The sequence below is a fragment of the Ursus maritimus genome, unplaced genomic scaffold (genome assembly GCF_017311325.1).
Source record: "Ursus maritimus isolate PB19 unplaced genomic scaffold, ASM1731132v1 scaffold_11, whole genome shotgun sequence".
Taxonomy (NCBI): domain Eukaryota; kingdom Metazoa; phylum Chordata; class Mammalia; order Carnivora; family Ursidae; genus Ursus; species Ursus maritimus.
In genome coordinates, this window is record NW_024423453.1 from 43,557,945 (window position 1) to 43,630,033 (window position 72,089).

General features: G+C 37.4%; 1 protein-coding gene across 1 annotated transcript; it reads right to left on the bottom strand.

Moving 5' to 3' along the window:
• Positions 1-18,314: 18,314 nt before the first annotated feature.
• MAP9 (microtubule associated protein 9) lies at positions 18,315-48,654 on the bottom strand. Its single transcript, XM_040626384.1, has 14 exons — positions 48,540-48,654; positions 47,513-47,664; positions 46,667-46,751; positions 45,209-45,529; positions 38,933-39,162; positions 36,406-36,499; positions 34,659-34,897; positions 32,959-33,029; positions 31,775-31,943; positions 30,752-30,841; positions 29,183-29,344; positions 28,905-29,050; positions 28,588-28,720; positions 18,315-22,353 (listed from the first exon to the last, which is right to left on the bottom strand). The coding sequence occupies exons 2-14, from the start codon at positions 47,585-47,587 to the stop codon at positions 22,231-22,233; spliced, it is 1,938 nt and encodes a 645-aa protein (XP_040482318.1). The 5' UTR covers positions 47,588-47,664; positions 48,540-48,654; the 3' UTR covers positions 18,315-22,230.
• Positions 48,655-72,089: the final 23,435 nt, after the last annotated feature.

Genomic DNA, 72,089 nt, shown 5'->3' on the forward strand with positions numbered 1-72,089 from the left:
CATAAGCCATTTTGTTTTTTAACTGATACTTGTCAAAGTTAGGCTCCTACTCTCCCACAGATTGGGAAATAGGGTGCAATATTTCTTGATAATTATATCTCGAAGAGATAGCTCATAGTTCCTTGAGAAGGACATTTCTGGGTTGTAAAACTGGCAGGAGGCTGGGAGAAAACTTATCTTAAAGACGAAGAGAAAGAATTTCCAATAGTAAGTTTTCTAACGTAAATGCTTTAAGAAAAGAGAGGTCAGAAGTCTATTATCAGGAAGAAACCACTCTAAAGTTTAGTCAAGCTGAGAGGAATATTAAGTTCATCTTGATCAAGGGATAAGTAAAATACAGTAAGTGTAATATCAAAAAAATAAGGGTGCTGGGGTGGAGATGCTATTTTACATGATTTATATGATTTTCTCCCAATTTGTTCCTAGAATAAAGGTCTTAAGCCCCCAGTTCCTAACTTAATAGAGGAACTAGTTGGCATTAGGGAAAAATATCTTCTAATGTCAGAAATGTCACAACTGACCTGGTACTTGCTAGAAACATGGTGCCCGGCTGGGTCTTCTGGTCTAGCTCTTGATCTCAGGACTTTTTTAGCCATTATTCCTAATGTGCGTCATTAATTGCAGGCACATGACCTGGCATCAGCAAATAGGCAATTCTCTTCTCCCACCCCAAGTTTCCAGACCCTTTAACCCAAAGGCCTGACTATAACCATGTGATGGATAATGTGGCCACATCCTAATTTTCCTGAGGGAAGGCTTCCTCAGTAACTTTAGCTTCCTCCCTTTCACCTCTTCTAAATCTGGCACATTTGCCTAATAATTCTAAACATGAAGTGTTCATACGCTCCTTTTTCCTGGTCAATAGCATTATACATGCAATCTTCAGGGACAAGGAAGTCACCTCAGCACCTCAGGAGTCATCTCCCCACCCCCACCTAGACTCCTTGGATAACCAAGGAGACTTTTCAGCAGCTCACTAGCAGAGGCAGGAAAAGCAAGTGGTTAAAAAAAAAAACAGATTTAACCTCTAGCAGACTCCTCTACCCTATTATATGGCCCCTAGTATTTTTATGTTCTTGTAAAAATGTGGCAAAGCCTTGACATTTTGTAGATAAGAAAGAAGACTGAGGCTTAGAGATTCTTGTTCAAACCACATGAGTGTTAAGCAAAAGAGCTGAGATACAAATGTAGGTCATTCTAATTCCAAAATCCGTGTTCTTTGCAATTTTTATTTCCACTGTTACAAGCTACTACTAATCAACTTTTATTCTTGGGGATAGGGGAGAATAACCTAGATTCTACGGATTTTTCCTCCAGGGAAATTGTACGTATCTATAGTGAGATCGGAGCAAAACATGTAAGAAATATTATTCTAGCCTGTTTTAGAGTTTCTCATGAAGTCCAATAATTATTACAGAGTTTTCTATTCAAGTGTTCTTTCCAGGAATAGATCATTAGGGAAAAGGCTAAATGGTATGGATGATTCATATTTATTTCAACATTAAAAGGAGCTGTTTTACTAGCTTATTACTTCCCTTTGTGGATTCATAGACTCAGTCAGCTTCATTATCTTTAAAGATAAGAGTATTGCAGAAAACAGAGAATACCACAGGGCAAATTCCAGTTAATTTGTAGAATATGAACTATTTCACCTCGTGTTGGTTGTTTGCTTAAGAAAATTTTTTCTGATTAAAGAATTATAATTTAAAGTGCAGGAGTAGATTTTCCTTCCACATTATTTCACAATTTATCTCTTTTCTCTTTCACATCCTTATACCATAAGGCTGATTCCAATCTTGACTTAGGGAATAATAGTTGATGCTTCCCTTTGAAAAACTAAGCCATGCTTTTCTGTCCTTTGACTTCTCAACCTAGAATTTATTCTGAATATCTCAGAATATTCAGACTACATCTGTAGAAAAGTGGGTTTGAAGGTTGAAAATCCAAGACACAGGTGACAAGTGCACTCACAGAGATGGGAGTGTGGCTGCTGTGTTTCTGTTGATGTTCTGTCCTGCTGCTGTCATGAGCCTCCTGAGGCCATGAGCCCTTCTCCGTTTCACTGGCTCATTCCTACTCAGATGGGAGGCGAGAGACGTGAGAACATTAAGGTCCCATGTAACAGCACAATTCTCCATCACAGCACCAGCTAGAGGGAAAGTGTGAAAACTCCGCATCTTAGGAACTATTTAAACATAGGTATTAGAACTGTATATTTGAAAGGGTGACCTGGGGGTTATAGAATTACACTATCTCGCAGGGAGAAGGGGGCATAAAAGACCACATGGTTCACTGCTTGTCACATTTAGAATTCCCTACGAATCACGCAGGGATGATTGTGGCTCACTGTTTTAGATTGTTGGATTCCTGTGTCCTATCCCAGTAACATTACGTTTCTCTGAGTTGCTAACAAGCTTCCTGAGTATTTCTTAGTTAGCTCCGAAACTCAAAAAGGATGTGAGTAGGTGGTTAAATGGTGCAAGGCACCTATGAAACCATGGAATTCAAAAATGGCAACAAATAATTCCTGAATGATAATTTTCATCCTAATAGTCTGGGTAAAACCTAGCCAGACTCTAACTCTTTTACAGATTAAAAACCTATTCTGTTTTCTCCTAAATGGTAGGATTGCAACCTGATTTGATTTTGCCTCTTGCAGACATTCTGTGTCTGTGTCCCTGGGGAGAGACAAAAGGGCATGAAACAGAGGTCGTCGTACAGGACAACTCCTGTCGTGGAAGGTACCTTCTTCACTCGGACTTGAGGCAGATACCAGTCTTTAGGAGGTAATGGAAGATCTGCTCCTAGAATCACTGCTGCCTCGCCTCTCCCAATTCATGACAGAGAGCATCTGAGAAGTGAAGTTTCTCTCGTGATTCCAGTATAGATGAAATGAAAAAGGATGGCTTTCTCCCAACTCCTGGGTAATTAATTTAGTCTAATGTGTCTGTTCTAGCATCCAAGGACTACAGTAATAGGCGCCATGTAAATATACAGATAGCTTGAGAGAGACCACTGTATTCAGACAATCTAATTAATGCTTGGTCCACCCAAAGGTAACAATGACTTAAAGCTCTCATTCATGTAAACTACTAGTATCTTACATGTTATACCAATTTTTAGTATTTAATGTACTTTTACATACCCTTTGAAGAAGCTGGTGCTTAATGAACTTATTAAACTTGTTTTCATGAGCTTAACATGTAGAGTGGGTCAGAGTCAAGATTTAGATGCAAGCCTTGAGATTTCAAATGTAGTTTTCTCTAAAAAATAGGAGGGCAGGGATGCCTGGGTGGCTCAGCGGGTTAAGCATCTGCCTTCGGCTCAGGTCATGATCTCACGGTCCCAGGATCGTGTCCTGCATGGGGCTTCTTGCTCGACTTCTCCCTCTGCCTGCCACTCCCCCTGCTTGTGCTCTCTCTCTCTCTCTCTGACAAATAAATAAATAAGTCTTTTTAAAAAAATATAAGGGCATATGTTATTAGGGTTTCCAAATTCCGCAGTTATAGGGGAAATTTAAAGCTCTGGTCACAATAAAAAGGTTATTTGGCTCAAACCCTCACCCAGTTACAATAAGACTGTGAAGTCACTCCTACCTCTCATCGGGGCTTGGCTCCTCCTGAAAAATATTCCACAGTCTCCTTTCTCTGGTTACAGTTCAGGGATAGCTCATTGGATGTAGGACTAAACCCTAGGGTCTTCATATGATTTGTTCTCTTTAGTAAATCTCTCATTCAACAAAGGTGTATTAAGGATATACTAGGGGCTAGGCATGGTGCTGAGAACAAAACCAGGAAAAAGAAAAAAAGAAAAAGACTTCCATGCCTTCTTTGAGCTCACAGTAGAGTAGAAGATTCAGAAAAGCTACAAAAGATATTACGCGTTGGATATGGGATCTCGGGATATTTCAGGTTGAGATGGAAGCACAAAGATAAACAATCAATCCAGGCTGGCATTGCCGGGGAAGACTACTCGGAGGAAGAATTTTCTAAGCTGGTCCATAAAAGATGAGTAAGAGTCAGGTGGGTAAATGGAGATGAGATGGAAAGAAATTTCCAGTCGAAAGGAAGCAGCAAATTAAGCAAAATTAATTCGTTTACTGTCCAACTCTTCCCCTGGAAGTCATAAGCCTTCAACAGATTCTAGAATTCCAAAGTAGTTACATCAGACAGATTCTGCCAGTACAATTGTTGTCTAGATGGAGAGACTGATTCTTGGTACTTCCTATTCTGTCATCTTCCCAGAATCCTTTCCTGCGCTTATAGGTATTTGCACAAAAGAAATGAAAACGTATGTCCACAAAAAGCCTTGAACAACATATTTATAGCAGATTTATTGATAATCATCAAAAACTGGAAACAACCAGATGTCCAATGGGCATCCAATCGACAGTCCAATGGATAAGCAAGTGTTGTATATTCAACAATAGAATACTAGTATTCTAATATTGAATAGTATTCTACTCAGCGATAAAAAGCACCAAACTGATGATACGTGTAACAACATAGATGAATCTTAAAAATGTTATGTTGAGTGAAAGAAGCAAGGAATGAACAAGTACATACTATATATTTCATTTTATATATAATTTTGAAACTGCAGAAATTAACCACAATGATAGAAATCAGACCGGTGATTGCGTGGGAGGCAGAGGGAGGGTACTGGCTGATAAAGGACACAAGAGAACTCTCTGGAATTATGGGTGTGGGTGTCAGGAGGGTATGCATTTCTTAAACTGATTGAATGATAATCTTAAGATATGAGCATTTTATTGTATGTACCTTATATTTCAGAAGGAAATAATTTTTTAAGTTCACTAAAAATCACCCCTGTAAATTTTACTTGACCTTGTTTATCAGTTGATTTTTGAAAATACATGTGTGGTTGGTAACCATCCATGAATTGAAAACACTAAAGGGATCAAAATATGATTTTAAAGTTTGAATTCAAGTCATTTAATATATTTCATTCAGGTCCCACATGTATAAAGCTGAGATACTGATATTAACCAAACTCCCTGGGATGTCTGGAGAATGAATTAATTAAAGAACTCTAAAATACTTAGCAACAAAGGCAAATTATTCTTTATATGTTATATAGTTTAATTTGACGTGTAACATGAAAAGCCATCATTATTTACCATGGTTGTTACCATAGTGTATGTTTCACTTTATCTTCAGAGTGGTAAGATTATGTAGGAGATAGGTAAAAGTGGGGACAGGTCATTGTTACTTTGCATAATTGACATTTGGTCATCAAAGAATTTTCTTGGAGATAAATTTGTGTAAATATCATAGTATCTTGGTTATTATAAATAGGAGACCATTGTATTGAGTTGGATAGTTGGGAAAGGGGGAAACATGCTTCACTGAGCAGGCAGCAGATGGGCAATGACTGGAAGCTGGTGGAATTAATAGAATATTTGGCCAAGTACCATTTTGTAGAGAACTAAAGGGCAGAGCTGTCCTGAATAGCAACAATGCTTATCAAGAATGGAAGAATATAGAGAAGCTTTAGATCATGCCAGAAAGCAGAGAGCTAAAGAGGATCAGGTATGATGTAAACTGTAGGACACATCGAGGTATTGCCCAATTCCTTATGAATTACATTCAGATAAAGCAGATACATCTGGAGATGGCTGCTTATGCAAATAAATATTTAGAAATAAAGACATTTTCACCTACAATAATCCTGAAAATCATTCCAGTTTCTAAAAGGCCAAATACAGTTGGCAGATATATAAACAAAGGAATATTAGGAGGGAGGACCTGACATTTAGTCTATTTACACAGGTGACATCACTACGTATCATCAAGCCTGTCCCTGGATATGACAAAATTTGTTATTGCTACATTACAGTTCCAAAAGTATTCTTTAAAAACAAAGAAAAATTCCTTGTTCCAACTCTGCTGACTCTGTTTTCTTGGGCAAGTTATTTAAACTCCCTGAGCCTCAGTACCCCCGTCAGTAAAATATGGATAATGGTAGTGCCTACCTTACAGGGTGTATAGGAGGACTAATGATAAAATGCATGAAAAATATGGAGCAGAGTGCTTAGATTAAAGTGAGCATCCAGGGGCGCCTGGGTGGCGCAGTCGTTAAGCGTCTGCCTTCGGCTCAGGGTGTGATCCCAGCGTTCTGGGATCGAGCCCCACATCAGGCTCCTCCACTATGAGCCTGCTTCTTCCTCTCCCACTCCCCCTGCTTGTGTTCCCTCTCTCATTGGCTGTCTCTCTCTGTCAAAATAAACAAAATCTTTAAAAAAATAAAAAATAAAAAATAAATAAAGTGAGCATCTAGTCGTTGTTAAAGTCTAATACAGATATAGACACAGACACATGTAATTATAAGTATTTGGCAAAAGAAGATACCAATTTGACGGATATACATCAAACGTCACTTGTTACTCGTGACAGAGACTGGCTGAGGATTTATCAAACATTCCCCTTTCCTCCTGGGTCTTATAGCTAGCTGACCTGTGCTAACCTTCCCCCAAGCAATGTGATGCCTGGTCCTGAGTTCCTACCACTGGAATGGGTAGAAGGGATATCCATCACCACTTTCAGGTTGGGCATATGAGATCCTTCCACGAATTTCTCTACATGTGCTTCTCACCTCTACCAGCTGCATTTTGGAGCTCACTCACTACAGGATAGAAGACCCTGGATCTCTGACTTCAGGGACTGAGGACCACCACCAACCACCATCTCCACCCCCCGACCCCCAACCCTGTTTTTCAGATTTTTAGGTGCATTAAGAATTACTTCTGTTGCATTAAGGCCATTAAAATTCAGGACTCCATCTAGTGGAGTAGCTAGCATGACTTGGCCTAATACCCCAGTACACTAATAAATATTAAATGCAAATAGTATATAAATTATGGAACATTGGCTTCACCATTTTGCTGTGTGTATGAATAGCACAAAAATGTATCAGTCAGAGTTTTGTTTGGTTCCAAGTCATTAAAAGCCTGTTCCCAGCAGCTTTAAACACCTAGGGGTTTAATCTCCTTACAAGAACATAGGTCAAAAAAAAGAAAAGAAAAGAACATAGATCCAGAAGTAGTAGTTATTGCCTTATTTCGGCAGCCAACGTGCCTGGGAACTTCTTGCTTTTCCTGCAATGTGACTACTGCAGCTCACACGCTATGCTCAGGACAGGAAGAAAGTAGAAAAGCCCCCTCATCTGTCTCCTTCTATCAGAAAAGTGGCAAGTTATCTAGACTTCTCAGGAAACATCAACTCAAATCTCAGGGGATTCTGCCAGTGTGTCCTTTGTCACCACGAGCCATAGGAAGGATGCAAAGCTTCTATAAAACCAGATACTTTGCTGCCCTCGACATAATTATGGTTCTGTTATCAAAGGAGAACGGGAGAGTAAGTTAAGTAAGTGACAATGTCTGTAATTCGTAGGGGTAACAATGAATGCCAACCTGGTAACTTTGGCTCCACGTATTTGTCTATACGGGGGGTTGAAAGACCCAGAAAAAAAATCAGAAAGTAGTCTCTTTACCAAATGCCAGAAGTTAACAGAACTAATCATATCTATGCAAGGGCTATATGTAACTTCTGCTTCCATGTGGCAGACCACTTGCTGCATGAAAACCCAGCCATGTTCAAGTGGTTGGCTCTTTCATGACACAGTAAGAAACAGATAAAAACATAGATGTGTACAAATACTTTTACAATGATGTGGGGAAGGAAAAAAGAAACAAGAAATTACTTGCAGAAGTTTTCTGGGTGAAACCCTCCAAGTCTCCCATATACGGACTCATTCAATCAACTTTTTACATTTCAATTTAACTTCGTTTTAATTTTTAATGAATCAGATAACAATCTCCTTGTGTTGTTTGAGTATGTGATGGCAGTTGAGTTATACATTAGCTTCTTTTTTAAATGTATCTTGCCGGGAGTTTCTAATTAAGCAACTCTCCTATATGACTCATAAGTAAACCTTTTACCCAGTCAAAAACATCTGGAAGCCACATTTATATTTTTATGACAGATTTCACTTGCTGTCATGACTCATGGATGATAATAATTGTCATTTATTTGAAGATTGACATTTCCTTCCTTTTCTTGATGTGGGGGTAGTTTAAGCTGAGACATTCAGCAACTAATGGAGATTTTGGTGTACTATACGTGAATTCACAGTATTTATGTGTTCTGTTAATTTTCCTTGCAAATGTTTCCTTCAACATAAAAAATAATTGCGGGGGTGCCTGGGTGGCTCAGTCGTTAAGCGTCTGCCTTTGGCTCAGGGCGTGATCCCAGGGTTATGGGATTGAGCCCCACATCGGGCTCCTCCGCTGGGAGCCTGCTTCTTCCTCTCCCACTCCCCCTGCTTGTGTTCCCTCTCTCGCTGGCTGTCTCTCTCTGTCAAATAAATAAATAAAATCGTTTTAAAAAAATAAAAAATAATTGCATGTGGATATATTTACTTAATATATTTTCTGTAATTACATGTTAATATATGAAGTATAATTATTTAAATGAATTTCCAAGTAGACATATTTGTTACCTAGGGAATTTTATTCAAAGCCATGCTTTTTTTTTTTTTTTTTTGGTCTGTAAATATTCTAAATAAACATTCATGTTGCCAGCTTTTATGACTGGTTAATACTTTCTTTTCTCTTTTTTTTAACGTGAGGGCAGAAATGTGTAACATTGACCTGAAAACCTTGACAGGTAACAAATCCTCACTGTATGTAGGCATTGAACTTTAATTTTATTACTCAAGACATTTTTTCCTTATTAGATTGTGCTTGCTGAGGGGGGAAATACTACTATTGTGTGAGTGGCATAGATAATTCTCATCCAAATTAGTTGATTTCTGTACTGCCTAAAAGCACATGAGACATAATTCTTTTTCATTTTTGTTAAATAATTATTGTAAATAAGCTATTAATTCTCCATCTTAAAAACAAATAAACCCAGCCTTGACCCCACATGCCCTTCAACAATGATACCCACTCCCATTTCTCTGTTTCTGGTTATAGCAAAGCATATTGATAGAGTGGTGTATACTTATAATTTTATTTCCTTTCTTCCCTCTTTCTCCTAACCAGGTCTTCATCCCATCACTCTGTTGAAATCTCATTTTCAGGTTATACGGACTTCTGTTTTACCAAACAGGTCCATAGTTAGTCTCCTGGTCACTTGATCTAGCAGAAGGACACTGTGCATCATTTGTCACTGGAAACACTTTATTCTGTTGATTTCCAGGGAACCCACCTCTCTTGGATTTGCTCTTACCACACTGGCCCATGTTTCTCAGTCATATGGGCTGTGTCCTTTTGTCTTTTTACCTTGAAATGTTGGGTCACTCTGGGGTCTGGGATCCCCTTTCCTTCTTTGTTCTATGCTCACTCTCAAGGTGATCTTATCTAATCCCATGACTTTATACCATACCATCTGTACGCTGCTAACGCCCAAATTTATATTTCTGGAGCTTCTTTCTTTTGATTTGAATATTCAAACTATATGATCTCTCCTTTTGGAACTAGTATTCACATAAAAACTCTTTGCTGCCCTCCCAAACTTGATTTCTGAGTGTCCCCAGTTTGATAAATGACACCACCATTTGATAAGGGACACCGAGTTTGAAAAATGGCATTTGATTCCATTGTTCAGCCCATTTTTTATTCTTCCATTTTTCCCACACCCTCCTCCAGCCCATGAGAAAATTCTGCAGCATCTCCCTCAAAACACATCTGGAATTTGGTGATGTAGCCCTTCCTTCAACCACTATCCATATTTCTCTGCAATAGCTTCCCACGTCTATACTCTTACCTCCTAAAGTGTATTTTCAACCCAAACACCTAAGGAAACTTTCTATATCCTAAGATCTTGTGAAGTCACTGTTCTTAATATTCCAATTCTATACTATGATACTCAGAATGAAACCAAAGACTGCACCACGCCCCATGAGATCGACAGTTCCAAATGCTGTTCTGCGGGTACTAACATGGTTTCTCATTCACTCTTTTTAGGTTTTTGCCTAGAAGTATTCTCTTTAGATAGACCTATGAAAATCCTTCATAGCTTCTATTAGCTTCTATTATTCTATCTCCTTAACCTGCTTAGAGGCTATTATACTAAGAACTGATGGACATTACATTTTATATGTGCTTGCTTGTTTGTTCAGTGTTTCTCTTCCCTTCTAGAATATAAACTACATGAGGGCAGGAACTCTGCTTGATCCATTCAGGCATACTCTATAACTAGACTCACACTTGGCACATCCAATTCACTTATGGGGCTTCCATGTTATATAAAATCATTAATATTGCCAAAATCATTCCCCTATCTCAGGACACTGTTTTCCCCCTTCACTTTGAATTTTTTAATTAAGCTTATCCACTTAATATTAATATTGTGCACATTTTCTTTCTTCTTTAACAAAAGGAAACATTGTTGAAAATTTTGTCTCCTGCATCTATAACTAGCATAGAGAAAATGAGTTGACCTGGCCAAATCTTTGTTCTGGAAGAGTCACAATTTTGTTATGTATTCTGACACATGAGACCCGTTCTTGGGGAAGGGCAGAGCTGTGGGTCCAAGATGTTTCATCTGACATCAGAAAAACAATGTTATTATTGATGAGTCTGAGTGTTTAAGGTTGCCTGTCTCAGGCTTGGTTAACAAAATTAATTGCATTTTCCGTATATATTTAAAAACATAAATTAACAGAGAACATATTAAATAGCAAACTTGTATAACATTTCAAAATAAAATATTTTAAAATTTAAAATGACAAACTTGAATTCTTTTTCTGGTCATGACTTTTTCAAGTCAGGGTTTATGTATGAGATGTCCAGATGCAATCCTGATCAAGACATTCAAAGGTAATCTCATCAAACTCCCAATAATCCCAGCAGACAAGATATATTATTAATATCGATAGATGATAAAATATTTTTTAAGTTTTATTTATCTGAGGAGGGGAGGGGTAGAGAGGGAGGGAGAGGAAGAGAATCTCCAGCAGATTCCCTGCTGAGTGAGGAACCACACACGAGGCTCCATCTAGTGACCCTGAGATCATGACCGGAACCGAAATCAAGAGTTGGATGCTCAACCGACTGAGCCACCCAGGCGCCCAGATAAGATTTTTGAAAAGATTTTCATGCCTTACAAATTGGTGATTATAATTTATACCAATTTGATTGGTATAAATAAAAATATTACAATTGGAATTATATTTAAAGAACTGAACAGACTTCTTTCATTAACATCTACCAAGTTAAAATTTCTTGACAAAGCAAATTAACTTTTACTCATATTTTCATGTTAAATACAGTATATTAAAATAATCATGGAACTCTGATTTGCAGAATGGCACCCACATTGTTTGAATGGTCAGAGCAGTGAGCCCACAGCTAACATGGGTGTTACTAAAATCTCACACAAACTATGAAGTCAGCATATACTTGAAGACAGAACTGTGCCCTCCGGGAGACTCCACCTGACCTCCAGGAATTATCCAACTTCCATCAGTTCTACCTCAGCCGTCCACCAGAGTTGTGATTCCTGGGGACCCAAGAAACAAACTCCCCCAGCTACAGTTAGCTGTTGAAATAGATTACATATGGTTGAGGGTCTTTGGAGTCAAGGTAGAGCAGTGAATCCCACTGTTCTTCACTGTGTAGCAATCTGCAGGTCCAGAATGGTTTACCTGCAAGCCTCCTTGTAGCACCCTTCTAGAAACACGTATGAAGCACTTTGTAGTTGGAGCTCTGCCCCAAGCCTCTCCTGACCGCCCTGACGAAGAGAGACATAGTTGCTGCATCCATGCCACATCAGTGTGCTGCTGTTCTTTCATGTGCCTTGACACGGAAGTTTGGAATTTGGGGGAAAGAAAACAGAACCAGGAAGACTTGCAGAGCTGTTTCATCTGGACCTCACAGTGTTAATGCTGAGTCTTGTCTGTTTAGTTGATGTAGTTGTTCATCTAGAAATTCATCAAATGTGTAAAAATATGAATTCTGTTTCTGAGAAAGAGCTGTGCTCTGTGGTTTGTCCTGATCTTCAGCCCTCCTTTTTCACCTGTTCAGTATGGAGGTCATGTGGTAATTGCACTTATCAACAGTAGAGATGGGTTCAAAAGAAAGCCATATTTTTTTTTAATCGCGTCTGTTGAAAAACTAGAAATTAAATGTGATTTAGAGGTAAAGAAGAAAAGGTGGATTGCATAGGCAAGGGTGTCCTGCCTCTTCTCACGCGGATACAACCTCTGTTTCGGGCAACATGGCAATAGCTTTCGTCGTTAAAATGCACGAATCTTTCGATCCAGGGATTCCAGTTGTCAGCGTTCTTGCTGTGATGGTGCTAATCCATGTGTAAAATGACCTGCCCGTGATTCTTCTCTACAATACCCTCTGTGAGAAATGCCAGTGAAGGGACTGGTGCAGACCTGGCCTGATTAAGACACAGTGCCAACCAAAGACACTGAGAGAGATTACTTGGCAAGTATATTTTATGGTTAAATATCTCAAGGTTGGGGGCACCTGGGTGGCTCAGTCGGTTGGGCATCAACCTCAACTCGGGTCATGATCCTGGGGTCCTGGGATCCAGCGCCACATCAGGCTCCTCTACTTCTCCCTCTGCCACTCCCCCTGCTTGTGCTCTCTCTCTCTCTCACTTTCTCTCTCTCAAATAAATAAATAAAAATCTAAAAAAATACAATAAAGAATGGATGAAAACATTTAAAAAAATCTCAATGTTTTTTAAAATCTCCATAATAACTGAAATTGTTTCCTTCAATGACTATCCAGCTGTCTGGGGCAGAACACCCCACGGGCCCAGACAGCTGACAGCTCATCAGCAGTTTACCCAAGGAGAGGAAAACATAGGTCGCATTTCCACATGGTTGGTATATTTTCCTTCCTCCTTTTTTCTTCTTTACTTTTCCTTTTATATAAGTCCTGTTAGTTTTTTTTTTTTAAAGATGAAATCTATTGATTGGCTTCCCTTGTATACAAATAAAATAGCATGTTAATGGTAATGTAACTATTTGTCTGATTTATTATTTGACACTGTAATACCTGCAAAGGATTGGAAATAAATTGTCTTTCAAAAGGGAACAGTCCAAGTAAATTATCAAATATCCGTGTGATGTAATGGCATAAAACTATAGATAAGAACAAAGTATTTCTATGTGCATTAGTCTGGAAAGTTTCCCAAAGTATAAGCACTGTGCAGCTATGGTACATGTAGGGTGATACAAAGAACAAATAATTAACATGCTTTTAACATATATATAATATAATATATATAATAACAATAAAACTAGTAATAACAGTTGGCTTTTGGAAAGGGATGGTGGCTGAGAACAGTGAAGGGAGACATTTTTTACTATATACTCTTTTATACCTTGTTAAATGGATCTTGTACCTTAATTCCAATGTGTGGAGTTTTTTCTACACCATCAACAAGAAAGTCTGCAACACCAGCCTAGAGTTCTACAATTCAACTCAATTCTGACACTCTGTACCCAGAGAGCATCAGATTCCACAGGTTAAGAGTTCTGTCCCACATGACTGCCTGCCCCTCCAACCCCCAGCCCCCTCCCCCTCAGATGCCAGTTGCAAACCCAGGTTATTTATCGCCTGTGCTTCTGATTGGAGGTTCCCACGGTCCCCTCCTTGGGTTCCATTAATTGGCCAGAGTGGCTTATGGAGCTCAGAGAAACATTTTACTTACTAGATTCCTTGTTTATTATAAAAAGATGCAATTCAGGAACAGCCCGAGGATTCAGAAAGAGATCCATAAGGCAGGGTATGGGAAAGGGTGCTGAGCTTCCACGCCCTATCCCTGTGGACTACTCTCCCCAAATCTGTGTTCACCAACCTGGAAGCTCTCCAAACCCCATTCACTTGGGTTTTTATGGAGGCTTCATTACCTAAGACATGACTGATGAAATCATCCCCCACTGGCAAAGAATTGAACCTCCAGCCCCTCTCCCCTCCCTGGGTTAGGACTGAAATTTCCAACCCTCCAATCACAGGGGTGGGTCTCCTAGCAACCAGCCCTCTTCCTAAAGTACAGTCACAATGTTAACATAACAAAAGACACCTGGGTTGCTCTTATCACTTAAGAGATTCCAAAAGTTTTAGGAGCTCTGTGCCAGAAGTGAATACCAAATATTTCTTTCTTATTACCACAGTGTCACACTTGTGAATCTAGTACTTTGAAACTACCAGCTGTTAGCTCTGGAACACAATATTAAGTTTGTGTTTGTGTTTTGCTTAACAGAGATCTTCACCCCTGGCTGGTGTTGAGTCCAGTTACACTGGACGTGGCAGCTTGTTCACTGCTTGATGAACAAGCAGTTTGGATATGGGACAATCAACATCTGGTAGCCTTGTGGAGATGACAAGCACAAGCTTTAAAGGTGTAACTGAGTTCTAAATCTAGTAATTAGATACAAGTAGTCACAGAGTGATCATACCCTCCACTCACCGGAATGAAGGCTCACTGTTGAGTCTAGTTTCAGCATCCACACTTGGCATATATGAATTTAAGCTTTAGTTAATAGATTATCCTACCAAGATTCATCCTGTAGACTGAATGAGCCAGTGAGCCCTGGGCTTGCTATCTTCCCCCCTCCCACCATCCCTTCCTTCCTCCATGCCTTCTTTTTTAATGTTCTTGCTGAATATTACCATAGGAAGGATACCAAGAAAGAAAGAAAAGAGTTCTCTTGATAGGGCTCAATCTATTTAATTGTAAATGTTTGAATATATGAGCTGTTCCAATTTAATGCAGTCCCACACACACATACACAAGAGAATTTTCCATTTAAAAAATTTTTGTTTTGTTTTGGACTGAAAAAATGATGTAATATTTAAAATAAAATTTTAAGCTATTTGCAATAGTTATACTCATTTTAAAGCCATTTTAACTATATATAAAATAATTTATATAATTTCATCATACAACAGGGTCCTTGTTCGTATATGTACTAAATTGTCATTATAAACACATATGCAGTCTTTTATATTCTATTTTTAACTTGCTCTTTTATCAGCCAAGAAATATTCATCCAGACCCCATTGAGAAAGGAGAAATACCAAGATGTATAAAATATTGTTCCTGTCTTCATAAAGCTCTTATTTCAGTTGGGGAAATACATACTTTCATCTACAAAGGTGAGACCTTCAATAACAGTTGTTTAAGGCAAGGAAACGGTGTAGAAAAGAAAGTAACGAAGTTACCCTGGGTATGTGTAGGATGGTAGGGATCACAGTGGATTTTCCCCACAGGGAACCCATGAGCACCACAGGTTGATTAATTTTAAGAGTGAAATGGCTCTATGTACAAAAATACAAGAGAACGTTAATCAGTCTCAGAAAGGGATTGGTTTTATTCTTTTTCAAACCAACAGATTTTTTTTTTAATTATTTGACAGAGAGACAGCAAGAGAGGGAACACAAGCAGGGGGAGTGGGAGAGGGAGAAGCAGGCTTCCTGCTCGATGAATCCCAGGGTCCTGGGATCATGACCTGAGCAGAAGGAGACGCTTAACGACTGAGCAGCCCAGCTCCCCCCGCCCAACATCTTTTCTTATTTTGCACGATTATTGCAATTCTACCAAGAATTGTAATTTTGTTTTAAAAGCTTAAAAAGAACCCTAAAGCTTATCTCAAAAATTAAGTGGTCAAGAATATCCAAGGGAAAAAAAAATCTGAAAGGAGGAGCTATTAGAAGGTGTGGTTGAAATGTTGCTTTTCTACTCAGTGTTCAATCTCGGTTTAAGCCAAGCAGCTAAGACATTCCTCAAAACTGTGATTGAATCAAGGATGTGTCATCCAGGACGAGCAAGTCGATCTGATCAGACCCACAGAAAAGACGTATCTCTAATTAGGGGAGAAGTTTTCTCTATATCTCTCCTATAGATGAATGAGTAAGCATTTTGTTCTGTTGTGCAGTTTTTTTTGAATTGTGGTAAAATACACATAAAATTTACCATCTCATCCATTTTTAAATGTACAGCTCAGTAGTGCTAAGCCCACTTAGAGTACAGTGCGGCCAATCTCCAGAACTCCTTTCATCTTGAAAAACTGAATTTCTGTCCCTGTTAAACAACTCCCGGTCCATGTCTTAGAGTTCCCTGGCAATGATAAAAAGGTCTCCAGTTTTGTTTATGAAATTTCTTTTGTTTATCTATAGTGCTGATGGGATCTGACAAAGCAATCCATGATGTCTTTCCCTTCTTACACGCGCACCGCAGCGAGGTTCGTCCTCAGAGTGAAGCCTCCTGAGTCACTATCTCAAGGCCTGTGTTCCACGACCTGTTGGCTTTCCTGACATTCTTTTTTTTTTTTTTTAAGAGAGACAATGCAAGTGGAGGGGGGTGAGGGGGCGGCAGAGGGAGAGCCAGAGGGAGAGGGAGAGAGAATTTTAAGCAGGCTCCACGCTCAGTGCGGAACCCAGTGCAGAGTTCCTCAAGACCCTGACATCATGACCTGAGCCGAAATCAAGAGTCCAATCCTTAACTGACTGAGCCACCTCGGTGCCCCGCCTGACATTCTAATACCAGATACAAAGCCTTTAACGAACTCCTTAAATATTATGATTTTTTTCATTTTATAGATTTAATGAGGTCCACCGTCTTGATAACAAGGATATTGACTACAAGAATGTTTGCTGTATTGTTACTTACAATAGTAAACATTTATAAGGAAACAAATTGCCCAAAATAGGTTAAATTGTAGTTGCAGCATCAAAGATTATCAGAAAAAGCATAATAGCATGGAAATATGCTCATTATATATTGAGTGAAAAACTCTGGTAACCAAATATATATAGAAAGTCTGGAACAAGATATATATAGAAATAAAACATATGTATACATGCATGTATTCAATCGTTTTTTTATTCTTTAAAATAGAAAATGAGATCAAACTGCATATTTAGTTACCCAAGTTTTCCACTCAACAATATATATATTGTTATGTGTGTGTGTGTGTGTATATATATATATATATATATGTAGTGTGTGTATATATATAGTTATGTGTGTATATATATGTATATGTTATGTATGTGTATATATGTGTGTATATATGTGTATATATATATGTTATGTATGTATATATGTGTGTATATATGTTGTTATGTGTGTGTATATGTGTGTATATATGTATATATATGTTATGTGTGTATATATATATTGTTATCTGTGTGTATATATATATGTATATATATGTGTTGTTATGTGTGTGTATATGTGTATATATATATGTGTATATATATGGAAAATGATATATATAGAAATACAACACATATGTATACACAGGCGGCATGGGAGAGAGACAGAGACATAGAGAAAAACAGAGAGATAGAGGAAACTGTATCTCTATTTTCTTCACTCAGTTTAATTCCAACTACAGGAAAAAATGCACTGGGAACTAAAAGGTGGAAGAGTACAAAATATGTTAGCTATGATTATTTTGGAGAAATGGGAATGTGGGTTATTTTTGCTACTTGCACTTTCTAATTATTTGATAATTTTGTAATTATATTACCTTTGTAATTTGTGTAGGATTTCAAGTAAAAGAAAAGTTTATATCCAAATTTTCAATCATTTTTGAAAATTTTTCAGTCATTTCTAGTAAAAGGTGTATCAGCATAATATGATTATTTCATCTTTTTAAAAAAAGTTCTGATGTAGTTAGCATACAGTGTTATGTTAATTTCAGGTGTACAATATAGTGATTCAGCAATTTTATACAATACTCAGTGCTCACCATGATAAGTGTACTCTTAATCCCCTTCACCTATTTCACCCAACCCCTCACCCCCACTCTAGTAACCCTCTGTTTGTTCTCTATAGTTAAGAGTCTGGTTTTTTGTTTTTGTTTTTTTTTCTTTGTTTTGTTTCTTAAGTTCTACCTATGAGTGAAATCATATGGTATATGTCTTTCTCTGGCTTATTTCACTTAGCATTATACTCTCTAGGTCCATCCATGTTGCTGCAAATGGCAATGATTATTTCATCGTTAGCCCACAAATAAAACTCGTACCGCATTTTCCGAAGTTATGAAATGAAATTTGGCAGAATCAGAAAATAACATCACCCCGGGGCGCCTGGGTGGCACAGCGGTTAAGCGTCTGCCTTCGGCTCAGGGCGTGATCCCGGCGTTATGGGATCGAGCCCCACATCAGGCTCCTCCGCTATGAGCCTGCTTCTTCCTCTCCCACTCCCCCTGCTTGAGTTCCCTCTCTCGCTGGCTGTCTCTATCTCTGTCAAATAAATAAATAAAATCTTTAAAAAAAAAAAAAAAAAGAAAATAACATCACCCCAAAAAATAAATCTTGAATGATTAACTTTAATTCAGCATAACATGAAGTATGCTACTAAAAAGCAGACATTAAGTACATCTCCTCAAGTAATTCTTAAAACAACATCCTAAATTTAATACCAATAATTTAGTTAACATTATACAATTACATGTAACATGTTTCAAAATAATCGAATCACATGAAATTTTAAAACAAAAAGAATTCAGGGAAGTCTCCAGTTAAGCATTTACATAGCATTAATTATTCTGCCAGCCAATGTACCTAGGAAGCAGGGCAATTGATAAGACCTTTGCTTCATGTAGCATGGAAGCATATGGGTCTAAGTACCTGTTAATACAGCACTACTGTAATTAGAGCCAAAATGACATCAGGAAAATGTGTTTTCTGTACTAGTTTATTCTCAGGAACTACTTTGACTAACATGCAATTTCTCCCATTTGTTGAAATTCCTTTTTTCCATTGTATCTTTGCCTGTGACTCAGGGCTTGAGAAACTTCAGTCCTCCCCCACCCATGAAGTCCTAGTGCAGGTGCCCAAAGAGCCTTGATCTGGTGGAGTAATGGAGAAGGCATTGGAAGAATAAGGGACATCTGAGAGGATCACAATGAACCAAGTTGATAATGACCATGGTTACAAAAGTTAGTGTGAAAAGTTTTATGGGATTCTCAAAATTGTGGAATGGTAGGTAGATTACTAGAAAACTGGACACCTGATCTCTAACTCCAGATTCTTATGGTTAGTGGTATGGGCTTGGGTGAGTCAAAGTAGTCTTGTTCAACTTAGAAATAGGGTTTAGGCCACTTTTATTAAAGTATTAAAACCCCTCCAGATGCAGTTTTATCACTCGGGTAATACAACTGTGGACACTTAACTATTATCAGCTACTGCTTTGGCAACAGTGAAAAATATCAGTTTTAATACTATTAAAACAATAAATCAACCAGTGACATTTTCAAAACATGATGCAATACAAACGACTGAAAAATCGTTATCCCTGAACAGGCCTTATCTTCTTAAAGAAAACTGTCTCTTCCTTCTGATCTAAAATGCCATATAGTTTCTTTCTTTATGTAATAGTATCTTCTTGGTTGTTATGGAAAATACATTGTGTATAAAATTTTATTTTTTGTACTGATATGTAAATTTCTAGGGAAATTGTTTTCAGTAATGTTTTAAAATATTAATTAAATTCTTATCTTTACTTTGAAGTGTCTGGCATTCAAGTGATGAATACAACTTACAAAACTAGTTTAATCTGAAAAATCTATAGGCTTTTAGTGTCCTTAATTTGAATCTGAATTCCCTCTTATTATAAATTAATGAAAACTGGATGAGCAAATGTATATATTGATATCTGATATTTTTAAGGATATATGGGGAACTCCTACCCCTTAAACAGATAAATACATTCAAGAGCATATTACCAGGCTGGATTCACCCCTTCAGATCTCAGAAAGTACATAGTGCTTTACTTTCACCCAGCTTCCAAAACTCAGCTTTATTTCTGTTGCAGGAGAAGAGAGGATTTCATTCAACTAGATAACTGACCAGCACGGGTTGCTGTAAACAGGAGTAATACATTATCATAGAAGGACAAACTTCCCCATTTGAGGGAAATGACCTGTTGGGTCTTTGCAAACACCTCAATTTCTCTTTTCATCCTACTTCACAAGCAGTGCTAAGAAGTTAGTATTTAGATTTCTTCCTAGGAACTCCCTAATACAGATCACCTCCGTATTCCCCTTTGAGTGTTAGACTGGCCAAGAAATAACCATTATCAAATAACCATTATCAACCCCGCCTATGCTAACCTTCTTCTCACACACATGAAGTGGAGAATTGCAGGGCTCTTAACAGTCAATAAATGAAAACAATGCCACGTGCTTTATATCAATTACTAATTTCATTCAGTACTCACAACAGCTAAGAAGTGATAATGGCAAACCACTAAATATGATAATGAAGAAGGAAATAATTGGGAAGTTTAAGTCAATATTTAATGTGAAATTTAGGACACATACATTTATGATCTCATATCCCTGATCTTTTTTCCTTTTACTTCCCTGGAATTTGCAAATACCTTTTTAGCTCTGAATAGCTAATTCAATACCATAAACAACGATTCATTCTGGTAGGCACTAAATACATATTTGGTGAAAAACAGAGGAGCTAAATCCCATGTTGATAATACACATTGATTTCATGAAGTATGTCCTAGTTCCTGGCAGTATAAAAAGTCTTCTAGTTTTATTTATAATTTTAAAACAGATTTTAAAACAAATTTAAAACTTTCTAAGAGGACTGATGTGATCTTAGAAACTGATCCACAACGTCTTTCTTACCTTGCACACGCACCACAGCGAGGTTAATTGTCCCAGCGAAACCTCCTGAGTGACTCTCTCAAAGCCTATGTTCCACGGCCTGCTGGCTTTCCTGACATTCTAATACTAGATAGAAGGCATTTGACTAAATCTTTAAATATTACGGAATCTTCTTTCATTGTATAGATCTAATAAAGTTCACCACCTCTAATAACAAACAGATATTTCTTAAAGGAAAGACACTCTCCGGATAACAACACATGACTTTAGGATCTGAGAGGTAAAATGTGTTTGTAAAGCGGATATAATACAGAGCACAAAAATGAGCATATTGATTCTAGAGGGGAAAAGACTTAATTCTAATCCCGACTCAGTCACATGCTAAATGTATGGCAAGTTATTTCTCCAAGCGTCAGTATTTTTTTATCTGCAAAATAACACCTACACTGAATAGTTTTAAAGGTAAGAATTAACATTTGTAAAGGTCCAGCAGAGAGCATACATTAGGTGCTTAATAAATAGTAATTATTTATTCTCATCCATCATTGCATTGCTTCACTGACGAAAGCAGTATTTCAGCTCTGAGAGCACACACTTAGTCTGTGATAAACTAGCTGACCAGTTCAAGTATGAGTCCAATTAATACAAAGATATGCAGTGATCAAATAAATAAAGGTTCTTTGGGCGTTTTCTACAAATTGCCTTCCTATACAGCTATCTACTAAATATAAGTAAGACTCCGGAATAAGCTGAGAGACCACAAATTGCCTTTATCACCTTTATGGCTTTAGTCTGGAAAAAATTATTAACAGTGATAATGACCTTGAGCTCTCGTGGAATTTTCATAATTATTGCGTGAGTCTATCACTACCAAGAAATGGATTATTTTTTTGGTACCACTGAAATAATAAAGTGACACAGAATTTAGAAGACAAATTTCAGAGGTCTACTCATTATAAAGTGCCTATGATTGTCACATTAAGTCTGGGACAGCTAAAACTCATATTAAAACATAAGGCAAACTTTTAAAATAAAATGCCTCGATGATTCGAGTTCTACTGCACTACTGCCTCACCTCACGGAGCTCTAACTTGCACGGCACAGGTGCAACGGCTCCAGCTATAGGTCAGTTTTAGAAAAAAACAAACAAAACAAACAAACAAACAAATATATATATGCATAGCCCCAGTGACGATTCCTCTTAAAACCTGAATCCAGGTGCACAATCATTCAGCGATTCAATTATTTCTGTGATTATAGTTCCTAGATGGTTTCCTTTTCATGCTGGGGAATAGACACACTTAGATACCACGCACGGCTTAGAGAAAGCGACCATGGATCATCTGATGGTAAGGACTGTCAGGACATGATAAAGGGCCATTCGAAGAGCAATCTGATGATTAGCTTCTCATCTGAGGCAGTTTACCTACAGTCCAAAAAATGCTTTCAATCATTTCACTGATTAAACTCCAAAGCATCTTTTCCATTGTCAGTGGAAATGGCTGGCATTAATTAAAATAGACTTTTCTAACTATAACTAATTGAATAAATAGTGGCTAAAATGGTGAATTGATAAAGAACTAAATAATGTAAAAATGAGAATTATCAAAACACTTTTGAGAACACAGTTCTGCTTGGAGGGCTCCAGGGAGGAAGTGCCTCGTTTTCGAGAAAGGAATGACGCTTCTTTTGTTTTCGTTCAATTCTTTCCTGCCTTTCTTTCTTTTCCTAAAGAGAAAATAGAAAACTGTAAGTTTATATACATATATGAACATTTATTTTCAAATCAAGTTGCTTGCTAAAGAACAAAGTAATCTATTATAAGACATTTAAACGTTGCTTCCTATTTAGCTGGTTATAAAGGAATAGCTAGAGAACATTGCACATTTATAAGCACACTACCAACAGGTATTATGCACCACTTAATCACTTATATTTTAATATCAAAAGTGATAATATAAACAAAGCTATGAAAAATGGGAAAAAAGACCTATAATTCCATAACTCAAAGAGAATAATTACGAGAATTTAATGACAACTTGCTGAAAACAGATTCTCAGAACTAAATTTACTGGGCACAGAGGTTGAATATGCCATGACAGCAGGGATACTTCAAAATTTTTATAAATAGTTGAAAATTAGGTCGCATGTTTCTTTGCTTGAGAGCATTTTTATTTCTTTAGCCCTTTTGTGAATTCTTATGCTCAATTACCTAGCTCATCTAACTATACGGGTATCAATGCTTTCAATGTTTAGCAATTTATATATTTTCATATGATAAAATCTTTGCAGTGAACATTTTATCTACATTACTTTTAGTCCTTTTTGGCAAAGAAAAATTCAGAAATATTTCAGCCAAGACAACTGTTTAAAGAGTAATGTAACCAAAACCTGTGTGTAACCAAAACCACCATCTGCCGTATGGGAAAAAGAAAAACCATAACCAATACTTTCGAAGGTCTCTGTGTTCATTCCTTCATCACACTGCTTCCTCCCCACCCCACTGAGGTAACCATTACTCTGTCTGATGCTTCTCATTCCAGGGCATCTCTTAATATTTGTATTCTAAATGTATTAATCCCAAAACAAGTAATTTTGTTTTGCATATTTTTACAATTAAGAGTATAACATGCTATGTATTTTTTGTGACTTCCGTTTTTATTCATCTTAATATTTCTAAGATCCACCTATGTGAGTTATAGCTCTAGTTCATAGATATGCCATAGAATATTCATAGAATTTCAACATGTCAACTTATCACCATTTGTTAACCTATTTTTGTTGTTATTGAAAACATGATGGGTTTTTTTTTCCCCCACATAAAGACAATACTATAAACATCCCTGTTGGACTCCTTGGACTTCCAAGTCAAGATCTGCTCTCCGATGTACATGCCTAGGAGTGAAATCACTGGTTTGTAGGGTATTAATATGTTCAACTTTGCTGGGAAATGATTTATTTTTCAAAGCAGCTGTAGGACTCCACCCTCCACGCAGCACCTACACTGACTTTTTATGTGAATGCTTTAATGATTTTAAATTCAATATCTGTTCATGTTTTCCTTTCTTATTTCTACAGCACTTCTCGGTTTAGAAAAGCGTCTTATCCCCGCGAGACTTGATAGTGTTTCATTTTCTTTCAGTTCTTCTATTGTTTGGCATTTTATATTTAATGCTTAAGTGCTTTTGGAGTTTCTATTGCTGTTGCTTTGACGTGATTTCATGCCCAAATGTCACACAAATAACTCAAGTTATAATTTCCTTGCATCTATTAATTTGTGTTACTTTATTATATAGCACATCGTTACTTGGAACAGGTTCTGAGAGGTCCTGGGGGGGTCTATTATTTCACTGGTATTCATTCAACTGTTAAGCACTGAGATCCTACTCTGGGTCAAGCAGTGTACATACTGGGGGCCACGCATAAAGTGATTCTAAATCCAAACACACAGATTCGGTCCCTCAGGGGATTTTCAAAATGGACAGTTAATAAACAATTAAATAAACAACAGACCATTTCAAATTGTGAGAATTTCTATGGAACATATAAAAAAGTTGTTGTGATTGTTAAAGAATAAAGGGCGTACTTATGTTCAAAGGAAAGTGGATTCAGGGAAAGTCACTTCAAAGTGAGACAAGACATATAAGAGAAGCCCCTTGTGAGAGGCACTGAGGAGGAGCATTTCAAGCAGAGCAAACAGCATGTGTGAGGGCTCAGACAGCGGGAGACACGGGGAGGTGAGAGGTAACCAGAGAGCCGGCGCCGCGAGAGCCAGCATGACTCAACCTGGGCAGAAGACAGGAGAGGGTACCAGAGGAGAATAAAAAGGTAGGTGAGTGAGGTGCTGTGAGGCCTGCAAGCCACGGTAACATCTGGAACACAGGTAAGAGAAGTCAACAAGTGCCACTGAGGAGGAAAGCGGAGAAATGCGAAACACCAGGGGAGCAGGGCACCCTGGGGAGAAGACAGTTGCCAGAAGGTGAAAGCGACCAGGTAGAACGTTTGCGAGGTCTGGGGAATGCAGCAGAAAACAACACACTGGATGGCTAGATCTGGCAAAACTAACTTTCCAGGCGTAGTTCCAGTAAAATGATGGCGAAAGAGACAAGCGTGTTGTTGAGGGTGTTGAGGGTAAAAAGGGTATAGAGAACCAAGAAGTGTAAATAAAACTTTTTTAGAAGTTTAGCTATTAAAAAAAGAGCTGTGAAATGTGGAACCATATCTGAGGCGAATGAGGAATTGAGAATTAAGAATTATACATCTTGGAAAGTGATGGGAATAATCCAGGAGAGAAAAATGCTGGTTCACAGGGGAGTAAAATGGTAAATTTATATTTTACTGCTTGATGGAAACAGTCCTATACTTCATCTTATTTTGAAAATATTATCTTCCATATTCTCACATTTTTATTATACCGGATGAATTTCAGAGCCATTTTGTTTCCCTGCACACCCTCCCTTCAAAGAAATGACTATTTGAGGATTACTATGAAATTTAACATTAATCCAGGAATGCTTGAAATGTCAGTAGTACTTGCTCTTTTCATCTTGCAGCTCAGATCATCTCTTCACTGAATTCTCCAAGTCTCCGCTAACACTATAAAGTTTGGTGGTTTCCTTATACGGGTGATTTTCTCAAAGAGCAGCAGTATCCAGAAACCCTTAGACAGTGTTGGCCCTGTGGGCTGGATGGCTTGGAACAGGCAGCATCTTGGTACCCTATGAGGTGTCTACGATTCTTTCACCAGCACATGTATGGAATTGACAGGTGTCACAAGGAGAACACCAGAATGCAAGGTTCCCATCAGCAGACTATTATTCACATACAACAAAAGGAATGAGGAGAGGGATGAAATTCTTTTTCTCTGTCTTAACATTTTGCTCCATGCTGGCTACTCCTATAAAGCAAAGAGGGAATCTCCTTTTAGAATCCTAATTGAGAAAACAAACAAAACAAAACAGAACAAACCTGTAATTGGGTCACTGCCAGTCATTTCAGTATCTTAGAGAGAGGCAGACCCTCCAGCTAGGGAGCAGAAAAGCAGGGACAAGGCTGTGTCCACAGAAACTGACTGAACAAACCTCTTTTTGTCCATTCCATTCAACACGGGCAGAGAGAGAGAGAAACATGAAACAAGTCTGATCTTACTAGTCGGTGCTAAGAAAGTCAGAATAGGAAATAAGCAACTAATTCTCAACTTCAATATCAATTAAGATGATCAATAAGGTCATCTGGAGGAATAATTAAAAGAACCTTGTTACACAGCCCTTTTGAATATTGTCCGTTGGAGTGTGAATTTTTTACTCATTTTCTTATTAATGGTAACTATTCATTAACTGAGAACCAGCATGAAGAAGAGAATCTTACTGATCTTTGGCTGTAACTTTCCACTAAAATGATAACCCCCCCAATGCTCATTACTCAAGCTAGATTTTATAACAAAATTTTGAGATGTCACTTTACATTAAAGTTGAAGTTTTTAGACTTCCAAATGGGGGTATTTTTCCATTCTTTTTGCAAACAAATTGCAATAAGAAATTGGTAAACTGGAGGACTAGACCTGTAACATATTGTGATTGGATGTTTTTATAAGTGGCATTATATCTGTCGAGGTTATACCACATATCAAAACAAGTTATTATCATTTTCATCTTTGACTGATGAGTTTTTGTTCTCCAGAGGACTGATTAGAATGAAAAAGTGACTAAATACTGTAACAAAACATAATGTACCTAAAGATGACTTAGTCATTAAGAACATTCTATTCCATCTTCAAGAGTATGTGAAAATAAAACTGACAAACATGTACATTTAGTTGCCCTAAGTGATGTAGCACAGTTGGTATGTTTCCTTGATAGAAGAAGAGTTTTCATTTTTCCTAGAAGCAAGCACTATTTAAGAATCTAAGGAAGCCATCATAAATACTACCCTCCTCATTCAAACCACCCAACTGCTTTTGATCACTTTATTTTCTTACTGTTTTTCTGCATGGAATTAGCATAAAGCCGCACTAAAAATCAACACATAAACAAGAAGAAATTCTGTTGCTATTTTATTAGGATTACATTAAATGTGTAAATTACTTCAGGGAGCACTGACATCTATAACATCATGATAAGACTGAGTGTTTCTACACAAAAGCAGGTTCGATCCATGTTCTCAAGTCTTCATTTGTGTCCTGTGGAAGTGTTCTAAAATTTTCTTCATAGTGGTCTTCCCATTTCTTAAGTTTATTCCTAAGTGCCTCATCTTTTTATCCTATCTTTAAATAGCCTGCTTTGTGTCCTGCATGCCTCTCTAGCTACTGTTGGTTCCAAAGCTGATGTAAAAAAGTAAACGATAACAGTCAGAAATACTTTGAAAGAAGAGCTATGAAGAAAGATTAACCAAAACAGATATGAAAACATATAAAGCCCTGATAATGAAACAGCATGGTGCTGGAACATGTACAGTGAGATCTGAGATTGACCGATGGAACAGAAAGTCAAGAAACCAACCCTAAAATCTGGGAATGCATCATATAACAGAGGCAGTACCTCAAATCAATGGATAAAAGATAGGCCATTTCATAGGACATGCGTTTGGAAAAAATAAAGTCAGAATCGTATACCCCACTATAATCAAGCTAGATTAAAAGCTGATCAAATGTTAAAATGTCAAGATATTAAAATCATAAAGTTACTAGAAGAAAAATGGGAGCACTTCATTTAGCCTTGAGTTATAAAGAAGGTTCTTCAACTACGCTTGAAAATCAGAACCCAAAAGACTGATAAATTTGACACGAGAAAATAAAATCAATTTTTTCATGGCATAAAATACTATACGCAAAGTTGAGAGACCAACAAAGCAATGGGGAAAAAGTAGTTGTGACTCCTACCAGAAATGATAGGCTAATTTCCCTAATATATAAACAGGCTTCTAAAAATCAAGAAGAAAAAGACCAATAGAAAAATGTGCAAAGTCTATGAATTAACAGTTTCCAAAAAAAATTACAAATGACCCTTATACAAATAAAAGCTGCTCAAGTTCAGTCCTAACCAGAGAAATACAACCACAAAATATCCTGGACAATATGTTTAACTAGCGGATTGATGTGAACTCAAGGAAAGTTTGACAAGAATTCCTGCTGGAAAGAAACCCTACTGGATCCCAACCCCAGTGGAGCAATTTTACATGTTGTGATAGCCGCAACATGGGACGTGCTAACCACCCATTTGAATGCATCGCCTACTCATGTATAAAGTACTTATTCATATGAATGCCTTACTTGGTCAAAAATTGATAAACATGTATATTTATAATGATATTTTAAGACAGGAAATAGTATTTTGCTTAACATCAATGAAAAAGAACTATAAACGTAAGTACACTACAACAAACAAAAAATATAAAAAACAAAATAATGATAAGTCCAGCTAGACGTTTTCCTCCCAGACTTCTTACTTTTGCTAAAAAAACACCAAAATGAAACCTTCTCCTTGAGGTCATTAGAAAGATCAAAAGAGAACTTAAAAAATGAAAAAAAAAAAAAAAAGAGAGAGAACTTAAAAAATGGAGTAACTTTCTCACTATTCAATTCAGTATTATTCTGTGTCATGACAAGTCCCACCTAAAACAGTCTGGCATACCGTCAGCAGCGCACTTGTCAGCTCTCCATGACTTTAGACCTAAGAGTCACTGCAGAGCAAGAGCAGGTGTGACTGATAAGTGACTGAATGTGGGGATGCAGATAAGGAAGAATATTATGCCTGAAGTTTTAAGTCTGAGTGCTTGAGGGAACGGTAGAAGCGTCAACAGAAATGAGTAAATCAAAGACAATATGATAGACACGGGGAGAGAATGGATTCCACAACGCAGCTTCAGGTAGAAATGGCCAGAGACAAAGAGAACTGGAATTAGGGACAGAAATGTCACGAATAAAGTGCATTCATAAGACACAGGGCATTAACACACAATACCTACCAGCCATTTTTCATATTCATCAATAGCTTGCTTATCTTTATCTTTTTTCTCTGCTCTTTTCAGTTCTTCTCTTCTTTTCTCATTTATTTTCTCTTTCTCCTTTTCTTTGAAGAAAGCGTCCTTCTTTTCATTCCTACATAGGGTAGCATAGAACACTGGATGTTGGTTAAAGGGGAGGATATAATAAAGATTCCCTAATAAATCTTTGCAATAATGAGATGGCAATGCATTAGTAAGTTTCAAGGAAATAATCTTTTTAAGAGCCTGAAAGTGTTATTCACTTGAAATCTATCGAAATAGCTCTCATTTGGGATTACCATTTCTCAACGGCTGTTAGGTTATCTTTCCTTTTCTCAGCAATCGTTTCCTCCTCTTTCTGCTTCTTTGCTCTTTCGTATTCTCTTTCCTTTTTATTTTTCTCTCTAAGATATTCCATCTTTTTCTCTTTCCATCGTTCAAAGGCCTGAAAAAGTTCACAACGATTTTCGTATTAACTGTGAAAATGATCAGGTGAGGAGAGCCACAGCTAGTCACTAATCTACAGTAGTCAGATAAAGCGAAATGATGCCGGCAGGGACTCCAAGCCACTAAGTACCTGCAACGCTTCTCCCTTTCTCACGGCATTTTCTTCCTCCGTTTTCTTCTTGTTTTTTTCTTCAAGCCTTTTTTGGGCAGCTATTTTCTTTGCTTCCTTTTCTTTCATAGCCTTCCAGGCCTCAAAGGATGCTAATGCTTCTTCTCTCTTAGCAGCTTTTTTCTATTTCAAAAAAATAAGAGACAGACGTGTGTGTATAAACAGATAGTGGTAGATACAGACGCACACATATAGATTGTGTTGAATTCCCTTCACAGTCATCATTTCTAGACATTGTTTTTCAAAGCAGGTAACTGATTTAGAATGGCTTGGACAACTGGATTTAGAAAAAAATGTTGGCATTATTCATTGCAGTTTAAAATGTCCTTTTCTAAAACCATTTATCAGATATTGATCTGCTATTCATGGGAAAGAACCCCTTTTTGGCAGTGTACTAAACAAATGTTATCAAAATAAACTATAATAGGCTGAGTGCTACTGCAAAATGCTCATACTAAAACATTCCTTTACAAGAAACATATCAGGAAAGTTGCAGGCTTATAAAGTAAGTCAGAGTGAGGTCAACCGGCCAAGTCATGCAGGAAGTCCTGGGATCTTTGCTTTGAACCCGAGTCTTGACTGACATCAAAGCATAAAACTGTTACAAAATAAATGTAGCCCGAATGTTGAAACTGGGTGCCAGACTGGCAAAGAAATAAGTGAGTGTATGGTAAGAATGTTATTACTTGACTGACCTCCATTTAATCCCACAGTATTCTTTGCCTTATTGCTTAAAGCTAAATGACCTGAAGCCTTATAAAGAGAAAACATGCTTTAGAAGTAAAGGTACAAGCTACCTCAGTGAGTTGTGAAATGACACGAGAAGGTGTCCGGCTCTGAGCACAGCCGTCTAGTGCCGCAGAAGTGCTGACGGGGACGCAGCGCACCCCTGCACGGCTGTTCCATGCAGCACCGGGCATTCGGGAACTGAGTTTCTTTCTAAACCCATTTAACATTGGATGGCATAGGAAAGGGCTTCTAGTTCCAAAGTCGGGAGGGAACTAAGCATGTTGTGGGCCACCAGGTAGAGACTGAAGGACAGGCCAGAGTGAAACAAGAGTCCAGCTCCAGTGAGTGGGAAGGATACTGGTTAAGAGCTCACGTAAGAGTTGGTCTTAAAGACACATGTAAAATTCAGGATGGAAAAGAGGAAAACTGGAGGTTCATGTCTGATGACCCTTCATGTTCTTGGCTAAGTTGTAAGACTGAAGTCAATTTTTAACAGTGAAAAGTAAAATAAGAGTGAATAGATGGTGTCAAGTAATACTAAGTTCCTCATCAGTAGTGTCAAATCTATTCCACACACACAAAAAACGAGAAATCTCTGCGTATCTGTTTTCATGTAAAATGGTTATATTTATATCAAACTAAAAATGTATAAACTACCAGAGAAATAAAATCAGTAATCAATTATTCTATACACATGTTATTTTGCCATGTAAAAAACAGTGGATTTAGAAATGGTAAATGCTCAGAAATTTTACTGACTTAAAAATCCAGAATATTTTCCACTTCTGTGTTTCAGAATACCTGTTCATTTTGGATCCTTAAGTTCTCACTTTCAATCCTTTTAATTCTGTGCATTTCATGTAAATACACATTTTTCTTTTCTAACCACTCCTGTGAAAACAAGAAAAATAGTATATAATATTCAGTTTCCCAAATGAATCAGAATTCTTACCCATTTCTGAAATATTTGCTAGAAATTTTATTTTATTTTAAGGTTTTATTTATTTATTTGAGAGAGAGAGCACACAAGCAGGGGGAGTGGCACAGGGAGAGGGAGAAGCAGACTCCCTGCTGAGCAGGGAGCCCGACACAGGACTTGATCCCAGGACCCTGAGCCGAAGGCAGACACGTAACCAACTGAGCCACCCAGGCACCCACGAAATTTTAAAAAAGCAAAACACAAAATTTAGAAATTCTATATAAACTAGTATCATTTTTCTTTTTCTGATAATATTCTAATACATAAAGATGAGCATGAGTTAAGAAAATATGTTATCTTTCTTAGTTTTAACGACAGACTTCAAAGATTGAATATAATGGCTACAAAAGTTAACATTTTCCTCCAAAATTTACAAGTACAATTTTCTAAAGTGTAGTATTTTGTATAACAAATAAGACCAAAAAAAGGACTTCTTTTGGAATTGTGAAAAAAATCAGGAAAGTCTTTTTCTGTGTAAGCTTAATGCAAATACAAGGCCCAGGAAAAAAATTAAAACTCTTTGTTCTTAACAATATACATCTTAAGGAGAAAAAGTATAAAAACATATATAGACCTTAACAATATTTTTGCTTTTATTGTATTTTCATAAATTGCCACGGCATAATCTCTTAAACAACTATGATTAGTTAACCAAAGCGTGGAAAGAAATAGTTTAGTAAAAAAAAACTAAACTTTGGGTTGCTCAGGTATTATAAAAGAAAATCTTTCCCAATAAGTTACGTATTAAATCACCACTTCTGACAGGGTCCTTTTATTCCTTGATAAACAGGTAACATTATTACGTGATCAGTTCTTCATTTTTTGTTAAATGTTTCCCTTTTTACCTGATAAACAGCTGCCCTTATGCTGTCTGCTCTTTCGGGTTCTGTGTTCTGTTTCTGGGAGGGCTTTTGGTCCAAGACTTTCAAAGTCCCTAAATAGTGAGAAGAGGTAGTTGTCGACAGAGGTCTCCTCATAGAACTAGATTTCTTTAAAAACTCAGAGGTCATTAATCTGAAAAGATCCAAATAAATCAACATAAAATATTACAGTTGCACCTGTATGAGAAAAATTCATTAGAATTTGCAACCACTATATTTGAAATTATATTGTAAATTAATTAATTATAACTATTTTGAAAGTGATAAAAAAGAAAAACGAGGATAGTTTTTTCTTAGTCTACTAAGAGCTTCAAACTGATTGCTCTTTCTAGATATTTGTAATTAGAACATTTTTTAGAAAAATGGACTACATCTCAAGTTACATGGAAAAATAATATTGATAGAGTAGATTTTAAGTCTCTTGTATCATTTTGTTACAAAAACAACTCTAAATACAAAGTTAGAATAGCACCCTCTATTTCAGGATCATGGCCCATGATCCGGTTTTGTACAGTTTATTTATTTCGTAAGTTTATTGCACCATAGCTATTTCCCTGCTACAACAGCAGAACTGAGTAGTTACAACAGAGACTGTACGGCCTCCAAAGTCTAAAACATGTACTAACCGGCAATTTACAGTTAAAGTTTGCTGACTTCTGTTTTATTTGATTTATGATAATTTAAGAGACTGAGAAGGTTTTGATTGGCATTTATGAGATAGGCGTTCATTATCATCAGTGTGAATGGAGCCATATAGAGTCTTCTCATTTCAATAAACCAGCTTAGTCCATAGAACCTCCAGGCTTTAAGTACAATTTTCATGTGTGAGACAAAGGTACTTCATAGAGAAGCATAATGCTGGACTTCAGCTTTATTACTGCATATGTACTGTCTCAGGAAAAACAGAAAAGAAACTCTATCCCAGGAACAATGTAGAGTATAGTGAACCGCTAATCAACTCCTTTTCATGAAAGAATATGATCAACGGAGGAATTTTATCATGAAGTAACTACTTCATTCACTTTAGGAGCTGGGAATTTAAAGAAAATCCAATAATACCAAATGAAATTCACTTTACAGAAGTTAAATTAAAACTGGCTTTATTGGAACGTACACTCATTAATGAGGGATAGTGACAGCTTTATTACCTGCCAGCTGCACTGGATGCTCTATTATTTGTTGACTTTTTAGTCTTCATATTTCTATCTTCAATGGTTTTCTATTAAAGAGAAAATACCATAGATGGATTACTCACCATGACTACCAGTTAGGCTTAAGAGGCCAAACAGCCAGGAAATCAATGTTTTTAAAACATCTACTATGTGTCAAGTACAGTAGCCACTGGAAACTAGTAAGGATACTACATTTTAGAGACGGATAATGGACATGAAACACAAAACCAAATGTGAGTCATGACGGAGATAAACTAGGGTCCAGTGACAGTGACTAGGGTGAGGGGTTATGTTAATGACAGTGACCAGGGAAGGCCTCCCTGAGGTCTTGACAGCAGTGCTAAGACAAATGAGGAAGAAAGGGGCCACATGAAGGAAGGCCTATGGAAAGAAAGAAGCAGTGAGTGCTACAAGCCTGAGAAGGGAAAGACCTTGATAATTTTGAGGAACAGAAAAAGGTGAATGACGCCAAAGCACGGTGAATGGCAGGGACAGCGGATGAAGATATGGTCAGAGAAGAGTCATGAGGGGTCCTGAGGATGTGGGAAGGAGTTTGCATTTTATTCTTCCGATGACGATCCAACCAAGAGACCTTAGTGGGGAGTGATGTGATTCAGACTTGAGGAAGATCCCTCAGGAAAGAGAAAGGATAAAGCCAAGGATTCAATCAAAAGATATGTTACGATCTTACTTGTTATACAGAAATTGCCTGTTGTTATTTAGAATTCCTCTATTACATTTCTAGGATCCTGTCTATAAATTCTAGGATACCCTTTTTCTTTTTAGGGAGTAACTTCTCTACTTTACACAGACAGATGGGTGCTAGCATTGAAGTGAGACCACAGACGTTAAGTACATCGCTAACTTGGCCTGAGTGACTTTTCCTGAAGAAAGTGGTTAGGAACAATAAACCCAGAACATGGTTTAATGAACCTTCTCCATAAATTTTAATACAAAGCACTAATATTCTATATTAGAAAAGTCTTATTCAACCACAAGTTTTCAACTAGCACTGTTATCTTCCCCAGTAGTAAGTATACATAACCACCAGCTAACTACAGCTATAAGGAATAAAGACTAAGTTCAAGAGAAATAAAGACTAAAAATGCTATACCATAAATCTTAAAAATGCAGTATTCTGGTACATTATAGTATAGTGACAAGTAATCCTACAGACCAAAAATCTGGTTCTCAAGGTTAAAATAATAAAAATGTTTCTGATAATAATCCTGCCCATCCATTTAAACAAGTAAGATATGGATAAACATTTCTTAAAGATCTTCCTTAAAATTTATAAAATGTTTAAAAATGATATCTAAAGGAGTAACTTTCACTAATTCAAAACCTCAGAAATTGTTCCAGATAGCTGCATTTTTATAACAGGAAGACCCACAGAAACCCACCCACTTATGGGTTTGCATTTCTGAGATATTTAAGAGTATATTATGATCATATACCTTTGATAATTTTTAAGGAAATACTGACTTTTATTATATTCACTGCAAACCTTCCCCGAAGTAAAACTCCACTGACTCTATTGTCTACCTGACAATATACCATTATCAAAAGATGAGTTTTCCACAGACAATTCAGAAGTAATGTGGCAGATAAAATATTTAAAAGGTCTATTTTGAGTTTTAAGCTGTAGTATAAAAGGTATAATTTCATATAAATACCTTTGAAGACTCAGTTGCATCAGTAGATAGTAAGACACTCTGAGATTTCAACAGTGGAGGATCAACTGTTAAGTCACTCATAATCAGTTCGGCTTTCTCCTTTTCTTCTTCAAGGTCATCACTAATCACTTGGCTTTCCTGGGATTTCTCAATTGGAGGAGTAACAAAGTCTATCAAAAATGAATTCTCTTCATTTTCATTTGATTTCATGTGGTTTTCAAGGAGTTCTTCATTCTGATCTATTTTGAGACAGAGTCACAAAACTAAAACTCCCTTCTGAACTAATAAGATGGATAACAGATGCATTTGCTTTCTACTAACAGAGGATTGTTTATAAAATCTCTTTGTCTTGCAGAATAAAATACAAGGAGAGCTATTATGTTCAACTTGAATAAACTTTTCTCCAAAGTGATCTACGAAAGAGAAAATGGCTACTCAATCTACTAAAATATTTGACATACCTAATACTTAGAAAACAACATCATATTAGGAAAGAGAATGGAATAACTACCCTAAACCAAAGACACACCAAAAGCTCCTGCTGATGATAAATCAAGTAAGTAGCACGGCAATATCTATTCTAGTCAAAGCCGGGGTTTCTTAGCTGGAATATGAGGCTGTGTAAGTGTGAGGCACACATCCCTATTTACCAGAGACACAATGGGTACAGTTGTACACTCGTATACGTGCAGGAGAACCAAGAATTCATGCAATTTTAGAAGAGTCATCACACAGAATAAAGCCATCCTCTAGACAGTGGTATTCCTGCTAAGATGCACTGTGGCCTCTGATACCCGCCCTTAGTAATAGGCACTAAAGGCCTACTGCTCATCCTTTCCATGCTCCAAGGGACAGTCTCAAGCTCTGGCATGAGAAGATTCAGTTTTGCAATTACAGAACTGCTTCCATTATTCTGTCTCCCCCACTTTGGAATGTTCAACAGAAAGAAATCAGTCATCACCAACTTTCAGTTCTACTAGGAGCCACCTAGTGGCTAACCTTCTATCTTTGCTGTCAAAGTCTTAATTCTGCTGCTTTCATTATAGCCATCTTTGAAACTTGTTTTGAAGTAAGCAGGATTCAAAACAATTTGGTAATAGAGTTAGACCTTTTCATTTGGAGAGCACTCATGACTCAAGTATCATTAGTGGATTCTTTAGAGCTGCTAATCAGTGCGTTCGGTAAAAAGAACAAGGACTGTGGAGCCAAAGATCCAAATTATGGCTCCGTCACTGACCTTGTGTATGTTTCCCAATATCTTTGTACTTCAGTTTTTCTCGTCTGTAAAATGACAAAAATTATGCTACACAGTAAGCACTTAATAAATGTTAACACACCTCAGTTCTAGAAACAGTGATGCCTTTTCGCTTTTATTAAGCTGTTAAGTCATGGGACTAAGGAAAGAAATACATTGACAACTCACCCTTACACTCACTGTGTGCTTACTGTGGCACTGTTCTCAGTGCTTTACACGTACTGTTAACTCATTTAGTTCTCACGGCCTCTGTGTGGGGTAGATTACTCTTATGATCCCCATTTTAAAAATCAGTATACAGGGCCAGAGAGATTTTGCTGTTGGAACTGCATCTAATTCTGCATCTAAAATCAAATAGCACAGTTGGGATTAAAACCGAGGCAAATACAAACATGTATCATTCCTAACCATGTATTCTTTCTTTTATAAATAGTATTCCAAACAATATGGAGTTCACACATAGACTAAGATGTAATAATCTGATATAACCACCTTTTATGGATGCTTTTCCTCCAGATCCTGGTGAAAAGGAATCTCCAAGACTTTCTTTAAGGGGTAATGATGATAGGTTTGTTACCCATGGATCCTGTTTAAAAAAAAAAAAAGTATTTACTATATAAGTTTAGTTCTTAAGGTTTATGGTAGGGCAACAGCATTAGTTAGACTATTTTATAACTCTGAAATCATCATCATTAGGAATTTGCTGCTGAAACACCAAAAGCATTAAGCCTATGGAGACTAACACACTTTACTGTCAAGCCTTGATGTCTTGATCATTAAATGGGGTCACTAAAGAGCTATTCTAGTTCTTGAATCTAGTTCTTGATATTTGTTTTCAGTGATTTTCAAAACCCTTGCTCGCAAAGCAAATCTCATAAATATTTGAGACACAGATTTGATATATTTTCTCTAATTCTTATTTCTAAGAAAGCATAATGGAGACAGTAGGCAAAAACCCTTGGTGTCAAATATTACTATTTGTCCAAATGAAAGCAATTTATAAACCAAGTAGACAGCTACTACCAAATAGTTAGACAGAAAAAGCATAGATTTCATGCACCTGAGTTGTCCTCAAAATTCTGAAAATTATATCTGAAATGAAACAATTATATTTGTGTGTCTTAACTAAACATGTCTTTAGAGAACAGTAATCTAGCCTAAAGTTGATGGTATCATAATGTAAGAAGTTTGACTTTGCTGTATAAATAATTAATTCTATTTTTCAATTCCACAATATTTTATGGTACAAAGACAATTATTTGTCAAAAGCAATAAACAGAAACCATCTAGGAAGCTGGCAAAAGGGCTGAAACACAGGAATCTACCTTGAGAGACAAAGCTTTGCAGAGGAGACTGGCTAGTTAGTAGCTTTTTGCCTGAGTACATTCACCCATCTGTGCAGCTCAAGTGGTAGAAGGTTACAGCCTTACTGGACTAGCTCAAGGGAGCAGAGGATAGAGTTTAGGACGAGAAGATCAGCCAGTAAGTTTGAAGAAGAGCTGCAGTGGACATGAACCCCAAAACTTGCATATAAAATTCACCCAAAACCCTCTGCTCATCTATGCATGGCATAGAAAAGATGTCAGAGAAGATCCTGTAAAATCACGGCAGTCAGAAACTGAAAGAACTAGGCAGAGATTTCCGTTGATATCCATGGCAAGGGAGACAGAGTTGGGAATCTGAGTCCAGCCACAATACATGTATACTAAAACACGTGTTCAGAGGAACAGAACAGAATCTAGAATCTCTACAACATATCGTTCATAATATCCTGTATTCAATCAAAAAGTTACTAAATAGGTGAAGAAATGGAAAATTGTGGTGCACATTCATGAAAAAAACAAAAAACCCACAAGAACAGTCCTCAGGAGCCAACCTAGAGATGACCCAGACGTTGCAATTAGCAAACAAGGACTTTAGGTATTATAAATATGTTCAAGCACTTAAAGGAAATGCACGCATGGAGGTTGACACAGATGGATCTTAAAGATACAAAAAATACAAAAAAAAAAAAAAACCAATGGACATTATAGTGTTGGAAACTACAATATTAAAAAAAGAAATTTGCTCGATAGACAACAGCAGATCGGGGATGACACAACTGGGAAGTGAACCTGATGGCAGAGCAATACAAATTATTCAATCTGAAAAACAAAGGGAATAAAGACTGAAGAAACATGAACAGAATTTTAGAGATCAGGTGAGACATAGCAAAGATTTCAGTCCTAAAAGGAGAGAAAAGAAAACTAGGGCAGGAAAAAATAACTTAAAACTCCCCATTTTCATAGAAATTATCAGTTTATAGATCCTGAAAGCTCAATGAAATCCAAGCAGAATAAATGTTTTTAAAAAACCCACACCTAGGGCACCTGAGTGGCTCAGCAGGTTAAGAGAGGGGGCCCAGCGTTCCCCCCCTAATAACAATACATAGTAAACTCTCTGATGAAATCCTGAAGGGTCATATTTACTCCCATTTCGGCAGATTCCCAAAAATACAGGACAGTGCCATGATCATTCAATATACCTTTGCTGAGTGAATAAAACCAATGAATAAAATGACACTGGCTATATGGTCCTTAGCCAGAGATTATACAATTCAAAGATATGTGAATAAAACTCTAAATTCTTATGATGAAAGATAGACAGCATTGCATAGATTCAAAGGGCAACATATTTTTTCACATTTTACTTTCTCCGAAAGGAGATGATGCATTTTATAATTACTGGTGTATATAGATTAATTGGCAGAGTTTCCTTCTTTCGTAGCAATACATAAAATAACGCTATATCTTTGCTATACCTTACAGTTGGTGAAGTTTTAGACTCGATGGAATACTGTGTATTAAAAAAAAAACTTTAGATTATTTCCCTATCAATTGCTGAAGAAAACACATAAACACACACACACAAAACACACACATACACACACATGCATGCACACAAATATTCTCTTCTTCATAATCAGATGCGAAGACCTCAGTTCAAGAGCACAATTCAGCAGTTCATCAGTAGTGCTGACCTCAGGATCGAGGTTTTCGGAGAACGATTTTTTCTCAGCTTCTAGTTGTCGGTCGCTTAGCTTTGGAAGGGGGGAAGGTGCAGAATGTGCCTCCAATTCTTCATGGAGGGCAGTTGTCTTATCTTCTCCTAGCCCCTCTTTCTCCTCCTTATGGTTGTGTTTCTTCAACATGCTCCGTGGCCGAGGTGAAGGCTTAAAGTGATTGTCTGCTTCAAGGCTGCTGCTGTTTTCTGTTGAAAAACAAACCGTTTTAACATGAGCATACAAAACAATGCCCATGACTTCAGCTACCACGGGGGTGCCATCCCACTTTCCTCCTGTGCCTCTGCTCCTTGGCTCTCTGTCCTCGGGCATCCAGAAGCAGCCCACAACCCTTCTCTACACAGAGCTCCCATAAGCACTAATAAGCAATAGCTCAAAATCAAATTTTCTTTTTTAAAAGTAGCTGTCATCCTGGAAGGAACTAGTATACTTTACTCTTGTGAGAAGTTAACTCTTCAATTTTATGAACTCTCATAGCACTCAAAAAAATAAAAAACAAAATACAACTGTGCCCAGTTTCTGCCTCTAAAAAACAGGAGGGGGGCTCATCCATAAACCTTTAGTGAGTCTCTGCTGCCAGGCACCATACACGTTACTCACATTACTGGACTTCATATTCAAGACAGTGACAATGGCCCTGTCCAAGGATTTTACAGGTTGGACGGGGAGGAGGTTCTAAACAAAAGAAATTTCAAGAGAAAGGTAAGTTCTGTTATAAGTATGAAGACAATGTGGGTACTGGGGACAGAAGTGCTCGCTCTCACCAGAGGGAGGAACAAAGAACTGCATTTATGAGCTGCTGTTCTCAGAGTCCATAAAATCTCTCTGGAGTAATTAAAATTTCTCAGTGACTATTTCCATTACTTCCAAGTTTAAAACAACAATCTAATGCTGGTGTACTTCCAGCCCTCAAAATATAAGAAAGTTTTTTACATAAACTTTTTGCCTAAATTTTACCTGTTATGCATATTCATTTCTCCATTGTTCTACCGGTGTTTTCTTATGACAAAACTTCAAAACTGAAATAAACAACACCTTCCTCCTCTTTATACATGGGCTTATGAATGCTGCTAGAAGATTCCACCATCATACCAAGCTGGCACTGCTATAAATGTTTCATTGCCAATTTTAGCTGTGTCCTAAACTCTGGTCAAATTCTCAAGCCATCTCGGATTCTTCCCTCTGTTCCCCCATACCCAAAGCGTCAGGATACCCTATTGATTCTTCTTGCTACATCTCCCATTTATCCCACTTTTTACACCCCATCCCCCCTCAGCTCTTCATCCGCTCTTTCCTAAATTACTGCCTCAGGGGTATTTATAAAATGAAAATCAGATCACATCGCTTCTCTCCACAAAATGCTTCAATGGCTCCCCAGCGCCCAATCCTACAGAATAAAAGCTTAAGGGCCTGTGAACAAGATAAAAGGTCTTATGGTCTTCTCCCTGGCTGCTGGTGCTGCCTCGTCTACTGGCATACCCTCTCCAAACTGTGTTCCGGAAATGCCGGGCTCCTGCCGTCTCGCGCATGCGCCACAATCCCGCCTGCTACCATCCCTTTACCCAAGCCGATCCCTCTGCCTAGAATGTCCGCTTCCTGCTTCTTCTCCTGACGAATGGTTGCATGTCATTCGAGCCCCAGTGTAAGAGAATATTGTATAATGCCTGGAAGAAGGTGTTGAGTCAGGTTTTTTAAATTGTGGTAAGAACACTTAACCACAGATCTACCCTCTTAACAAATTTTAAGCGCACAATACGGTATTGTTAACTAAAGGATTGGTGTTGTACAGCAGGTCTCTGGAATATATTCACCTTGCGTAAGCGAAACTTTACACCTGTTGAACAGCAACTCCCTTTTGCCTCTCCCCACAGCCCCTGGCAACCACCATTCTACCTTCTGTCTATTTCAGATATTTCATACCTGAATCGTGGCTCTGACACCAGCACTGTAACCTGACAGAATCCTATAACCTCCACAAGCTCAGTTTTCCCATTGGTAAAATGAGGTAAGAATTCCTACTGCATAGCACAGTACCTGCCTCACAGTAAGTGCTCAGTGCACACTAATAACCATGGTAAACTTTTCTTTCTTTCATTGTGTTTTTTGTTTTCGTTTCATTGGTTTGTTTATCACACCCTTTTTTTTCGGGGTGGTCTCTCCTCTTCTCCATCCTTGTAATTCTAGTGGGCTAACAAGTATCTCCTCCATACCTCAGTGAGAAGGGTGGGCCCACAAGGCATACCATCCTCCCGGCTTATCACTGAAACTTCATTTCCCCTGTCCACAGCAAGCGGTCAGGTCAGTATTTTTCTATTTAGAGTTGGAGAATATGCCTTTAAAGTCATGAAGCTGGAAGGATATGATTTGGGGACTACTCCTGCCAGCTAAGGGATGTCTGAGACAAAGAGACCAAATGACAAAAATATAGGACAAAAGGATGGAGGAACTGAGCCAGTAATAGGGGTGGGAGGAGATAGGGAGAAGGTCTGGGAATCAGGGAAGGAAGACAGAAGTAGAGAATCCAAATGACATAAAAGTACTGTTTCCAAACTTAATCACACCTAAAGAGAGGTCTTCTCACATCCATGCTCAATAAGGTGATAAATTCCTCTTTCCACAAGTTTGAGTTGAGTCATTTGCAACCAAAACTCCTGACTACGGGTACTATTATTTGTCAGTTACAACTATTCTTGCCATTTCCTCCAGGAAGCCTTCCCTGATACCCTTAGGTAAACTCAGGTGCCTACTTTCCTGTGTTCTTACTGCATCTTTTATGAAACTTACCATTAAATTGTAAAGTCTTTGCTATGGTCTGAATGTTTGTGTACTCCCCAATTCTTAGGTTGAAATCCTAACCACAAAGGTGATGGTATTAGGCAGTAGGGAGGTGATCAGGTCATGAGGATGGAACCTTCATGAAAGGGGATTATAAAAGAGCCTCCAGAGAGCTCCCTCGACCCTTCCTCCATGTAAAGATATAATGAGAAGTCTGAGACCTGGAAGAGGGCTCTCACCTGACCATGCTGGCACTGTGATCTTAGACTTCTAGCTTCTAGAAATGTGAGAAATAGGTGTCTGTTGTTTAAAACCCATCCAGTCTATGGCACTTTGATAGAGTGGCCCAAATGGACTAAGTCTTGGAGGATTGGTACTATGTCTTTTTTATTATTTTTTTGGTACTATGTCTTTATAATATCGTATTCTTCATTGTTTTTTTTTAAAAAGATTTTATTTATTTGACAGAGAGAGACAGCCAGCGAGAGAGGGAACATAAGCAGGGGGAGTGGGAGAGGAAGAAGCAGGCTCCCAGCAGAGGAGACTGATGTGGGGCTTGATCCCGGAACGCCGGGATCACGGCCTGAGCCGAAGGCAGACGCTTAATGACTGAGCCACCCAGGCGCCCCCATATTCTTAGTTATTATCACAGTGCTTGTAACACAGTGAAACAGACTGTACTCAAAATAAATATGTATGGAAAAATGAAATGATCTGCTTATGAACAAATGCTAAATAATAAAAGCATTTAGAAAAGTGCTTAATTTACACCAGGCTGTTCTAAACACTTCAAATATATAAACTCATTTAATTGCCTCAAACCTCTAGTGCAAGTTCAACTAGTATGCCCACTTTACAGACAAATAAAATGAGGAACAGAGGTTGTGTGCCTATGGCCATAAACTCTAGTTTGTGGGATTAAAGCAAGAGCACCCTGGCTCCAAAGTTCATGACTTTAGTCATTTTCATGTTAAAATAAAAGCAACAAACCCGTAAAAATTACTTTCTGCAATCACTACCCATGTGACAGTTGCTCAGTAAAGTGAAAGAGTCTAGTTATTGTACTTTCCACAAAAGACAAGAAGAACAAAAGAAACTTTCAGGTTCCAATATTTTTATAAAGCATTAATTGCTCCTCGGAAATGTCTCACCACATTAAAAACATTAGGCTCCAAACTTTGTAAGAAAAAGGAAAAGTCTAAAAATTTAGAAAAGGATAAAGCTTAGCTTGTGAACCACACTTTCTTTCATGAGTGAATCATTCATTTATTCATTTATGCATTAAAATATTTATTGAATTGTATATGCCAGGCACTGACCACTAATCTCAATTTTTTTCTTCAATCCGAAGAGCCTAGGAATAATGACCAAAATTTCACTTCCAGAAGTATTGTCAAGTTTTCAGAAAGAAAAAACTACATCTATACATTTTCAAAATGCTTTCTTTTATAATTAAGTATAAATGATTACCTGTTTTTGGTAATTATTTTTATGTAACACATAGTAAATTGCAAATGGCTAATGACTTTACAAATAAGTATTCCACATTTGTGTACGGTATTTAGAATCCTGGTGCCATCTTGTGGTTTAAAGACAGTATTTCTCTATTCATTTTAATTTGTCACAGGTTTTTTTTTAAGAAGGTATTAAATAGGTGGAATACTGATGATTATCTACCATAAAGTTCTAATTATATACTTCTACCTATATCAGTCTAACTTTTAGCTTCTGAATGCTTACATTTTCTTATTTACTTAATGAAAAGCTCTTCAGAATCAATACAAATAGGATAAATATAATCTACAAAAATAGATTTCTAAAGTTGGTGGGACTAGGAAACACTGTCTGTTCTATCCTTCCTGAAGAGTCCCCATTCATATTTCTTTATTAATGGCTCCAAGAAGTTCTCTCATAAAGAAGTTACTTTAAAATTTCTATAATTCTGTGTTTTTCCAATAATACCAATGAGCAAACTGTAGAATGTTTTTGGGGAAATGGTGAACTACTGGATTATTCACCAAGTTCCATTATGCTCCCTTTCTCTCCATTTTTGATGCTATTCAGTACACCAGGAAGGTACATCTCAGCAATTTAATTCTGTCTCATTATGCCTTGTGCTTATATTTTTGGTAGAATTATACAGCTTCTGAGATACACTTCAATAGATTCTCAAAACAATTCTGTAGAACAAGAAGAGCGGGTTTTATTCTCCTCCCCATGAGGACAATAAGGCCTACCCTACCCAAGGTCACATATAATTACCATACTGTGGCTTTTCTCCTAGTAGTCCCTGCTCTGTTCATATCTGAAAGTCAATGGGATTGTGGGGGAAGGAGTGGTTCCCTAATATATGTCTGAAATAAAGTTCTACCTGATGTTACCCGTGATATCTAATATGTGAAACATAAAATATTTACCAGTGGAGTATTTAATGATGATATAAAGGAAAGATTTTTATGAAGGTTAGTATCAACTAATATTTTTTCTATAAAACAGGAAAAAACAACTAGAAGACACCAAACCCTTAAACTTCTATGCCCCTGTTTCTATGTGGTGGCCCAGGGGATCTCAGAGAGGCTGGTTCCTGTTTCACTCCATCTTTGCTCCATTGTGCCCAGAGCTCAGCAGAATTGTGGAGAAATTACTGTATTCCCAATCTCACCAGGAACCTCCCTTCAGAAAACTGAGTTTTAGTGGATTTTCCCAGGGAACAGAGAAACTACATGGAGATTCTCTTAAGGAAAGTTAGAGGTTTAAATACCAACATCAACAAAACTCTCTCCCTTCATATACTCAATGTCAAAAAACTTTCTGGCAAATGATGGCATGGAAATGATTGTTTGAAGGTCGAGTTCCTTCCTGATGTAACTAATTTCTGGAGTGTAAGATGGATTAGGAAGGACTGCATTGCAGTCCTATCCCTAAAAACAAAATTGAGGCCCAAAGGCCTCGCGAGGCTGGACGGGAGCCACAGCTGTGGATGACAAGGTACTCTGTCCTTTTATCAGGTACTAGCATAAATGCAAGACTGACATGCAACTGGACAGCAGCATTATGAGTTTTCTCTATGGTTCCATTATTTTGATTTATAACTCTAAAATTAAAAAGTTAAGTCTACTTCTTAAATATCTACTAGCTACCATATAAAGATATTTTGTGATTATCTTAAAATAAGTTTTCAAGGGGCACCTAGGTGGCTCAGTGGGGTAAGCGTCTGCCTGCGACTCAGGTCATGATCTCAGGGTCCTGGGATCAGAGCACCCTGTCAGGTTCCCTGCTCAGCGGGGAGTCTACTTGTGCCTCTGCCTCTGTCCCTCCCACCACTCATGCTCTCTCTCTTTCTCATTCTCTCTCTCTCTCTTTCAAATAAATAAAATCTTTTTTAAACATTAAAAAATAAAAATAAATAAATAAATAAAATAAGTTTTCAAGAAATGCAATTATAGTAACGTGAATTACCTGAAGATGTGCTTTTGACTGGAAGAGTTCTGGGTTTAGGTTTCATTTCAATTTTGTCTTTTTCAATTTCCTGGTCTTTATTTTGAGATTTAGATAAGGGAGTTCCAACCATGTCTCCACAACCATCAGGTGCCATTTCTTCCTCATTTTTGGCGGAGAACACTGGCTCATCTTTCACTATGTCACTGTCTGATTTCTTGGTTTTCAAAAAGGACAGTTTTGGAGACTTCTTTTCTTCATCATCTGATAAATGGAAATCATTCATTTTTTTCTTATCTGAATTTTCATCTACTGAGGTGTCAGAAAAATCACCCAAGGAAACTGAAAAATGGATGAGAAAAAATGTTTTCAGTAGTCTCTTTTAAAGTTGTGAGGGTTATATAAATCAAAAAGATTGCCTTGAAGACTAGCAATTAATTTACAACCATGGGTGGATGCAAGTAGCTCTAAAACACAGCTAACTTACACAGTTTTTATTGGTATTCATGAAATAAAAATTTCAATTTCATTCATGTATTCAAAACATACTTATTGAGTGGGAATTGTGTGCCAAACCCTCCGCTTGCTCTGAGAAGTCATTCAAAGGTTCCTCAAAATAACAATGACATAGAATATTTAAATTAGGTTTTGGACTGTAGAGCTTTTATGTGCAAACGACTTCATTATATAAAACCAAAAGCGTTGGTAAGTGGAAGAATTTTACTAGTTATTTGCTAATTATATTATTTTCCATAAAAATTTCAGTACTACAATTTCATCCATACCAGAGTACTGGATTTTACTGTGAGAAGAATAATAAAGAATGCCAACCTAACTACATAGCAATGCTGTAACTAATGTTTTGATTGTTTTCACAGAGAACATTAAAAGTTAGTCACTATATTAAAGAATATTAAATATTAATTTAATTATTACGAATATTAAAGTATAAAACACTGAGCTTCAAGTTTAGAATTCTGTGTGCTTACACCGGAAACCCAAAATGTTAATATTTTTACATAATCAAAAGAGATCATACCAGCACTGATATACTAGGTTTTTAAAACTGAGCCCCTATTACGGCCAAAAAAATCTGATTTACAAAAAGCATTACAAAAGTGATTCTGACATGCACCAAAGTTTAGTTCTCTAGGCTCTAGTCTTTAATTTGCTATAGAGTCTCATAGAGTTGACATAGGTTGTGTCCAACATGGTTTCCAGCAGACGGGAATTCTTTTATTTCAAACCTGCTATCGGTTAATTTCTATTTTCAGTATACACCATTCAGAAACAAAGGCAATCATACAACTTCTTGAAGATTACAAGTAGCTTTTTACTCATTAAAAAGTTGGAAATTTAAAACCAGTGTATATATAGGTATTATTTTAACGTAAGTGATTGTTTTTGAAGGGATGAGCTAAACATAACTAAGGAAGCAAAAAGAGGAAAAGCGGTTTACTTTTCCACATTCACGCATACCAATCTCATCACTGTCAAAGTCATCTGAGTATTCAGAACTTCTTTGCCTGGCTGAGCGAGCTGTAATTGCTTTTATTAGCTCATCCTGAAACGAAATAATTCAAATCAATTTCCACCCAAACATAGCGGTCTCAAATTTAGAATTAATTCTTTAAACAAACAATGCTTGATTAATAACTGCTTTCAAACTCAGGTTTCATTCATATAACAAATGTTCAATGAAAGCCTACCTCATGCCATGCACCCAAGCCCTCAGACTCAATGTGTAACATCACAGACAAGATCCTTCTCCTTATGGAGTTCAATTGGAGGAGACAGGCAATATCAAATAAATAAATTACAGGGTGTAATTAGGGCGGGAGAATAAGACAGGAATCAATTTAGACGGGATTTATTACAAACTGGCATTTTGGAAGAAACTGGTACTTTTTAAGATCCTTTGTTTTAGCACATTACAGTAACAAATGTAATTAATACTGTAAACTTAGAGGCTGAGTTCAAAATTATAGTGACTGGATAGAGAAAACTGAAATGTTATTATGTTACAACAGAAAAAAAAATTATATGCAAATTTGAAGTTGCTATATAACTTAACTTTTAAAAGTTGATTTAAACTTTTAACGTAGTAAGAACCTAGTAGTGAAGCTAGTTAAGTAGTCTGAAGACCACACAGAAGAGTTTTAATACTGGAGCCTAAACACGATCATCTGCCAAACCTCCAAAGAAATGTAAGGTGTACTCCTGCATTATACAGGGCCCTTTCTAGAATCGTTTCAAGTCCAACATTGTTAATACAGTGTTTACCTTTAAATTCACTCAAAATAAAAACGTTTTGAAATACTTTACCTGGAAAGTAGTCCTTTTGGTGACTTTTGGACTCTTTGTATAAGCCAAAGTTGTGCTAAAAACTTCATCAGACATAGTGGTTTTGTTTTTTCACTCTTTACCTTTATAAAACAGCTAATAAATAATAGGAATAATTCAAACTCTGATGGTGTCTGAAATATACAAAAAACAAATCAGACGTTTTTGCATGTTTGAGAATTTCTATTATTACCCTTTAAAAAGTGCTAAAAAAAGCAAACGAAAAAAACAACTAAGAAAAGCATCTCATGAACATTGCGCTACATGTTCACTTAAATATAGAGTTCTTCTAAAGAAATATAAAATTTTCACGAGTTTGTTATCAAAAAAATTAAAGTCAAGTTGAAGTTATCCTAAAATAGTTATGCATTATTTTAAGGATGATCAAATAAATGACCGCAACAGCTTAATATGATAAAATGTTGCCAATTAAAATACAACATCTTATTTTTCACTCGTCTTCCATTCAAAAAATATAACATTACCCACGAAACAGCCATACCTTATTTTAAAAAGACTACCAAGGAGATCAGCAGCATAAAAGATACAACTAGAAGGACCACCAAAACAAACAAACCAATAAACAAACAAAAGCTTGCGTACAGCTCTAGTGAAAGACGAAGATCATAAAGCTAAACTGCAATAGCGGTATTTTTTTCCAGTCGCTCTCCCCTCTCACAACAGTGCCCATTGGGCTAAATAAAACAAAACGATGCTTCCATGGTAGGCAGCATTAAAATCACTGCACGAATGGGCCCGTGAATTTTCTTGTGCTCGGAGTGGAGGCCTGGGCCTCGGCCACCCCGCCTTCCGCCGCCCCGCCGTCCGCCGCAGCGCGCGCCCAGGGACCGCTCTCGCCAGGCCGGGTGGCGCCCGGGTCCCAGCCGGCTCCGCGCTGCACCGCGCCGCCCGCCCGCCCAGCTCCCAGCACTCGTCAGGCCCGTGCACACGGAACGCTGTCCACGTCCCGTACCTCCGAGAACCCCCAAGACCCGTGTTCTATACCCACCCCAGCCAATCCTGCGGTGGGCTCCTCGCTACCCTAAGGACTGAGCCCCTGGCCTTGAGCAGAAACCTCTCGTCCTGACCGGGGCCTGCAGTCTCTCGGAGACTGGCACTGGACTGAGCAAAGGGGAGGGACTAAAAGCGGAGATGGGAGGCGGTTGCTAGGAAACCGCGTCTCCGGAAGGAAGTGACTTCCCTACCGCCAGGTCTCTCGGGTACCCAACACCTCTCTTCCGCCTAACGCGTCGCTTAGGCAACCGCCCAGACGAAGGAAATGACATCACCCCTTTGGGTACCGGGAAAGGGGTGCATTATCGTCTACAGTGCTACAGCTGTTGCCTAGGAGATAGGACCCTCCCGCTCCCACCCGAAACAGCGAGCCTAGAGCTTGCTCTTGGAATGAGAGTCCTTACTTCCACCTGCTGCTTGAGCCCAAGCACATTTACCGTTTTGCCAGTTAGGATATGAAGTTCTGCTAATCGAAATAGTGTACTGACAGAATAGCATACTGACAGATGGAACAGAATAGCTACACAGTGTCCTTTGCAGGCTAAGGAGAGGACCTGCTCCATTGAATCCTGGTACTCCTTCCCAATACCCGTGTGATGTCAGGCAAATTATGCTCCAGTTTCCTCTTCTGGGAAAAAAATAATAATAATAGCTACCTTAGAGGCTTGCTGTGAGTACCGAATGAAGTAATGCAGGTGGGATACCTGCAAGAGTGCTTGGGATTTCATTCAGTCAATATTAGATACACTTTTTATGCAACTCAGTCACCAAGGACCTGGAAAGAAGTCATCCCTTGTCGACACAGCTTAAAACCATTCCAAGTGTTTCTTTAATGTAAAGTTTCTGCCTTTGTATACGAAGTGGATAATCTGGTTAAAATCAAACCAGTCAATAAACAAAATGGTCTCAGACTGGAGGACCACATGCTGCTGAAGTAACCAAAATCAACATTACTTAATTAGCCTAGGGAATCTATTTAATAAACAAATGACAAGAACACTTCTTTAAAGACTTCAAAATAACATGGATTTCTATTTTTTTTTAACATTTTATTTATTTATTTGAGACAGAGAGCAGAGCAGGGAGGAGAGGGAAAAGCAGTTGCCTGGGAACAGGGATTCCGACGTGCGGCTCATCCCAGGACGCCAGGATCATAACCTTAGCCGAAGGCAGTGGCTTAACCCACTGAGCCACCCAAACGCCCCTACTATTTTTAATTTAAAGGATATTTAACCCTAGCTAAATTGGCAAATGAGTTCATTGACTAGTAATTAAATTTATTCCAGGTATTTTTTCCTATATCTCTAAAATTTATTTATTTTTCAATTATCCAACAATTATTTATAAACAAATCACACTGAGATATGTAGATTTAATAAATAAATGAATTGAAAACTAAATGCACATAACAAGAATTATGAAATTTAGTTAAAATTATGCTTTTAGTAACATTTATGACATTTACAATTCAACTTTTTCAAAACTGTGTTCCGTTCATATCAACTTGTTTGGAAAATTCAGTTTGATCAACATTTGCTTAATTTTGATGTTTTCAAACATTTTTGAGTGAATGATTGCATGAGACAAAGATTTCCCATTCCTACTAGTTACTGTTGACTTTCTAATTCATATAAGTTATTAATAAACAAGTATGATTCCATCATGGTACCTTTGCCCACACTGAGGACAGAATCCACATCGTCCTAATACGTGAAGTCCTGATTTGTTAATGTTTATATTCATTAAAAAAACTCAGTTCATTTTCTACCCACCTGGATAATTTTTCATTTAGATATGATGTAAGAAAATAAAATTCACAAAAAATGTTAATGAAAAAGCCTTTAAGATCCTATCTTTTCTATAGAACACACTAGATTTTTATTTTCAACTTAGTACAAAATAATTACTAAATGATATCAAGCTATGCCTTACAAAGCTACGGTAAACAAAGGCAATTAACCTGAACTCAACTGTATTTCTACACAAAACCTAAAGCCAGGATTTTTCTACTATTACCCTAAGCAGCAGAGTATTACGTACTTCATCAATATTTTCGGGTAGCTTCAGTATATGTTAATAATAACAGTATATAATACCTGAATTAATACTATGATTCTATGTAACACATAGTTTGCAATAAATGCATAATTGTTGAATGAACTCATGAATAAACAAATAGCATTTTAAACTGAGAAATAATTTTTGAAACATTCCAAAAGGCCACATATACTCAGTTAAAAAAATAAAAACACTACAAACAAAAAATTTCAGTAGCTTATGTAACATTTTCTCTTTATTTTATTTTCCTTTTTTCAAATACATATTTGATCTCAGACGTATTCATTTAGCAAATATTTTTTGAGTTTATGCCCTTTTCATTTCTCAACGTTGCCTTCACTCAATCATTCATTCACTCAGTACTCCCATATCAATAACATTCTGGGTCGGATCTGGGGAGTTCAAATGTAAACCAGACCAGGTCTCTGCCCTGGGATCTTATAGATCAGAGACAAGCTGAAAGTTTGGGTAGGCACACGGTGATTATACATTGTGCTAATTTCTCTGTAGAAGTACGGAGAGAGAAGCTCTCAAGAGAGAGCAAAGAATTCTTCCTGGAGGCACTACAAAGTTTTCACAGAGAAAGTAAGTGTGAGTTGGTTAATGAGTTTAGGACATAGGAGGAATCAGAAGTATATTTTAAGCAGAGGAAATGGTCTATGAATATGGATTCTATCTCATTGTAGATTTAAACATTTGCACAAAGTGACAGTGTGCTGCCTTTTGGGTCACAAGGGGAGTGAGAAGAATTATTTCCAATCAAGAAGCAACTGAGGAGTGACTTTTCTTCAAAAGTTCCCTGCCCTCCCCTTAGCAGGCTAATTATTTATTGTCCTGTGACTGGCAGCACAAGTTAGAGACAAAGGAGCTTGTACTCACAGCAAGCCCTGGGTGAATAAATAAAGCACCTGTCTTGCATTTTGAGATGTGCATTACAAAAAGCAAATTCTCATAGATGTCAATTAATGACTATATATACATTAAACACAGAATGCGCATGTCAGAAGAGAATAAGAGTAAGCATCCAAGATGCAAGGGCATTTCTCAATACCAGTGCCAACTTATGGGGTGAGAATTTCTAGAAGGAAAGTCGGAATCTTGAGGAAGCCAGTGATAACCAACTACACCGATTAAAAATGTTTATCAGCTTCTGATGAGTGAAGGAAACCAGCCATTGTTAGTCTATTATTCCAGCATGTCTAATGTAAGATTTTGAGACTCCGGTAGGTTTGAAAAAATACTATTCAACTTGATAATCAGGTGGTTATTTTCGTCTGTGAAATGTCAGACAAGACTAGTTTGTTATATTGACTTTATGATGTTACTGGTGTTTTAAGAAATCTTCAATTTTAATAGCGTTTTCATATACACAATGACATTATTCTTACTTGGGAAGTTGGGCTAGTGTGTTCTTTCTTTCCTGATCTATTAGCCCACACTGTGTAAAATAGTTTACATATCATTTCTTCCAAGCGTCGCTCCCTCTTTCATCTACCTTTTTGAAATTGCTCAGCACCTTCCTGCTTTGTGCACCTTCCCCTTAAGACAAATCTGGTTTCAGGATAGAAAAAGACAAACTATTACTGTTTTTGCACAAAAATTTTATGAGTTTTTGTGGAATTAAGACGCAGGGTTGAGGACAGCCCAGGCATTGCTCAGTTGGAGTTTCCTTGTAAAAGATCGCCCCTTTCAGGATTTTCAAAGAAAGACGGGCCAGAATCCAGATGTAGGTAATGTGAATAAAACAAATTCTTCAACACTGTGGAGAAAATCTAATTTTGCTTTAGCATTGGACTCCTGCGAGAATGTAATTTTTCCTTGTTTTTCTAAGTTGGGAAGTCTTTTCCAGAAGGTGAAAGAAATCCATGGCATGCATTAGTAACCTACTTCCAAAAGATGGCAGCAAAGGATTTAGCACCTGGGAATGTAACAGGAACATAATCATTAATATTTAGGGGATATTTTATTATGCTTAGAGTGATTAAAAATTAGATTAAAAAATACACTACCTTTAAAATAATTTCATAAAGATTTTTGAATGATCAACTTTTCCTTTATATTACAATGTTAGGAATTTAGCTTAATGTGACAAGAAAATATTTTTTTAATAAATACTTTTAAAAGACTCGCATAACTGCTCATACCCCAAACTATTCTCTACTCTCCTGAACTCAGCCATGGTTATTGTTAATAGGTAGTATTCTTTTCCATACTACTTTTCCTATTCACATAAAAATGTCCAGATTACATGGATTCTTCTATAACCTGGTTTTTTCACTTGAATATCCTTTCATGTTAATTAAAATTGGAATTGCGCATTACTTTACGGTTATACAATTATGGATATTCTAAAATTACTATTGATGGCTCTTTAGATTGTTACAATTTTTTGTGATCAGCCTTGAATAAACATTGTGGCATACTTATTTATTTTGAATAAAATCCTAGAGGAAGAATAATTGGGTCAAAGTATATGTTAGCTAGCTTTATATTTATTGCCAAAATGCCTTCCAGAAAGGTTTTTAGAACATAAACATAAGAATATAAGAACATAAGAATAGCGTTCACCAAACTTTATTCATGAGTTAGATATCCCTACTGCTCCCTTATAAGATGCAATTTTGTTTGCTAAGCTTTTCTTCTCATTTTATTCTGTGTAACTCCAGGGTTGATTGTCTCTTTTCAAACATTTTCGTGTATTGGCACCAAATAAAAAACTACAGATCAAGTAAAAACATGAATATAAAATATTTTCTTCAGTTTTTAGAAAGAAACATTAACGGTTAAAGAAATAAAGGAATTGTTTTAGAATGTAACAGGAAAATATTCTTCTGGGGGTAAAAAGAAAACATTTCAAATTTCCTTGGTTCCATAACTATTATTTCTAGCATTAGGAAGGGGCTATTTAATATAGTGCTCTTAAGGAGATCCATTAGGTCACGGAACTAAAAATAACATAAATTAAAGCTCTTCATGTTTAAAACAGGCAATGATGAATGCTAAGGCATGACTAAATAGTTTATGTAACTTCAAAGGCACTACATTTGCCCAATCAAGGATTCAATTTTAGGCATTTTATATACATATACTGTAGCCAAACTTAGAATAAATGTTCATAAAAACTTTCTATTATGCAAGTTTCTTAACCTTAAAATGAACTTTTGTGATTCCTGTGTAAATATATAAGGTGAGGCTTTTATTCCTTGATTTGGATCCAAATGTCAACCTTTTGTTTTAAACAGCATGTCCATACAACCCGTAACCAACTGACTTTTTCTATTATGGAAAAAAAATAAAGAATGTACTCTATAAGAATCCGATGCAGACAACTTATTCCCCTCCTCCTCCTCCTCCTCCTCCTCCTCCTCCTTCTTCTTCTTCTTCTTGCATACAAATTACACAAATTACAGCTCCTCCTCCTCCTCCTCCTCCTCCTTCTTCTTCTTCTTCTTGCATACATATTACAATGTCTCTTTCCTTCTATAATTAAGGTCCACAAAATTTTCCCTTTAAAACAGCCAACACTATGTTAGATAAGATAAATTTTCCCTATTAGCTACCAGCGAATCTCGGTTTTCTCCCCATTTTTATTATGTTGGTTTCATTTTACATTTTGAAGTGTTATGTATCAGGGGTTGGTAAAAGGACATCTAAAAAGTTACAGATAGTACAGACTTTATTTTTCTTCTTCTCCTTCTCCTTCTTCTTCTTACCATTTCTTTTCTTTCTTTTTTTGAGAGGGCTAATATTGCAAAATCTAAATCTTTTGGAAGTTTGGACTCACCTTTTTAAAAAGGAAATCTCACTGTTTTAGATGGAGTGAGACAATGAAGTAATGGGACATGATTTTGCATCTGGTTTATGAATATCCGTTTTAAAGTTAATATTTGAGAATGTTTTAGATTCTTTTCTTTTAGACAATGCAATTCAAGAACATTATGTCTCACTTAGAGAGTTCTACTTTCTAAATGAACTGTGCCACCCTGCAAGAATAAATTAGAATCCTAGAATGCCATGGAAATAATAACATAATTCTTGGTATATGAATGCCTTTGACAATATTAAGGGAAAACACTTGTTGGAATACTCCCAATGACATAGATGAAATACACCAACATCCTATGCATGTTTTCCATTGTTAGACAGATTTAATTTTCACAATTTTATTCTTCATACTTAATCAAAAGTGTGCTATCCTATTTTATATACATTGATTCTAGTTCTGTTCTGCAGAATTTCAGAAAATAAATCTAATTCTTCTTTCACATGACAAAACTTCTATTTTAGAAAGATTTACTATACTCTCTCCCCCTATTTACCATTTCCCTTTACTGCTATTTTCCATAGTTTCAAAAACCCGTGATCATCCTGCTTGTTCTTTTCTGAACCATATTATTTGATTTTGTCCTTCAAAAGTTGTGTCTAAAGATAAGCAGAATAACCTAGATGTGGTTTAACTTATGCAAAGGAATGATTCCTTTTTAAGGTCTGAAAACTGCTAACAGCCTGAGGTTATGTTGACGTCTTCCTAGGAGATGGCTTCCACTGTTGGTTCATGTTGCGGACTTGTATTCAACCAACTGCTGTGATTTTTTAGGTACCATGTGATTCAAAAACAGTCTTTGAATCTAAATGTAGGATGTGATATTTCCATGTGTTAAATACCATTGTCTGATTTGGGGCATCTCTTTTCAATCTTTCCTCTATAGAAAACTTCTTGAATTCTTATTTTGTCATCAAGCATAAAATTTTTCACTTTTTTATTATCTTTACATTTGATAAGGATATGTACATGGCAAGGATATGTACTAAAAATATCATTAGAACATTTAATTTATCCACATTCATGGATGTCTTAAGCAGGGCTAATGCCAAGTTCCCTTTGCTATTTCCCCTTTGGCGGTAGGTCTAGAGAAATGGAATCCTCTTCTTTCTCCTTCCAAAGGCAGCAGTAGCAACATCAGGCCTCCCTTACATTTGGTTCTCTTATCCTTCAGTAGCACTTCCCAATTGCAGTTACAATATCGCTTTATGTGATGGCTGTTAATAGGTTCAGTAGTCACGTAATATGATTGAAACCTAAAACATCGTATAGAAAATCATAAATGACCAAGAAATGTTTAATTGAATGAAGCCTCAATAGAAAATACCCTATGTATTTACTATAATCTGGAATTTGTCATTTCTCTCTGCTGCAATTTAGTGAGAATTGCCTTTCCTTTCTAAAAATTCCTCAACACTATCTAGTAAGAAGTTGCTATGACTGAGGTCAAAGAGGTTGCTGCCTGTGCTCTCCTCTAGGCTTTTGATGGTTTTCTGTTTCACATTTAGGTCTTTCATCCATTTTGAATTTATTTTGTGTATGCTGTAAGAAAGTGGTCCAGTTTCATTCTTCTGCATGTTGCTCTCCAGTTTTCCCAACACCACTTGAAGAAACTGTCTTTTTTCCATTGGATAGTCTTTCCTGCTATGTCTCTTGAGGCAAGAGAAACAAAAACAAAATAAACTACTGGGATCTCATTAAGATAAAAAGCTTCTGCCCAGTGAAGGAAACAATCAACAAAACTAAAAGACAGCATTTGGAATGGGAGAAGATACTTGCAAATGACATATCAGATAGAGAGCTAGTATCCAAAATCTATAATAACTTATCAAACTCAACACCCAAAAAACAAATAATCCAGTTTAAAAAGGGGCAGAAGACATGAACAGACATTTCTCCAAAGAAGACATCCAGATGGCTAACAGACACATGAAAAGATGCTCAACATCACTCATTACCAGAGAGATACAAATCAAAACTACAATGAAATATCACCTCACACTAGCAGAATGGCGAAAATTAACAACACAGGAAACAACGATTGTTGGCAAAGACATGGAGAAAGGGGAACTTTCTTACACTGTTGGTGGGCATGCAAACTGGTGCAGCCACTCTGGAAAACACTATAGAGGGTCCTCAAAAAGTTAAAAATAGAAATACTGTAACACCCAGCAATTGCACAACTAGGTATTTACCCAAAGGATACAAAAATACTGGTTTGAAGGGACACATGAACCCTGATGTTTATAGAAATACTATCAACAATAACCACATTATGGAAAGAGCCCAAATGTCCATTGACTGATGAATGGATAAAGAAGAAGTGGTGCGTATATATATACAATGGAATATTACTCACCCATAAAAAGAATGAAATCTTGCCATTTGCACTGACATGGTTGGAGCTAGAGAGTATTATGCTAAGTGAAATAAGTCAGAATAAGACAAATACCATATGATTTCACTCATAAGTGGAATTTAAGAAACAAAACAGATGGGGGCGCCTGGGTGGCGCAGTCGTTAAGTGTCTGCCTTCGGCTCAGGGCGTGATCCCAGCGTTCTGGGATCGAGCCCCACATCAGGCTCCTCCACTAGGAGCTTGCTTCTTCTTCTCCCACTCCCCCCTGCTTGTGTTCCCTCTCTAGATGGCTGTCTCTGTCAAATAAATAAATAAAATCTTAAAAAAAAAAAAGAAACAAAACAGATGAACATAGGTGGAAAAAAGAGAGAGAAAGGCAAACCATAAAACAGACTCTTAACTATAAAGAACAAACTGAGTGTTACTGGAGGGGAGGTGGGTGGGGGTAGGAATTAAATGAATGATGGGGATTAAGGAAGGCACTTGCTGTGTTGAGCACAGGGTGTTGTATATAAGTGATGAATCACTAAATTCTACACCAGAAACTAATATTATACTGTGTTAACTAACTGGAATTTAAATAAAAACTTGAAGAAAAAAATTCTCAACACTATTATATTTAGTATATTTAAAATTAATATAGTTAATTTAATTACACATAATTAAATTATATTTAATTAAGATGATTTGGGAGGACAGAATTATACTGCAAAAAATTACTATTACCAGACATGTCAATGATTGAACTATTTTTAAAAGAGATATTAATAGTTTTATTTTAGCAAATGAAGAATTTAAGCATAGAGTCAGAATGAAAACAGAAATAGTCCTAATAGTTCTAGGATTAGTTAGGAGACATTGATAGACTAGGCTGAGTACATTTCAAAAATGTAAGAATTTTTTTTTGAGTGTTACATATGAATTATTCCAAATCCTAGGATAAGCTACATTTCTATTACAGGAAACACCAATAGACATGCTTCCCTTTATTTTATTTTTTAACTTTAGACGTTTGGTTATTAATGAGAATATTTATTTCTACTTGATTTTATGGTTAGACTTTTTTTGCACAAATATAAACATACAGACTTTCCTAGTTTTTGAAGAGGATTCAAACTATCATTGAATAAGAAAGCTTTTGTCACTTTGGGCATTGCTTTTATTTTTTGGAGTTAGATTTTGCCCCATTCTATACACCACTCTCACCATAGTTATCCCAATAAAATCTCAACCATATTTCCTGTTTCCATGTCAATAGAAGGCTACATCTTGAAAAGGGGGAATAGAGGGGTACTTTTTTTTTTTTTTTTTACCACTTTCAGTGTGAGTAGAGTTGGGGGCATGCAAGGAGGACCACAAGGTGGTTGCTACTGCTGCTATCAGAAAGTTCACAGAGAACTGGTGGAACCAGCAGAGTAGTGAGATCACGCACAGGAAACAGTAAATGGGAATGGATAATTGCCTCACTTGTTCAACAAATAAGGTGGAAATTAAATATGTCTGGGGCACCTGGTTGGCAAAGTTGGTTGAACGTCTGCCTTTGGCTCAGGTCGTGCTCCCAGGGTCCTGGGATCGAGCCCCACACTGGGCTCTCGGCTCCACTGGGAGCTGGCTTCTCCCTCTGCCTGCCACTCCCCCTGCTTGTGCTTTCTCTCTCTCTTTCTGACAAATAAATGAATAAAATATTTTTAAAAAGAAATTAGATCTGCCTGTCCATTTCTAAAATGGAGGTGATAAAAATATACATAGAGTGGAAGAATATGAAAACCAGGGAGTGCTACACAGAAAATGGAAAGAATGGGGACGCCTGGGTGGCGCAGTCATTAAGCGTCTGCCTTCAGCTCAGGGCGTGATCCCAGCAATCTGGGATCGAGCCCCACATCAGGCTCCTCCGCTAGGAGCCTGCTTCTTCCTCTCCCACTCTCCCTGCTTGTGTTCCCTCTCTCGCTGGCTGTCTCTCTCTCTTTCTCAAATGAATAAATAAAATCTTTAAAAAAAAAAAAAAGAAAGAAAATGGAAAGAATGAAGCACAGGGTAGGGGGAGTAGAAAGTGCTTTCAACCACATCAGTGACTGTGTGCAAGGAGGGGCAGCATTTTCCAGACTGTGAGTGTGGCCCACTAATGAGTCATCAGATTAATTTGATTGTAATCAAGATTAAAAAGAAATTCCTGGCATAAACTAGATTAGAATAGTACAAAAATACAGACATTACAAACTGAAAAAGTATGTGCTATTTCAGAAAGCCTGTATTCCCACATATACAATGAATATATTACATATGGAAAATATGCAACAAATATCTATAATATATTACATAATATACAAAGATAATATGCATAAAATAGAAATATACATTTATATTATATATACACATATGTTGAGGTGGTAGAATAAAATATATTTTTTTACAGTAGATATGGGCAAAAATTTTGACAGCCACTGAAATATTGAATGCAGTCTGCTCTTTTAGGAAAGAGAATGGGAGGAGAAAGATAAGAATATCCTAGTTCTTATACAACCTGGAAACCAGTTTCCCCAAAACCACAATACTTAATTTGTCGACCATTACTGGAAGACAACTTCAATTTGTATGATGGCTTTACAATTGGAAATGGACTAAGCACTCTAAATAACTAATCTTGCAGGGGTCGATACAATTAATAGCATCAAAAATGTGAACAAAAGTTAGAGAAATACAGAACTCCATGACTGCACACCTGCTTCCAAGCCCGCCCTCCCACTCTATTCAGGCAAACCTATGTTTTATTATTACACATACACTGTGTTTTGGAAGCATCTTTTAAATAGAAATGTCATTTCTTCCAATCCTCCCACATGCCATCATTCAAAACCCTTTCCCACATTTATATCCTCCACAAAAACTTTCATAATTAACCAAATACAATGTGATAATTTCTCCCCGAGTATCCACCTTTATTCCTCACGGTCCAGATCATTTGATCTCTATTATATGTGGGCATGTATAGAAAAAGTAAAATAATTCTTTATATAACTTCTATGGGCGCAGAGTTAGGGATATTGTGTGTTCTGTGTGTGTAGATATGATATAGATCTTATATAATTATATGTCTTTTTACTTAAATGTTACTGCAGATAAGGGTTGCATTTATTTTGATTTTGGTATTTTTTAGTGGAGAGGGATGAAATTTGTTTAACAGTTCTTCCCAAGGGCAGTGCATGAACATTAGAGAGTTTAGCTACTTTTAGATTCTGGTAAGGATAGCAATGGTGCTAATTTTGTCCTGAAGAACAGATTGTTTCTTGAATCAGCTCCCATAACTTCTTTCAGTAATCTTATTCCATATCTTTTTCAACATATTTTATGATTTTTCTTACTATGCTCCTCGAATAGCACAAACTTAGACTACCGTGTAATATATTAAACGTGCATGCAAATACGATATTCAAAAACAGTGCAGAGGACACTGTTTCAACGATTGCATGCATATGTGTTAGAATAAATCTGTGAACTCACCTCTCCTTATCTTCTTGTATCCTGGCTTTTTCTTATTGGCTTATGGGTGGAATATTGCTCTTTCAGTGGGCCAAGAGAATTTACAAGATTAAATTGGATGTTTATGATTCAAAGATGGCATTAATTGTTGACGTTCCCTTTAAGTTTACAATACTCTTATTGTTGGACATGTATAAATGGCAGGTAAATAGAGAAAAACAAATTTTTGAAAAAATGAATCAAAATGTATTTTAGAAAGGAAAAGATCAGAAACAAGGTAATAGGCAAGGTTGGAAATCAACTCAGTGGGGGCGAGAATGTTAATTAATTACCAGGAATAATGCTGCACAGACCACACTGACACCTGTGGCTCTGCTCACCAGCTCTGTATTGTAAATCAGTGGGCATCCAAATCAGAAAGTTGCTAGATGCCTGTTAAAACTAGATATAAACCTATCAAATTCTATTCATTTATATGAGCAGCTCTTAGATTTATGTACCATTTTTGTGTCCTTATTCATTAATTTCTTCTATTTGCTTATTAAATTTTTATCTTCTCTATTCTTTGTTTTTTCTTTTTATAATTTTTTTGGATTTTTGTTTCATGTTTTCACTTTTTTCACAACTTCAATTTCAATGTAAATGTTGAAAGTAGATGTTGCAAGTTGGCACCGTGTTCATGTGTCTTGCATAGTGACATTTTTTCTGTTTCAATTTGTCAATTAAATTTGGGCAATAGGATCAGAACTCTGTGTTAAAATCCTGGCTCTTCCACTTAAGAGCTTTGTGAAGTTGGGTAAATTATTCAATGTTTCTGCAGTGTCCTCCTCTGCAAAACAGAATAAAATGGGAATACCTATCTCTGACTGTTGAGAAGATTAATAAAGAAAACATGTAATACATTTATCCTAATCCTAGAGTCCATGATGGAACGGTGACTATGTATTTATATGTGATACAGCTCTCAGTTTTATATCACTTATATGTTATATAATATATACTATATGTTCCAGATAAACTCCAGCTGCCCCTTAATAAATCAAGATCAATTACTCTCATGTTTGTGTGCTGGCAAAAGAAGCCCAAAATGCCCAGGTCACAGTCTCAACTTCTAAATGGGACCACTGTTTTATCCCCAGGAGGAAGCATTACTCTTTTGGGAAGCAAGACCTTTGCAATGGACAGAACCCACCATTTCAGGGATGAGAAGCACAGAGTCTTCCGGTAACTCATTAGGAATAACAGTAAGACAAGGCTTTTCTACTTTCTCGCTTGTTCCTGTGTATCTTTGGGAGAGCCAGCCCTAGTATCTGTACCAGTTTAATGCACGTGCTGCATCATGTGGGAGGGCACCCAATTCTAACCAGTACAGTAACTGAGATCCATTCAACCATAATATGAGGCCAGTTGCTTCTGGGTAAGAGGGAACATGATACAACCAGTGATCCCATGGGGTCAGCGTAGTGCATCACTTCTTTCTTCTGTAAAAAGTGTTCCTCAGTCAAATGCAGTTTTCTAATGGATACCATGATGGTAAATATGCCATTCAAAAAACCTTTGGGTGGTGTTGCTGGCAGAGCAATCTAAACAGAGAAGACAAAGCCATATGCAGAATAAGTATGTATATTTCAGTGATCACAAATTTCAAATTCCTCCATGATGGGTACAGGCCAATAGAATCAAACTGTATAAAAGTGGCTGGTTGGTGCCCTCTGCATATGGTGCCCTAGCAGGGGCTTGGTGTTGGTGTCTGCTGTTGGAAGGTTAGACATTCGACATTAGCAGGAGCCAAATCAACCTTGGTGAAGAGAAGTTTAATTTGTTGAGCTCATGTATAACCTCCATCCTTACTGAGGACACCACTTTGAGTAAACACTGGGGTAGCTGAAGAAAGGCTGACTAATATTCCCAGAGCATTAGCTAATCTTATCTACCTGATTATTAATATAGTCTTCCTGGCTTTTATATACAGCACTCAGTTAGAACAACAATATACTAAAATATGGGGTCCATTCCAAGTGGTCTACCCACAGACCTTCTTGTCATCAATTCTGTGATATTTTATTTCCAAGAAATCATCAGACAGATCAGTAGCTCCTTGTAGAGGAACTGCCATCCCTCCTTTATTGTGCTAAGAGTGAATAAGCAGATCGACTGCCCAAAGTGCCGTCTACTGGAGAATTTCTCACTCTCTCTCTCCTTCAGGGGCCGTCATGCTGCAGCAGCCCACTGCTCGCTGATATCCGCATATTGCCTGCTTTTTGGTTTTTTTTTCGTCTCAGTAACTGGTCGTACGAAATTCCCAACGTGGTCTTTCTTTCGGTTGAGGAAGAGGTGAAATGCGGTTGGAGTAGATGCCACAAAAATCAGAAGCACCCGCTCCTGTAACTTCCCGTGTGCCTTCAGGACTTGCTCGCCCCCAATCTTGTATGGACGCTGCTTCCACTTGTTAGTTGAATGTTGTTATGTATCTTCAACTTCATGACTTGGCAGTTGCGACAACAATTCATGTCTCATAAGATGATCAGTTTCTACCAGGAGCTAAGTCAGGGGCTCTTTCTCAAAAAGAGATTATTTGCAGAAGTAAGCATGGCTATTGGGTCTGTACATTGATTCTTTATCCGGACTTACCAGAAGCTCCATATAACCTATCTACTTGCCTTAGATTGGAGCAGAAAACTCACTTGTTTTATATGTTGCTTCCAAAATTCACAGATAATGCCTTTTCTTTTCTTTCTTTCTTTTTTTTTTTTTTTTTTTTTTTTTTGGTGGCGGTGGTAAAGGTTACAAGATCCAGCAACATGTCTTTATGTTTGAAGATAATGTCCCAATATGTCCAGCATACTGGGCTTCTAGACGTTTTCCTGAGGTGGGGAGTATCTCTGTGGATACACCACTTATCCTCTTGTATACTTGTGTCTTACCAAGACATCTAGGCTATGTGCTGCATCCTGTTCACAAGGGCCAAACAGCATGAATTTATCAATATGGTGCACAATAGCAGGTAATTTGTAACAAGGTAGGCCTATCAATTATCTTGAGCACTAGATTATGACAGAGATAGTTCATGTATCCCTAAGTTAAAAAAGAGAAGGCATGGTGTTCTCTTTGCCATGTGAAAATCAACTGTTCCCAGTGGTTTTTGCTACTCAATATATGTTTTTAAAAAGGTTTTTAATGCTCAGTAGCTTCGAACAATGCCCCATGAACTCTGTGGACTTCGTTCTGCAATGAGGTCACGTCTCAAACAAAAGCTGCAGTTGGAGTCACCATCTGATATGGCTACAATAAGCCATTGTCATTTTTTTGGGTAAATCTGTCTTCCACAGAGACTAAATAGGTGAGTTAAATGAAGATTCAACAAGAATCACTACTCCTGTACCCTCCTAGTCTTGGGTGGATGCCATGATATTTACAATTATCTCAGGTAGCCAGTATTGGTTTTTTATTTATTATTCGAAAAGGCAGATCTATTCCAGGGTTTCCTCTTGACCCTTCCTACATCAGTCACCCACAAGCCAGTTTCAGTGAGCCAAAGTGGGGCTTCTGCAAGTTGCAAGGTATGCCTATGTCAACTGCAAATTCACAAATTAGCAGAGGGTTGATTCTCAGACCAAATGGACTTACAGTGAAACTGACTTGGGTAAAATATTCTGTCCTCACCTGACCTCTGGAAACCTGTCTTATGATGAAGTGCCGTGACATTTTGCCCAGATATGAACTTCACCTCAGAACCCGTGTTCAGTGTTTATCTTCTCCCAGTGCCTCATAAAAATGGCTTTAAGTCCCTTTCAGGAAAAGTAAAGAGAAATTTAGAGCTCATACGTGTGACCCTTTTCCCCTCAGGGAATTTGAATCTGTGAACTGGGTCAGGTCTGGGAATTGACTTGGGGATGTTGTGGCACCACGTGTCTTTAGAGACTTAGAGCTCTGTGTGCTCGTGTTTATTGTAATTGCAGAGATCAAGTGAGACTTCTATAGGCTATCCATCTGTCTAACTGGCATCACTGATTAGCTGCCTCTAAAGATCTTTACAGGTTACTTAATTCTCATTACTGCTCCAACTTTCCTGCTTATTACAGAGTCAGTGCCCACCTCATATCTAGAAATTAAGTGCTGTCACTAGGCCTCTAACATTCTCAGATCCTACTCCCTCCCCAGTAAAATCAAGGAGTGTGTTTCATGCTATAATACCTGCCATCATTTCTGGCCTGCAAGGAACCATGTTAGAGCTCTTCAAGGATACTGGAGCCCCCTCACTGAAATACGTTGGTGCTGCAGAAAAGTGTCCTTCTGGATTCTTCAGGGCATGTATTAGGGGGTGGTTGAGTCAGTTACACATAATAAAGCTACTCCAACATTTCCATCACCTTATTCTTTAGACTCCTTTTTCTGATTATACAAAGGAGGTTCTAGAATCTCAAGTTCATTAAATACACAACACCATCGAGTGCAGATTTCCATCAGACAACCAACTATTAAAACTCCTTCTGGTGCTTGAGCTAACACGTTAAACAAAGACCCTCTGATAAATACGGCATTAAAAAATTCCATCTGACTGAGTGTTAGACTAGCTCCTTCCCAGTTTAACTCTGATAGAATGCCATCCCACAGGTGTTCTCCAGGTTTGTGCTGAAGTACATGGAAAAATATTGTGCTTATTTTGGTTTTCATGCTAATCTTTTCCTTTTCCATACTTTTTACTTGTTCACATTCAGCATATAGGAGTCTAACTCCATTTACAGATCTAGAGCCATTAAGAAGGGTGGAAAGCAGGGGTGCCTGGGTGGCTCAGTCCATTAAGCGGCTGCCTTCAGATCAGGTCCTGATCCCAGCGTGCTGGGACCGAGTCCTGTGTTGGGCTCCCTGCTCAGCGGGCAGTCGCTTCTCTCTCTGCCTGCCCCTCACTATACTTGTGCTCTCTCTCTCTCTCTCTGACAAATAAATAAATAAAATCTTTTTTTAAAAAGATGGTTTAAAAAAAAGAAAAGAAGAAGTGTGGAGAACACAGTTTGAAGCATAAGAAAAATGCCTCAAATAAAGGCAAAGAGGAATTACCAAGAAAGGAAATCTAATGGCCTGAGGCTAGGAAAGTCAAGCTGTTTCTCCCGGACAGTGGACAGTCGCAGTGGGATTTAAAAGACAAAGGTCACCAGATTATTCTGAATCTACCCAGATTTCTCAAATCCAGTTCTTTAGGACCCACACTTTCTCAACTGTGTCCTGACTTTCATACAGAAAACCTACTCAGACTATGAATTCAAGTAGAACTATAATTTAGTTTGTGTTGTAATTATAAGAAGGATAAAATTTAGATTTGCTTTCGTAAACAGTGGCCTTAGAACTATGAGGGAGAAGATAGTCAGTCTTGGGTAGTCGTGGAAGCACTCTGAGGGGCCCAGAACTACTTCTGGTAGCAAATATCCCATGAACCAGGGTTCAGTAAGAAAAACAGAAACCATTCCAAGTCTTTAAAGCCAGAAGGGATGTCATATAGAGAATTAGGGGCTAAACAACAGCAACAACAAACTATAGAAAAACCTTTGGGTAGGAAGAGCAGAAGAGCTACCACAAATGTTAAGGAAGTCAAGTGGTGTGAGAAACATGAGGAAAAACTGCCAAGGCCGTGTGCTGCCCGCAGCATGATAATGGCTGGTTCACTGGAGACTCCCGACAACATGTCAGGCCGACAGTGTTCTGTTCCACATACTGTCTAGTACTTCCACTAATACGTTCCAAAGGAATTACTTCAACCATGAAATGTCTCTGCTTGACTCTCTTTAATGGGGTAATCCAGGCTATTGTAATGCCTCCAGAAACAAACACATAATTTATTTTGATTGACAAAATAAACAAGAAAACTAAAAATAAAAAAGAATTCAAGAACACAAAACCAAATACAATATAAACATTTTCTATTGTGGTCTGTTTTTATTTTTAGTCCCTTAACTGTTACTCTTATAATGTTCTTATAAACATTTAACTTGATAGTCCATGTCATATTCATTTTAGGAATGCAATCTAAAAAACAAAATGAGGACTGCGGAAAAAAATCATCTCGATATTATTTACATTGCTAAAATACACGAGTGATTTTAAAATTAAAATGCTTTTATTCTGATGGTTCAAGTAGGGAGATGATTTTTCCTTACCTTCTGGTTCCTAAGAGGAAGAATTTTGCTTATTAAAGTATTGTGGCCCCTTATCCCTCCTACATTGTTGGTGGGAATGCAAGTTGGTACAGCCACTCTGGAAAACAGTGTGGAGGTCCCTTAAAAAGTTAAAAATTGAGCTACCCTATGATCCAGCCATTGCACTACTGGGTGTTTACCCCAAAGATACAGACGTAGTGAAGAGAAGGGCCATATGCACCCCAATGTTCATAGCAGCAATGTCCACAATAGCTAAATCCTGGAAGGAGCCGAGATGCCCTTCAACAGATGACTGGATTAAGAAGTTGTGGTCCATATATACAATGGAATATTACTCAGCAATCAGAAAGGACGAGTTCTCAACATTTGCTACAACATGGACGGCACTGGAGGATATAATGCTAAGTGAAATAAGTCAAGCAGAGAAAGACAATTATCATATGGTTTCTCTCATCTATGGAACATAAGAACTAGGAGGATCGGTAGGGGAAGAAAGGGATAAAGAAAGGGGGGGTAATCAGAAGGGGGAATGAAACATGAGAGACTATGGACTATGAGAAACAAACTGAGGGCCTCAGAGGGGAGGGGGGTGAGGGAATGGGATAGACCGGTGATGGGTAGTAAGGAGGGCACGTATTGCATGGTGCACTGGGTGTTATACGCAACTAATGAATCATCGAGCCTTACATCGGAAACCGGGGATGTACTGTATGGTGACTAACATAATATAGTAAAAATCATTAAAGTATTGTGGCCCCTTAAGCCATGCTTTATTCCTCTCCACAGAAGTCGGATGAATTAATTCATCAGAGCCATGGATCCGTATTTTTCATGTGGTTAGAGCTAACCGTTTTAAAATCTGAAAGTAAGAGATCTCTTTCTGCTCACTCCATTTAAAACACTGTGAGGCAGCAATCCTGGATAAAAGTGTTGCTCTGTGGTCCCATGCATGTTGGGTGAGCTGGTGCAGGATGGGCACTGGAGAGGGGGCAGGGAGGCACTCCACTTAACTCTCACGTTTCAGCTATAGCCTCCCTTATGGCTTCATCAATAATAAGGCAGATCTGCCTTCCTCCAACATCTATCTCAAGGTGGTTTTGAAATCAGATTTGGAAGAAGAGTCTGCAAACTCAGCCCAACAACAACAACAAAAGTGTCCAACTTAAACCAAGGGGGGAATATACTGTACAAGATGGTGACTATAGTTTGTAATACTGTGTTGTATATTTGTAAGTTGCTAAAAGAGTAGATCTTAAAAGTTCTCATCACAAGAAAATAACGTGTAATTCTGTGTAGTATTGGATGTTAATAGACTTACTGTGATGCCCATTTTGCGATATATACAAATACTGAATCATTATGTTGTACACTTGGAATTAATATAATGTTTTATGTCAATCATATTTCAATTTAAAAAATGGGCCGAGGACTTGATGAGACACATTTTCAAAGAAGATAGTCAAGTGGCCAACAAATACATGAAAAGATGCTCACATCATTAGCCATTAGGAAAATGCAAACCAAAACCACAAGATACCACTTCACACTATTAGAATGGTTGTAATTAAAAGAAAAATTGGAAAAAAGTAAATGCTAATGAGAGGATGAGAAAATTACATTTCAAGTGAGAATGTAAAAGGGTGCAGCCACCGTGGGGAACATTTAGACAGTTCCTCAAAAAGTTAAACATAGAATTACCATATGACCGAGTAATCCCACTCCTTGGGGTACACCCAAAAGAACTAGAAATAGTTATTTAATTAAAAAAAAAAAACTTATACACACATTTCACAGGAACATTATCCACAATAGCTCAAAAGTAGAAACAACCTAAAACTCCAACAACTGATGAATAGATAAACAAATGTGGGATACCCATACAACGGAAGGTCACTCAGCCGCAGAAAGAAGGAAATACTGATACGTGCTACAAAACAGATGAACCTCAAAGACACCACCTGAAGTGGAAGGGACCAGATACAAAGGAACATGAACTGTACGATTTCATCCGTGTGAAATGTCCAGAATGTGTAAATCCCTGGAGATAGAAAGCAGATTAATAGTTGCCGGGGGCTGGAGAAAGAGGGCAATGGAGAGTGACGGAAAAGTGTGTAGGAGGCTTCTTCTGGCCGTGATGAAGATGTTGCGGGATTTTATAGACGTGATAGTTGCAGAGCATTGGGAACAGACTAAATGCCGCTGAATTGTACATTCGAAAATGTTTACTTTTATGTTATATGAAGAAAAAGAAAACCCTACATGTGGTTCCTTTAAATGTGAACTTTGAGAATCAGACTAAGGAAATTTTCTGAAACAAAGTAACACACAGAGGCTTTGTGCCAGGGGGATATACAGCTTTGGACCTGAGGCTTTAGCTAGTTGGACAGTGTGGGATTTATAAATGTCTCATCCCGTCCTTAAGCAAAGATGCATGAGCTTATTGAGCCTTAATAAGCATGCAGTTGAGGCAAGGATTCTGTTATAAGAAAATATTGATCTCTGCCTGTTTAACTTCTGGGACTACTTATGTAAAGGGGTTTCCCTGCGCATTTGACCAGGGAGTCTCAAACTTTATTGTGCTTACAAATCCCTTCAGCAGCCTGGTTAAAATGTAGATTCTGATCCAGGAGGTATGGGGTGGAAGCTGAGCGTCCCAATTTCTGACAGGCCCTTAGCTGACACAGACCGGTTGGTGCACAGACTTCATTTCTTGAGTGGGATTAACCAACATATTTGGATCTGTCATTTTTAGAGAGCCGGCACCAAATAGTGATGGGAGAGCAAAGCGAATGGCTACTCCTCCCTCTGCCTCCCTTTGGATGGCTTTGTCCTTATAGGCTTTCTTATTTATTTAGGAATACTTTTCTTTCTTATTTAACTAGTATGGATTCTCATCAAAAATGTCAAGGTGGGGGATGCCTGGGTGGCTCAGTTGGTTAAGTGTCTGCCTTTGGCTCAGGTCATGATCCCAGGGTCCTGGGATCGAGTCCCACATCGGACTGCCTGCTCAGCAGGGAGTCTGCTTCTCCCTCTGCCCCTCCCCCTGCTCGTGCTCTTTCTCTGTCCCTCTCTCAAATAAATAAATAAAATCTTTAAAAAAAAATGTCAAGGTGGTATTATTTTCAATAATTTTAGGAACTGAAATGATAAAATCATGGGAGAGCAATGCTTACCTGCACCTTTCCTTCTTGACTTGCCATGGGTCTCTCTTTCTCCCCTTCCCATCTGTCCTTTTGCCTATACCTATCACCTTGCTTTTCTTCTCTTTCCCTCTAGCCCACTCTCCATCCAACTCCATCTGCATCTCTGTTGTACACTTTGATAATAAAGGGACTAAGGAAGAGTGGACCAAAGTTTAGAGAGAGACGCTTGTACTATCAAGGATCAATTGACTGATAGACACAGAGATAGAACCCAAGTTTCCAAATGTATATTTCTTTTAAAAAATTGCACTTTTACTAAGATTAGAATTTTAACTGACCACTCACATCACCAATTAAAATTAGAATCCGGATTAGAGTCTGCATTCCTTATTAGGGCAATTGATCCCACCTACAGTACAATTGAAATTGACTAATGCATAAGTTTATACTTTCTGTGTTTTATGCATGCTTAATTTAATTACACACGTCATAAATCATTGGGTATAAGAATAGATAAGATAACTAAATCCTACCAGACTTTTTTTCAAAATGACTGTGCCAGTTTCTATTTGCAGCAACAAAGAATGACAGTATCAAACCCCACAATTTTGCCAATAATTTTTGTTACCCAATTTTTGAAAATTTTTACATTCTTAAGAATTTTAATGTGTGTCTTTCTGATTAGTAATGAATTTGGACATTCTTCTGACCATATTTTCAAAAAAATGTTAGCCTTTGGGGCTTTCCTTTCTGTGAATTGCATATATAAATATATAATATATAAATAATTCAATTTATATATGTAATAATATATAATAATATATAAATAATAATTCAACTTATTTAAGGAAAAAGAATTTATCCATTTCTCCCACCTCCCACTCTATACCCCCCAATCCCCTGACAACTACAACCTTGTTCTCTGTATCTATGAGCTTGGTTATTCATTTATTTATTTATTTAGATTCCACATTAACAGATATCATATGGTATTTGTCTTTCTCTGCCTTATTTCACTTTACATAGTGCCCTTGATGTCTATCCATGTTGTTGCAAATGGCAAGGTTTTGTCCTTTTTTATGGCTGAATAATATTCTATCATATATATACATATATATGAGATGGTAGATAGATAGACAGATAGATACATACATAGATAGATAGATAGATAGATAGATAGATAGATAGATGACAGAACAATTTCTTTATTCATCCCCTCATAGACACTTAGGTTGTTTCCTTTTGTTCGTCTCTCTATTGGGTTTCCTATCTTTGCCTTGTTGACTTATACTCATTCATAAATATTCCATGTTCATGAGGCTCTTCATATTTCAACAGAGACTCAGGTTCTGTTAAGAGAAAAATACATATGAAAATAAAGAAGGCAGCGTCTCTGGAGCACAGCCTCTTGGGAATCTAGCAACAGAGAGATCTTACTTGACTGGAATCTATTTTTACAACCCCAAAACTCTTTTCGGGTCCAAATAGCTCTGGGATAGATTAACTGCTTGTCTCTTAGCAAAATGTATTGCTAGTGCTCCAGCCAGATTGCCTTGTTTTGTTTGTCACCTTCCCCTCCTTTGAAGTATTTTCCACGTCTACAGTTTCGCAGGTGACTATTGTGAGCAACAGCTACCTTTCCTGGTCATGTGCTAGAAGCCCAAAGTCTCTAGAAATCCATGTTCTTTCAAGTTAGCCCTTAACAAGTGACTGACTGGCCTGTGTTTAGGAGATCCTTAACTCGCTTGCCTACCATCAGATGTCTGAGGTCCAATCTACCCTCCTGAGTTCCCCTGCAAGAGCAGTTGAGGCAGGGGAACCACTTGGTCCCTGTGTGCGGACATTTTCAATGTCGGCACTGAAAACCCTGTGTCTAGGAACTGCCTTTGGTCCTAGGCAAGCCTACTTGGGACTTTGCCTGGCTTCACATTCTTGCTTATCATCTTCTCCTCCATCCAGCTTCCCACACCTCTCACCAGTTTCTACTCTGAGTAATTTCTTAACAAAGGACTTGCAAGCAAATTTGTCTTGGAGTCTGCTCCTGGGGAGAGTGATCTAAGACCCTCTCTTAACTCTAAGGCCTTATGTTATTATGAGTCCGCTAGTTTTTCTAGCCCTTTGGCTCTTTTTCTTGCTATTACTCATGTGTATCTCCAAAGCCTAATTTTTCATTTCCATGAAGACAACCATGACCTGATTGGTCCAGTCTGTCAGCATGATCATGTTGGGAAGAATTTAGATACCAAAAGACTTGTAGCATATTTAGCAGATGTTCCTTGTCATAAAATAGCTTCTACTAAAAACAACCCCCCAACCCCTTTATTTTGTTATTATTTTATTAAATGCTAAATATCTTATGAATTTAGGAATCTTTTGCAGTGCTATCCAAAGAAAGATTTTTAGACAAAAGTAATCATAATGGATATAAACCAAAAAAGGCAAAGCAAAACGTGCTGGCATAGGAGGCATACAGTAAGAAGAATGAAGAAGTGGCAACATTTTCTAATAATTGCATTTCATTCATCAATGTATA

Bases quoted from the DNA above. Each gene is read 5' to 3' on its own strand.
- MAP9 (XM_040626384.1), bottom strand. From the start codon at position 47,587: ATGTCTGATGAAGTTTTTAGCACAACTTTGGCTTATACAAAGAGTCCA. The intron at 33,030-34,658 runs GTATTTATATGA...TCTCTTTAATAG, and splicing joins ATGCAACTGAGTCTTCAAAG to AAAACCATTGAAGATAGAAA. The intron at 29,051-29,182 runs GTACTTAGTGGC...GAACTTTTTCAG, and splicing joins GAAAGGGAGAAGCGTTGCAG to GCCTTTGAACGATGGAAAGA.